Source organism: Amaranthus tricolor, chromosome 14, assembly GCF_026212465.1.
Source record: "Amaranthus tricolor cultivar Red isolate AtriRed21 chromosome 14, ASM2621246v1, whole genome shotgun sequence".
Classification (NCBI taxonomy): Eukaryota; Viridiplantae; Streptophyta; class Magnoliopsida; order Caryophyllales; family Amaranthaceae; genus Amaranthus; species Amaranthus tricolor.
Genome location: NC_080060.1, coordinates 14,339,721 through 14,411,809, shown reverse-complemented (window position 1 = coordinate 14,411,809; position 72,089 = coordinate 14,339,721). Strand labels below are relative to the sequence as shown.

Sequence of the window (72,089 nt, the reverse complement as noted above, 5' to 3'; positions counted from 1 at the left end):
AACTCTAAGATTTGCCTTATCTTAGAATAAGTGTTATATTAAAATTGTAAGGGTTAGTTGTGATTAGTTATTTATGGGTAGCGCGAACCGATATACTCAAAATTTGTTGATAAAAAGGAATGATTCACTAATGCTTTTACTTTTAAATTGGTGAAAAGACTTATGTTGTGTTGAGTTAATGATTTTTACTTGTATTGAATGAGTTGTGTACGTGCTAGATTAATCGAAAAAAAACTCATGTTGAATAGGTTATAATGGTTACTTTGATATTTAGTTGGTATGACAAAGTAGTTAAGGGGATTTATTAGTTTTATTCCTAACTTGTATAGGTTTCCAGTTCATAAGAGGAAAATAGAACCTTAGTTGGGTGAATTTTATAACTTTTGGTCGTGCAGTGACGCTTACAGGTACATACACGCATTAACTAACCCTTATATGCAATTTGCTTTAAGATATTATTGTTTATTGTGATAATAAGCATTGTATGAAAACTATGAGGTACTAGTGAATACACTTTATACGAAGTGCTATCGACTATGAAATCTTTGCACTTAGAATAGTTATAGAGAATGAGAGTGTTAGTAGGAGGCAGGGACCACCCCTTTATTTATTTAATTGGATTATGCCTTACTTGGAGTTAGAATGACTCCTTTATAGGTGAATTTCATATTTTGTTGAGTGGCTCAGTGGGTTTTGGCGTGCTGCTATCCCAGGGCGCTCATTAATAGTCGAAAGTGGGAGTTATTCCCATCTGATAAAGTATTAGATTATAATTAGCTGGCGTGACTCAACTGGATTATGTTCGGTTGATTTAGTAGTCCCCTAGGTGAGATCCGACGGGATCACCGTAAGGCGGGTATGAGCATGCTTGTGTCATTGGGCGCCGGGTGGCCAATACCGCCCGTTGACCAAGGTGTTAACATGCGGGCCTTGCAAACCCCAATATGGTGGCCTCTTCACTGGTTTAGTACCCCAGTGTGTCAGCTTTTCCCGAAGGTAGGACCCAAGAGGGTCAGCTGGAGGGGGCATGAGCTTATACTTTGCCATGGGTGCCGAGTGCCCGATAACGCCCTTGGCCGTGTCACTATGCCAGGAAATAGAGAAAAGATCCTCTGACAGAAAGTTATTCAGTGATAGAAAGTTTATTCATTGATCGAAAGTTATTTGATGATAGAAGGGTCATTCTTTGATAGAAAGCTTACACATTGATAGAACGTTTACTCATTGATAGAATAGTTTATGCTAGTGAAAAGTGTGCCTAAGTTAAGTTACCTTAAGGATATTACAGACTGTGATCACACTTACCTTAAGATAGAAAAGCTCTATAAGGTCATGTGTTAGGTATTCTGTTAATGCCTTGGTTGAGTTGATACTATATATGCGTGTTTTGCAAGAGTTTTTGTTTTGAAAAGAGGAGTGTGAAGACTTGCATTCTACCCAAGAACACATGGTTTGGGTTGGAAGGGACGTAATGAGATCAAGAAGTACAAGTGGACGATAAACGGTTACTATCTGTGCTTGTGTTTTATGAAATCATCTTATATTGTTTTATAATATAATGTTATCTAGTGGTTGGCCTTATTATATTTGATGCTAGTTATTGACGTGTACGTGTTTGTGTTTATGTTTGATTGTTGATGACTTTCTATGATTGTCCTGCTATGACACATTGGTCTTTGGACTAATGTTGAGCAGCAGGAGGATCATAGACAGGCGTAGCAGGTAATGGAGCTTCTTTTGCATTGAATTGCATTGGGGGAGAGTGGTGAGGGCGAAGAATAACCTATTTCATACCGTTATCTTTCGATCTTGTAGCTCTTGTTATCTTTTGTAAACTTTGGTTGTACATGTTTTGTTATGAGGCCTATTGTCCTCCCTTGTATGTTTGTATTTTCGCTGCGTAGTTTATAACTCTTTATGGTTTTAAGGAGTTAAGTCATTTTAAAACGCAAGCATCGACACTGGAACCACGATCCAGCTTTAGCATGTCGATTTGAGAAGCCAGCGACGAATCATTCCGTCGTGGTGTGAGATTTTAAAGGAAATGATGCCTTAGATTAGTTTAACGTTTTTATTGTGCTAATTGCTCTACCACATGTTCAATTTTTAGAAGACACGCTGCCTAAATTTTCTTTTTCTTTTAAAGTTAATTTTTAACGTTTATCTAAATTGTTTTCCTTTTTCTTTTATGTAACACCCGAATTTCCTCCCGTCCTTTACGGTTTTGGTTTAGGGGTCGAAAATTCAGGGGTTTACACCCCAACTCCAAACCTAACCACCATACTTGCAAGGATATCTTCTAAAGATAGGGGACTTCCTACTCTGCTCCTGTTGTGGTTCCTAAGTATTTTGGGGGAAGGATCTTCAAGTGGTTATGAGCATCAAAAAAAGAACAAGCTGGTAGAGGATCTTGAGCGGTGAGAAGGGAAGAAGCTGATGATTAGAATTAGAAGAAGATTGAAGAAGTTGTGGAGAAGAAGGATGAAGTGGAAGAAGAAGGAAAGAAAAGAATAAGTTGGATGAAGAAGAGAGGTGGAAAAGAATACAAAAATGCAGGAAACTTGAGCTTCAACATGCTCCACCACTACCCTTCCCTTACAAAGTGGTGGAGAAATAAGTATAAGAGAAGTTTCTGAAGTTCCTTGATCATATGAGCAAGCTAAAAATAAAAATATCGTTCTTTGTGGCCATGGATCAAATTCCTCAATTTGCTTTGTATTTGAAGACTCTCTTGGGGAACAAGAAGAAACTTGAGAATGAAGTGGATAGTATGCTTGTAACACCCCTAAATTTCCAACCCCTTAAACGAAACCAGAATCGTGAAGGGAGGGAGGAAATTCTGGTGTTACATAAAAAAAAAGAAAAGGGAAAAATAATTAAAATAAACGCTAGAGATTAATTAAAAGTTGAGTGAGTATAAATTTCGGCAACATCTCTGCTGAAAACTGAGGATATGACAAGAATATATAAATGGATAATTGAAACAATGAATATGATAATTAATTACTGCGTGTGCGTACCTGCGAGCGTCACTGCACGACCACAAGCTACAAAAATCACCCAACTAAGGGTCTAGTTTCCTCTTATAAACTGGGAACCTATACAAGTTAGGAATAGAACTTATAAGTTCTCTTAACTACTTTGTCATACCAGCTAGAAACCAAGGTAACCACTATCATCCATTCACGACAAGTTTTCAATTACTTCTAGCACGTACGCATCTCATTCAACACCAAACATAATCGTCAATTCAACAATAACACAAGTTTTTCCATCGGCAAAGAATAAAAGGATTATTTCGACTACTTCATTACACCAACTAACTTTGAATTATAACGGTTCACATCATCTTACTATAAAGCGACGATTCACACTTAATGTTGATGTAGTGCTAACATGATGACAAGGACGAGTCTTAAAGTTATCATATCGCAATATCATTTATTATATTCTCCACGGTTAGAAGGAACTAAAGTCAAGACGTCATACAAGTAACTTTAATAGTTCTCAACAAGTTGACACTATGTTCATAGCCTTACATTTAATTATAACTTCGGTAACCTAACGAGAGTATTTTGTAATCCATACTAATAATTTGTTTTACTTCAACAAGGCCAATTAAGATTACCATGCCTAGCAAAACTCCCATATTCAACACAAATAAAGTTACTCATGTACTAAGACACCATCAAAATAGCACGCAATCATTATTTTCATTCATACTTCAAACTCTAAATCATAAATATGTTAAATTCATCAAAAACACTCTTACCCATAAAATATTCAATGAAAATAATACAAAGTTCAACACTTTTCATCCATATTTCAAAAACACAATTCATAAGTACATTCAAGTCATCAATCAAATTCTTACCCATAACAAGATTCAATGAAAATCATACAAAATTAACACCAAACACATAAACTTAGTAAAATTCTAATTGGATACTAGGAAAATTACTTAGAGTGAACTTGAGAGGCTTACAATGGGGTAATTAGAAAAGGAGTGAAGAAGTAAGTGGAGGTTGTGTGGTGGTGGCACAGGGCCAAAATCGGCTGTCTCTGTTGCTATTTGCGGGCGGCTGCAGGGAGTCACCACGTTCTGTTAGTGGCTACTGTCGGCTGCGGGGGAGGAGGTGTAGCTAGCGGTACAGGCTGCTCGTGGGGGTGCTCGACCGTGGCTGCTAAAGTGAAGGAGGGGTGACTTCACAGGGAGAAGAGGAGAGGAGAAGGGAAATGAAGAGCAGCTGTGGTTGACCCGTGAGTGAGGGAAAGAAATTGAGAAAGGGAAGTGAGGGAGTGACGGCTAAGCTTGAGTATTTAGGGTTTTTACGGGTTTTATACTTGCTATTACTATTATTATTATTATTATTATTATTATTATTATTATTATTATTATTATTATTATTATTATTATTATTATGTTTATTTATTATTAGGTTTATTTATTATTAGGTTTATTTATTTATTTATTTATTTATTTATTTATTTATCTCGATTCATTTTCTTGCGAGACCGAACTATGAGACTCATCTTCGTGGGCTCAAACATTTTAATAAAATAGTCATTTTGATTCGAACCTCTTTATTTAAGAAATCGTAACTATACTTTTATTATATATATATATATATATATATATATATATATATATATATATATATATATATATATATATATATATATATATATATATATATATATATATATATATATATATATATATATATATATATATATATATATATATATATATATATATATATACACTAGTGGAAAAAAATGTATTTTCTGCTTATCATTTGCTGCGGTTTTTGTGTATTAGCAGCAAAAAATAGGAAAATGTATTAGAAAAAAAAAATATACTCTAATTGCTGCGGTTTCCCCCTTGACCTCAGCAAATAACCTAGCATCTTGCACTAATTGCTCTGCTTTTCCACAACCGCAACAAATACTTCTTCAAAGTTGATTAATTGCTCCGGTTTTTCTACATCCGCCGAAAATAACTCTTCAAAATTAGATTAATTGCTCCGGTTTTGTTATGAACCGCAGCAAATGACCGTTGGACAAAAATAAATTTTGTTAAAACCCGCCAGTTTCTTTTTTATTCGCATATCTTCTGAAATACGTTATACAGTTTGCTTTGTTCCTCATTGAAAAAATGCTTCATCTTCATCTTCATTTGCTTCGTTCCTCTTCTTCATCTTCACAAATGTATAAGATTAAGCATCAAGATCATTTGTGTTCGTTTCTTGTGTTCATCTTCATTTTCACAAACGGTCATTTGCTGTTATTCATCATTCTTGTTGCTGTTCATCTTCACAAACGGTCATTTGCTGCTGTCATCATTCTTAGCTTGTTGCTGTTCATCTTCACAAACGGTTTCTGAAGGTAAATCCTTGCTTCTGTTCTTGTTCATCATCAAACTTCGAATTTTCATAAACCCCTACTAAACTTCTACTGTACGTATTCTTGTTCATCATCATCATCATTCTTTATTCACTGATTTGTTTTTTGAAGTTTTTCTAATTTTGCTGTTGTTGTGACCTTTTAATTGTTATTCAACCAAAATTTTTTTGGCTGTCGCTGCTTGCTTCTGTCTTGCTTCATGGTGAATGACGTTTTTTGTAGTACATGATGATAGATACTACTTACTAGATAGACTATGGAATGTATTGTGATTTGGTTATAGTTGTGTTAGAGAACTACTCAGTTGTGATCATCGTAGAATTAAAAGGGTCGAGGGAATCAACGATTAGTGCAACTTGAACTTTGTTAATGATAAGTAGACTATGAAATGTATTGTGATTTGTTTAAGGTTATGTTAGTGAGCTTCTCACCATCTTGATTTTCACTTGGAAAAGTTAGAGTATGACCAAATATAATTTAATAGACTTCTGCACCTAAATCAATTGGTTGTATTATGAAAACCAGACTTATGTCGGGTTATCTTTTAGACCTATATGTGTAAGCCCAACAACAAGCTCATCAATTTGCCTCAATTCCTCATTGAATAAGGAGTTTTTAGTGATGTCTAAACTCAATTTTAATTACATAAGTTGAAATTAAATACAAAATAATATAAAGTACAAAATATAATCAAGAACCTTAGAACATGTTGTTTTCATATTTTATATTAATATTTTTACTTACTAATTTTTCAATACTAATAATTTCAAATTATTTATGCAAAGTGGAAATTAATGAAGTATATAACTGACAGAGTGGTGATAATGTGACATCGAATAAATAAGAAATTTTTTGTTGGTTTTGTGTAGATTAATTATTTAAATGTACCTCTAGTGGAATTTTTTTTGTATTACGAGAATGTTTATATTATTTCAATTTAAATTTTTTATTTTGTTAATTGACAAGAAAAATCTAATTATATCATTGCATAGAAAGGAAATATTGAATTAAGTTTTGAATTAAGAAACTACAATAGTATATCTATTTTTATGACAACACCAATTATTTATCTTTGTAATAAGTTTTCGATTTTCACTACAAATAGAAAGATCAATTTGCAAGTTTATATTTTTATTGTTTCACTTGTAATTTAGTAATTTAGTTATAAATGTGGTTTGTGAATGTGGTTTGTGTGTGGTTTGTTAATTATTTGCATATTTTGTTAAAAATGTGGTTTGTTGTTATACTTGTCTTTAATTATTATTTATATTTTGAATGTTATATTTCTAAGGTTATACAATGTTAATTATTCAAAGTATATATTTTTAGGAATGTGGTTTGTTGTTTATTATTTATATTGTGGTTTGTGGTTTGTTAATTAATTATTTGCTTATTTAGTAAATATGTTTGTTATAAATAAGTATATATGTTTAAAAGTTGTGTATTAATTTTGTTTTGAATCAATTAATCACACTAATTAGGATGACAAACGATCGTTCTTGGATGTATGGAAGCATTGAATCGTAGGAATTTATTGATGGCGTATTAGAATTTTGTAGTATTGTGGTTGAACATCAAGTTAGGACGGGGGGAGTTGGTTTTTATTGCCCATGTGTTAGTTGTGGCAATGTATCAAAGGTAGATAGTGTTGATATCCTTAGGGAGCACATACTTCGACGTGGGTTTAGGCCTCAATATCATGTTTGGGTTTGGCATGGTGAGGAGGGAGTTTACAAAGAGAAAAGTGTTGTTGAGGACTAATTAGACTCGGGTGAGTCTAAGGGGGAATTAGATAGCTTTGAGTGAAGCTATTGAGGAGTTTAGCTTTTAATGAAGCTAAGTTTGTTGCTTTGAGTAAAGCAATTTGAAAGAGAAGAGTTGGCCTAGTTGAATCGCTTTGAGTGAAGTAAGGTGTTTATTGTAATTGTAACTAATTGCCTTAAAAATACTTAGAAATCCCGAGGGGTCGTGGTTTTTCCTTCTGTTTAGGCCCAGAAGGTTTCCACGTAAAAATCGTTTGTCTCTTTTATTATTTTGATCTAAGTTTAAGCTTTATTTATTTAATTCAATTCCGCAAAAACAGCTCAAAAATGCTTAAACTAGTAACAACAACAATTCACCCCCTCTCTTATTGTTGTTCCCGTTCCTAATTGAGTCTACAGTTGCAAATCTTCCAAGCAGATTTGGGACCTGCTGGCTGTTACCCATGAGGGAACAAGTGAAGTTAAACGTTTCAAGATTGATTTGTTGATGTCTAAATATGAAAGATTCGTTATGGAACCAAGGGAAAGCATCCAAGAGACGTTCACAAGGTTCACCAACATAACAAACGAACTTGTCTCTCTTGGAAGAATAATTCCCACCGATGAACAATTAAGGAAGATCCTTAGGAGCCTTCCTCAAGATGAGCGCTGGAGGGCCAAGAGCCAAGGTTATTGCCATACAAGAGTCCAAACATTTTACAAAGTTTAATCTAGAGGAGCTGGCTGGTTCCCTAATGACGCATGAATTACATTTGGGAACAACCGACAGTTCCAGGAACAAGGGACTGCCCCTGGCAGCTGGGGAACATGACGATTCAGAATGCGATGAGGAAGAAGCTGCCTTACTGGTATGAATATTCAAGAAGTTCTTTAAGAACAGCAGGTATACAAATCAAAGAACAAAGAAAGAAGAAAAAAAACCAATCTTGAATGCCACAAATGTGGAAGTACAGAGCACTTCATCAAGGATTGCCAATGTGGAAGAATGAAAAGGGCATGGGAAAGACAAGGGATTCAAGAAGACCGTTGAACAAAGAAAACTTTAACAAGACTGACTTTCGCAAGGCCATGATCGCTGCTTGGGGAGAGACTGAAAGTGATGATGAAACTGTAGTTCCCGAAGAGGAAGAGACAGCAAACCTATGTCTCATGGCTAGGCATGAAAGCAAGGGGAAAGAATCCAAAGGAAAGCAGGTACATATCTCTACTCCATTTTCTGTCCATCTATCCAAGTTAAGAAAAAATAAATTAATAGAGTTGTTAAAAGAGACACAGAATAAATTAGAAAATTGCAATGATAAGTGTCTCCAATTAGAAAAGGAGCTCAAGTTTAGCAAAGACCATGTTTCATATATAAACACCTTTAGATCCGATGTCCAAAACAGATTTTTCGGTTTGTTGGACCAAAACATAATTCTAAAGGAAAATATGGAGAGAATTAAAAAGGAAAATGTTATTCTTAATATTTAGTTATCGCAATACAAACTATTAGGCTTAAATAAAGAATTGAATGATACATCTACTAAGGATTTGTGCAATGATTTTCAAAATTTAAAATTGAATCTAGAATCCAACCATATCAATGATGATAAGCTTGAATTAAATTCAAGAGAAAAAGGGAAAATCAAAATTATTCCCAAATGGATTCAAGATGCCAAAAGTAAAAATTCACAAGGCCTAAATTATTTTAAGAATAACAAGAAGAAAAAGGCTTACGTTGATCTCCCTAGTGACAAAATTTGTTCCTTCTGTGGAAGAACTGGCCATCTGAAGGACCAGTGCACCAAAAAGGAACAGCACACTGTCTTCAACAGAAATTATGTCGATAACATTCCGATTAAGAAAAATGATACATGCAAAATCGACAAGGAACCTAAGAAAGTCTTGGTTCCTGTAACTAACCATTAATTTTTTTTTCAGGTCCAAGTGAGGGGGAACAGCTCATGGTATCTCAATAGTGGGTGTTCCAAGCACATGAAGGGTGACAATATGAAGGGTGAGATGATCGCCAAAGGAAAGGTTGGAAGGTCAAGTTCCCATGCAATCGATAATGTGTTTTTAGTCGAGAATTTGAAACATAACATACTTACTTTTGAAAAGTGCATTATTTCTAGGAATGACACAGGAGACACCGTTCTTGAGGGAATCAGAAAAGGGAACACTTATGTTGTGGACCTGGACACTGTTCCCAAAACTAGGTCATGCTAGCTATACCTTTATCAATTCATTAAGATCAAAAGACCTAGTTAGAGGACTACCAGCTATAAAATTCCTTAAGGATGAAATTTGTGATCCTTGTGCCAAAGGAAAACAAGTAAGGTCATCTTTTAAATCAAAGAATGTTGTGACCACCTCTAAACCACTTGAATTACTACATATGGATCTATGTGGACCTATGAGAATAAAAAGCTGTAGTGGCAAAAGATATGTGTTTGTTATTGTTGATGATTATAGTAGATTTACTTGGACTTTATTTTTAGTTAGTAAAGATGAAGCTTTTAATGAGTTTGTTTCTTTCACTTACAAAATACAAAAATCTACCAATAATCAAATTATTCACATAAAGTCAAATCATGGTAAAGAATTCGAAAATTCAAGTTTCATGTATTATTGCAATGAACATGGATTAAGTCATAATGTTTTGGCACCAAGAACACCACAACAAAATGGTGTAGTTGAAAGAAAAAATAGAACCTTAGAGGAAATGGCTAGAACCATGTTAATTGCTAGTGGTTTACCTAGAAATTTTTGGGCCGAGGCTGTTAATACTGCATGTTATATTTTGAATCGTGTATTAATAAGACCAATCACTTCTAAAACACCCTATGAGTTACATAAGGGTGTAAAACCAAATATCTCCTATTTTCGTGTATTTGGATGCAAATGTTTTGTTCATGTTAATGGGAAACGATATATAGGAAAGTTTGATGATAGAAGTGATGAAGCAGTATTTCTTTGGTTATTTATCACATAGTAAGGCTTATAGAGTTTATAACAAAAGAACAATGAGCGTGGAAGAATCCGTTCACATAATTTTCGATGAAACTAACTTTTTTTCAAGTGAACAGGATACAAATAATTTTAAGATATGTCTTGCAAATCTAGAACATGATGATGAAAAATTGAAAGTGCACGATCAAGGAACAGCAGGTGAACAGCCGTTTCCAGAAGAAGCAGAAAGGCTTGATCATAATCTAGAACTGCCAGTTCAACAGGACCAGCAGACTGTTCCCAATCTAGCTGTTCCCACAGAAGAGCAAGCTAATCTAGTAGCTGAACAGAATGACGATCAAGCTGATGAAACAGAACATGCTACTGTTCTCACAAGAGAATTTGTGCCCAAACCTTAGAAATATCAATGTTATCATCCTCTTGATTTGATTATAAGTGATTTGAATAAAGGAACACAAATTATATCTCAAATGAGAAACTTTTGTGCACACTTTGCGTTCCTATCAACACTTGAACCCAAAAATCACGAAGAAGCTCTAAAGGATTCCGAATGGATTGTAGCCATGCAAGATGAATTGAATGAATTTGAAAGAAATAAAGTATGACATTTGGAACCCAAACCAAAACATAAAAAGGTAATTGGTTTAAAATAGGTATTTCGGAACAAATTAGATGAGCATGGAATAATTGTAAGAAACAAAGCAAAGGCTCGTGGTCAAAGGGTACAATCAACAAGAAGGTATTGATTATACAGAGACATTTGCACCGGTAGCAAGCGTTGGCTCATGTGCTAGATTTCAATCTAATCCTAAAGAATCACATCTCACTACAGTTAAACGAATCTTAAGATATCTGAAAGGAACATATGACTTGTCCCTATTTTACCCTAAAAGTGATGTCTATAATTTGAAAGGTTTTAGTGATGCAAATTATGCAGAAGATCTTTTGAATACATTAAGTACGTCAGGTATGGTACAATTTCTTGGCTCATGTTTAGTGTCATGGTGTTCAAAGAAACAAAACACTGTTGCATTATCCACTACCGAAGCTGAATACGTAGCAGCAGCAGCTTCCTGTTCCCAAATGCTTTGGATAAAACAGCAGCTAAGAGATTTTGGTATGAAATTTGAATGTGTTCCTATATTTTGCGATAATACCAGTGCCATATGTATATCTAAAGATCCAGTGCATCATTCACGAGTAAAACACATCCACATTAGGCATCATTTTCTGAAGGACAATGTTGAAAATAAAAATATTATTGTAAAGCATGTAAACACTAACGAGCAAATAGTTGATATCATGACTAAACCGCTTCCAAGGGAACAACATGAGAAAATGAGATTAGAACTAGGCATGATCAAGTTGCATTGAAGTAAGTGACAAATGTGATCCTTAAAGACAAAATGAAAATTGAAAAAGTCGATCAACCACAAAAATCTTGATTGAAAAATCAATTATCGAAAGGATCATGTACGCACTATTTAAAAGTATATACTATGAATGCTCTTATGATTGCATGTTTAATTTGATCAGACTGTAGTAGTATAAAATTTCAATTTATTTTATTCTCATAAAATTTCATATTTTTCAATTTATATATTTATCCAGCAATTTCTTTTAAAATAGCGGGAGTTAAATCATCATAGTTCTTCAATAAATCCATCTGTTTTCATTTCACACTTTGTGTCCATATGCATAAATTAAATGAGGAACATGAAACACCTAAACATGGTATCATAAAACACACGGCCCCTCACACTCATTATATACACTCTCACACGTCAAACCCTAACCCCTTCATCTTCAATTGCAATCAACACTCAATCCTAAAATCATCTTCATCTTCTCGCATTTTCTGCAAATTTCACCAACTCACTAAATCACCATGAGAACTAAGAGTTGTACACCCAAGATGAAATAACCCAAACCTTTAAGACTTGTTCACCCAACACTTTTATTAACTTCTCAAGAGTCATCCTCGAAAGAACAGCAGGACGCTCCTGATGGCTCTAAAAGGCAAGCAAGGAACAAGAGAAAAAGACCATCCACTTCAAAGAAATCATCTTCAGGAAAGAAGGCAAAAGTTGATGTTCACTTGAACGCTGAAGAAGTGTCAAAAGAAATGATGGTTGGGTTTGGACTAGACAAACAATGGTATGAATCAACCTTTTTCCCTGAGTTACACGCTATATTACAAACTCAGTCTTGGGAATCTTTGATCGCAGAATATTGCTGCAATCCAATATACCCAAAACTGATGCGTGAGTTTGTCTTGAATTTTTCTGTTAACCATGGTGTTTGTTCGAGTTCTGTTAAAGAAGTTAAAATAGAACTCAATAGTCAGAAATTGGGAGAGTGGCTAGGTGTGCCCGCAAATGGATTTGATGTTTATTATGTTGGATCAAAAATAACTTTCTTTGAAATAGATGAAAAGAGTGTTTGGAAGTTTTTAGGGATCACCGAAGAAGGAGGGAAGGTGAGCCACAATGCACCTTCCCCTCTACATAAATTGTTGTATAACATTGCTCGTAGATTTGTTTTGCCGTGAAATTCCAAATGCAGTGAAGTAAGTCTGCGAGATGCTACCCTAATTTACTACATGGCTAACAATATCAAAATCAATTTTCCCTCATTAATGATCTCTCATTTAAGTGAATGTACATCTAAAGGTTGTGTGATAGGGTATGGAGGTTTGTTGACTTGGATTTTCAGGAAGATGGGTGTTCCCCTAGAAGTTCAAAACTTTCCCATGGGTCCGAATAATATGATAGGTGCCAAGTGCTTAAGTAACTTACACCTTAAATTGAATGAGAATGGGACCCTTGAGAATGTTGGTGAAACAATCAATATTAATTCTGATAATAAGGAGGAAACCGATAAAGGAGAGGATGTAATGGAGGAACAGAAGGAGGAAGGATCTATAAATAAGGAACAGAAGACTGTTCATTCTGCCACTGAGAATGCAGAAGGACATTCTGAGAAGGAGAAGGAGGACTTTGGTGTCAGCAAGGAGGAGGTATCTGTGCCTATAATGAAGCAGTCTTGCTCAACCTCAAGGAAGAGCAAAAGGCTTGCTGCCAAAGGGAAAAGACCTATAGTTGTTCTTGATGATGACACTGGGGTTAAACCAAGTAATCCCCCCTCACCAAAGCCAACTGCTCCATCATCCCATCATTTCCCATCACCACCACCATCACCAATACCAACTTCATCACCACCTGTTCACAAATCACAACACCAAGGCTTTGACCAGACAATAGTTCCTACAGCTCCTTTACTCTCTATTCTCCTCAAACTTGATGAATTGCAGGCTCACTTCGTTACATTTCAAGATGAAGTTTGTGTTTCCTTAGCCTCTCTAATTGACCAGATGACTCAAATGGAGGATCGTTTGGGTGCTAAACTGGATACTGTGGAGGTGGAAACAAAATATATAGATGATGAAGCTCCTGCATCCTAATTCTTCCTGATACTTTTTAATATCTTTTCTGCGTTGTAACCATAACTTTCTTCAAACTTTTGTTTTGGTACCAGCTGGGGTACTGTTTATCTAATTCATACTATCAACTACATTTTCTTTGTGCTACTAATTTCTTGTGAAGATTAATCATTGCTGATCATGTTTTGCATTCATTGGTACTTGCTTTTAATTTTTGCATACTTAATCGATCTTTGGCTATAAGTTTAGTGCTGTGGTTTGATTGTTCTAATTCTTTTTGATTGATGTCAAAAGGGGGAATATTTGGCACAAACTTGAAGAATGCTTGAGTAAGCTTAGTCTGTATCTACATCTATTATGTTGGACATTAGGATTGAGGTTATGATTCATGATCTAAGATTATTTGCTGTAGTATTTCGTTGATTGCTGATTGCTAAGTATTGTTTTGTTAATCTTCTGTTAACTTTACATGTTCATCATCATCTAATCTATTCTGACGAACTGATAAAATTGAGATAAGTATCAAACTAATTGCTTTTAAGCTTTGACTCTTAAGCTCTGATTGTTTGCTCTTATCTTACTGGAATTACTTATGTTACATGATGTAATTGTATGCTGAGATAAAATTGCTAAATTGATTCAGAATCTTGGTTTGTTGTGTTTATTCTTAGAGTAATTTGATTTATGATATGCTTGGTAAATTATATTTACTAAGTTATGAAGAGTTGTTTTAATCTCTAACTTGCTCTTCAAAATTGGTTTTACTCTACTTTGGTTTAAGTTAGTTTAAAAGTTTGTCATCATCAAAAAGGGGGAATTTGTTGGACCTTTTGAGTTTTGATGATGACTACACTTTATTTAAGCAAATATGTCTTTAGAGATTGTGTGTAGGTTGATATCCGATCTTGATTATGATCGTAGATAGCACCTAGGACTTGGTTTATGGAAACATACATGTCGAAAGGATTCAAAGGATGCTAGGAGAATATATCGCTTGGGATGTAAAATGGAGACAGCAAATATACTGTTCCCAAGTTGGATGTTCTAGCAAAACTGGAATTCAGAGACAGCGCACTGTTCCTGAGATGAAGTCAGCCTACGTTAACTTGAAATTCTGATTATTTATTTTTAATTACTATTTTTAGTTAATGTATTAAATAAAGTTAATCTGTTGCAATTATAATTTATTAAAGTTAACTGGCAATGCTTTTTCTAAAAGTAACTAACGTTTTAATTAAATTTCTTTTAGGACTTATATTTAGTAAATAAATGAAATTTACTAAATATAGGAACAGCAACCGGTTTTCCTAAGAGTTTAGAATAACCGATTCCTAAAATAAGTAACCATCACTATTATTAGTAATAATCAAACGTCCCTATTTATAGTAAGCTCAACCGTATCAATTTTTAGCATACAGTTCCCGCAGTTATCATTGGAAAAAAAACCGCAGCAAAAATTTAGGATACGGGAACTGTTGCTTAAGGGAACAAAAGCTATTATTAGTAAATGGGAACAAGGGTTATTGGTGTTATAATTGCGTACTTGATTTAATCAAGTTTTATGCCTACTTTAAGGAGATAACCGTCTGTTAGTTTAAATCCACATTATTCCCATGATCATTTTGGATAAGGAATAATGGATTGGATTGTTCCATTTTATTAGAGATTTTATTTTTTATAAATAGCAATTGAATTCGGCTGTTCCTAAGTATCCAACGTATGAACTTTGTTATTTTCATGCGATTAGTTTAAATCAACATTTGATAACTTTGAGTGAAGCTAGTGTGGAGTTTAGCTTTTAGTGAAGCCAAGTTTGTTGCTCTGAGTGAAGCAATTTGAGAGAGAAGTTGGCCTAGTTGATTCGCTTCGAGTGAAGTAAGGTGTTTATTGTAATTGTAACTAGTTGCCTTAAACATAGTGGATAATTTAGAAATTCCGAGGGGTCGTGGTTTTTCCTTCTATTTAGGCCTAGAAGGTTTCCACGTAAAAATTGTTTGTCTCTTTTAATTATTTCGCTCTAAGTTTAAGCTTTATTTATTTTATTCAATTCCGCAAAAACAGGACAAAAACGCTTAAACTAGTAACAACAACAATTCACCCCCCCTCTTGTTGTTGTTCCCGTTCCTATTTGAGTTTACACTTAACTGTGGAGTTCTTAGTAAATGAGCTCTCATGTAAAGAAGATGCACTTTGTTGATATGAGTAGTCTATCAATCTCTTTTCAAGCTAAATCTGGGGCATTACAGGTGAAAACACAAATACAGAAATTCTCTCTAATCAAACTAAATTTAAGGAGTACAGAGGTAATTTTAAAAATCAGAACCAGAACATCCCCAATAAATAACATTGGTAAAGTTTAATTATATAGAAAATCAGTTGCACAAGAGTAGCAGAAACACCATTTTGAAGTAGGATCTCAACAAACGCAACAACATCAACACCCTGAAAATAACCAATTCCCATGCGTTTCTTCTCTGACCCTTCAAACAAATTACACAACTTTTCCCGCTTCTGATTGAGGCTTTACTCTACTCATTGAGACCATTTTATACAAAGGTTAAACATTTTATTCGACTTTGAAATTTGCTCCAATTTACTGTACAAATCAAACTCAAGCTACGAATTCACATAACCTCTACAACGATGAATTGACCACTAATATGTATAATTCAATTCACAATATCAAACCTTAAGATCAAATTTTTTAACTTAACCTTCTCATTCAAAAACACCTCAAATTCTTCCTTAATTTCAAGGGCAACATTACTTTACAAAAAAATGGTGAATTTAACCTCAATGAGAAGTATGAGCTTTAAAAGCAAAGCAAAATGAGATTCAAAAGAAAAAAGCTCACTTGATTTCTAGATGTAACAAGATTTTTCACCATGAACAAATTTGTATTGCTCCTTTCCTCCAAGCATTCAAGCCTTAGAAGATCTTGACTTAATGTAATTAATTAACAGGTTATCCTTAAAAAAATGACTTTCTAGATGATAAAAAGTTTTCACTTTTTGATCTCAGAGAGGCATTATTAATGAATCCAAGAGAATGTGTAGGTACAATATATGGAGTACTAATACAATGGTGTTTCCCAGGAATCAACCTTACACTCGAAGATTAGGAACGGGCGAGGCAGCTTCAAGCCAATCAACATTTTAGTGTATTGACCCAATTGAATTTAATCACTAAGAATAAATCATCATGTTCACCAGGAAGAGCAACAACATAAGTAGCAGGAGATGAATCAAAAACATTCAAATAAAACCCTTAATTTTGAAACAAATCACTACCTAAAAATGCTCGAACAATACTCACAACTTGCAATAAAGGCGAACTATCCTCACAAGCGACTTTCACATCTGGATTTAAGCTTTAACAAAATCATCAATATGCAATAACTTTGAGTTGCCTAAGCTTATTCGATTGCTTCTCTTTCGATTTCGAAATTTGACAGGCTTCATCAAGTTGTTTCTCCTGCATTAAAAACTTTTATTTCCAATTCTTATCAACTTTCTTCTCTTTTAAATCCAACCAGTGGCGGACCTATGATTTGAAATATGAGATTGTGGGCTTGATAAAAGCGCCTTGATTCTCATTAACAAGTAAAACATAGCTTGAAAGACAACTATTTAAATAAAGAAAAACGAAGACAAAACTCAATTGGTTACAAGAATTAACAATAGAACATTTCTTGATGATTTTTAATTTTATTCATGAATAACAATCAATGCAATCATACACAAATACAAATACAAATTCTAATTCTAAATTAAAATATCATAATTCAACGCAAATTAAAAATGAAATTATCATTATTTAAAGCAAATAAAATTGATATTATCCTAATTTAAAGCAAATTAAAATTCTAATTCATGAACAAATAATACCTAAATCATACACAAATAAAATGAAATTTTCAGGCTTTGATTTTCTCGACAACATCTTTGGACTTTTAGTTACAAATACATTCAAACAATCCTCTAATTATACATACAAATTTTGTGCAATTCAAACAGAATCTGTCTAAGTCAATTTTATATCATTCATGGCCAAGTCAATCCATTACATGGACCACTAGAGTGAACATAATACATGGCCATGTCAATTCTTTTCTTTGTATTTTAATACTCAAAGTATTTTTATAACCATCATAGATAAAAGTTCGATCGATTGTTGAAGAAGATAGTCAAACCCTAAAAGCATTAATCAAACCCTGTTAGACAAAAAACATTTACAGCCTAATTTTTCACCCAAATTGATTGAAATTGATTATTGAAGATAATACTGAAACCCTAAAAACATTAATTAAGATCCAAAACCCAAACTTAACTTATTAATCATCAAAATGATAGAACAAAAAGATAGAACCAAAACCCTAAAAAACCTATGGTTACAATCGAGCTAAAAACACATAATTGTAAAAGTCACTATGCTATACAGAAAAGTAACTATGTCATAAATCTGAAAAATGTTCTTAATTTATCACATAATATTCTTTTTTAAATATATTTTTTTTTCCAGATTGCATAAATTGAGGCCCTACAAATAGCACTCACGCTACGTTGTTGTTTTTGAAGGTTGTACCTTCAAAGCATTTCATCTAGGCATTTCTGACTTTTTATTTATTATATGTTTAAATCTAATGTCCATCCATTTTGTAATTTCATCTAGGCATTTCTGATTGAGTGGACATTCAAAGAATGTGTTGAATACTTTCCTTGAGGCAGCGCAAAGACGGTATGAGTTGTCTGGTGTCACTCCTATATTGTGAAGCTTGTCTTTGGTATTAACAATAAAACACATAATAGAAAATCAGACTGATAAATCTGTTTTTGGAAAGAAAGACAATATTCAATCACCTGCAACTCTATTATCGAATTACTAATATGGCACCTCTACGAAGTCTCCCCTGAACCACGCAATAATATAAATTACTTACACTATTGATGTAACACTTGAATTTCCTCCCGTCCTTTACCGTTTTGGTTTCGTACAAGGGGTCAGAAATTCAGCCCTGAATTTCCGACCCCTTGTACGAAACCAAAATCGTAAGGACGGGAGGAAATTCAGATGTTACAACTGAGTTGATAATTATTATGTTGCATGTGAATTTTTACACACTTATCCTATTGCAACTCTCATAATACTCAAACTTAAAATAAATACCAATAATCTTTACCATTTTATATATACTCCCCATATTCGACATTAGTTGAATATCTCCCAAATTCAGCTTTAACATTGCTAATCAATTTATCTCTCTATATAAGTTGCTGTTCGTAGTTAACTTATTATATATAACAACTTGCTCTTAATTAAAGTAATCGTCCCAATGATTTCATATAATAAAAATATTATACTCAAAATGTCAATTAAAAGTTAAGTAATTACTATGCTATGTGAAATAATTGCTTGATTAGAGTCTAAGTATCAAACTTAACCTCTAATGTTACCAAGATCGAAAGGCACGAAGTAACTTTGATGATCCAATATAATTCCAATTACTATGACAATGTTTAAAAGAAATTAAACAATGCAAAAGAATACAAAGATTTAAGGAGATTCACCCAATAATGGCTACGTCCTTCATGGTGTGTAATTATTTGCTTATATTATCACAATTGAGAAATACAACTCTTAAAATGAAGTATTACAAATAATGTAAGAGAATGCAAAGGCTATGTGTTTTGGGCTTACGGATTTGTATTTGATGTGTTTGGATGAACAAATTAGCTCCCTATTTATAGGGGAGATCACACTAATCAACATTCAATACATTAAAGCTATGAATTAATAACACAGCTCCAAGGACTTGAAGAGTCAAAACAGCATCCAAGGAGGTGTCAGAAGGTCCGCTCGACCAAATTAGAGGCTCGCTCGGTCGAGCAGGCTACAGGAGGCTACTGGTAGGATTTTTTTTGTTCGCTCCACCCACCCAGGAGCTCGCTCGGTCGAGCGGCCTTTAGAGAGCATTCTGAAAGTTTTTCTCGACTAAACATAGTAGAGCATCTTCAATCAGACCTTCACACTTCTTCATTAAGTCCCATAACTCTCATGGTTAACTCATACTTTATTACCTTCATTAATCCATACTTTAATCACCATCATAAATCATAAACATTAAGTCACAACTTAATACACCCATTCAAATCATCCATAGGATTCCATCCCATGAGTCACACATGAATGCACACATCAATTGTGCACTAAAGTCACACCATTAATCTCAACAATCTCCACCTTTACATATGTTCACCCAAGTTAAAGCATTTATCAATTCGTTTCATCTTACAAGAATTTAAACAAGAAAAGAGCTAGACCAACAAAGTCAACAAACAAATCAAACTTGGTTGTAGGCAATGGCTTTGTCATCATGTCGATCGGGTTATCTTTAGCATCAATCTTCTTCAAAATCACCCTTTTGTGCTCAACTTCATCCTGGATGAAATTATACTTGATATTAATGTGTTTGCAGCTTTTATGAAATGTATTTTGATTCCTAGCCAAGTGAATTTCACTTTGACTATCATATTGCACACTTACCAAACAGACCTTATTGCACATCTCACCAACTAGACCTTTGAGCCGCTTTGCTTCTTTGAATGACTCTGCAACGGCTATGTTCTACAACGGCTATGTACTCAGCTTCGGTTGTTGAAAGGGCAACTACATCTTGAAGTGCTGATTGCCAACTCATCGCCGTACCACCCAATGTGAACACAAATCCACTTTTGGATTTTCTAGCATCAAGATCACCTCCATAGTCCGAATCACAAAACCCGATTAGTTTGCTTGAGTCCTTCCCATGCATGAGACAAACATTAGAAGTACATTTTAAATACCTCAATAACTCCTTAAGTGCCACCCAATGTCCCTTCCCCGGATTAGACATATATCTACTTACCAAAATCACCACGTGAGCCATGTCGGGCCTAGAACATACCATGGCATACATTACACTACCAACGGCACTTATGTATGGAATTCTTACCATTTGCTCTTCTTTTACCTTTGTTTGTGGACAAAATTTCTTGGACAATTTGAAATGAGAGGATATAGGAGTAGACACACCTTTAGCATCTTCCATGGAGAAGTGTTGCTGAACTTTTGCCTAAAGTATAAAACATCCTTAGCCCGATCTCTCAAAATCTCTATCCTAAGAATCTTCTTGGCTTCACCAAGATCCTTCATATTAAATTCACTTGAAAGCAATTCTTTCAAGTTCACCACCTCAAACAAAGAATTACATGTTACTAGCATATCATCAACATACAAGAACAAATATAAAAGAGAACCATTTTTATGTTTCTTAAGATAAACACAACTATCATAAGAACTTCTAACAGAATCATGCGAAATCATGAAAGAATCAATCCTCTTGTACTATTGCCTTGGCGATTGCTTCAACCCATACAATGATCATTTCAATCTACACACATACCCTTCTTTACCGGCGACTTCAAAACCTTTCGATTGCTTCATAAAAATTTCTTCTTCAAGCTTACCATGAAGAAACGTCGTTTTCACACCCAATTGATGCAAATCTAAGTCCTCGATCGCCAGCAAAGCTAGTAGTGCCCTTATAGAAGAATGCTTCATAAGCGGTGAAAATAACTCATGAAAATCGACACCCTCAATTTGAGAGTATCCTTTTGTTACTACCCTTGCTTTGTAGAAGGGAGCAACACCACTAGAAGGACCCTCCTTCCTCTTGAATATCCACTTGCACCCAACAATCTTCTTTTTCTTTGGTTCTTCAACGATATCCCAAGTTTCATTCTTTGCAAGTGATTCCATCTCTTGCTTTATGGCTATCAACCATTTGCTTGAGTCTTTGGAGGCCATAGCCTCCTTGTACTTACTTAATTCATGCAACCCTTCGACTTCGCTACCAATGTTGAGAGCATATGCAACATAATCACACTCTTCAATGTACCTCCTTGGAGCCACGATCTTCTTATTTTGCCTTGTTGTGGACAAAGAAGGAGATTTTTGTTGAACATCATCATTTTAATCTTCATCAATATTAATTGTGCATCGATAGGATCAATTACAACATCATTTACAACATTTTCAATGGGTTTTTCTACACTAGAAACTAACATGCTATTTTCATCATATACAACGTCTCTAGAGGTGATTATTTTTTTAGACACATTACACCATATCCTATACCCCTTTATACCCACTCCATATCCCATAAATACGCATTTTCTAGCCCTAGGTTCTAACTTTCCACTCATTAACATGAATATAAGCCGGATAACCAAAGACTCTAAGACTAGAATAATTTATCGGAGTGTTGTACCGCACTTCTTGTGGTGTTTTGAATTTCAAGGCAGTATGAGGTGAGCAATTTCTCAAGTAGCATCTCGTAGCCACCGCTTCGGCCCAAATTTGCTTCCCTAATTTTGTTTGGTTTAGCATACACCGAGCCCTCTCCAACAATGTTTTGTTTATCCTCTCCGCAACACCATTTTGTTGAGGACGCCCACTACAAGTCCTATGTCTAACATTGCCTTCACTAGCACAACATTGAAGAAATTTATTATCAACAAATTCAAGACCATTTCGGTTCATAAGATCTTGATGCTCCTACCGGTCTTTTTCTCAATTATTTTCTTCTATTCTAAGAAAACATCGAATACTTAATGTTTTTTTCTTCTATTCTAAGAAAACATCGAATACTTAATTTTTTTGTTTTATGAAGTAACACCAAACTTTCCTTGAGAAATCATTAATGAAGGTTAACAAGTAATTACAACCAATAAGTGAGGGCTTTCTTAAAAGCCCTCATAAATTGGAATGAATATAGTCAAGAATTTCCTTAGTGTTGTGTATGGCGGTTTTAAAACTAACCCTTTTGTGTTTCCCATAAACACATTATTTGCGAAATCCATGGTTCCCGACTTTTTACCATCAAATAAACCTTGTTTAGAAAGTTCATACACACCTCATTCTCCCATGTGAATAGGTCTCAAGCGCTAAAGTGTTGTTTCTTGACCAGATGTTGTGTTTGTGGAAATATTTGCCGAGCCGGAGATAGTTGAACCTTCAAGAGCATACAAAATCCCATTCATCTTCCCCTTCATCACCACAAGTGACCCTCTAGCAATCTTCATAACTCCACCTTCACAAGTGATCCTACCCCCAATCTTATCAAGAGTAACCAAAGATATGAGATTCTTTTTTAAACCCAGAACATGCCTCACATATGTCAATGTTCTTACCATCTAATGTGCTCGTTTAAGAACATATTTATGTCCCCATTATAGTGTCGAGTCTCACTATTTTATATTGGTTTATACATATTCCGCTCGATCTTACCTTGTTCTTGTCTCCTAGGTGTTTTAAGTCATTTCAGGTGTTTTTGGAGATTTCGAGGTCAAGTGGCCTGAGTTCAAGGCTTAGACACAATTTTTGAAGATGAGACATGAGTATCGAAGCATTCCCAAGCACTACAACTTATTCTTGAGGGCCTCGGCAAGCTTGGAAAGCATTGCACACTTAAACGAAGCAATTAAGAGCACCCAAAGGTATCATTTTGCCGAATGGCCCGCAATTCGGGCGAATGGATTGTGTTTGTTTACTTGGGTCGAGTCTAAACATCTCTAGAAATGGCGAGCAAGCAATATTCGGTTGAATGGTTTGATGATTTAGTTGAATGGATAAAGAAATGCCAAGATTCGTGCACAAAGTTGCTGAAATCCCCGAATAAAGACCATTTAGGCGAATGGACAAAGCATTCCGGCGAATAGCCCTATCCATTCGGTCGAATAGGTCTTAATGTAATAGCTATATATACTCAACTTTTTTGAATGTAATAGCTATGCCTACTTTGAGAGACTCCCTCTCAACTTAGAACATCAATCTTTATTGCTTTTTCTTTCATTTATGCCCTAGTGTAGTTTAAAGCTTTCATTTACATTCAAGCCTCGTATCGTTGGATTTCTCTTGTTCTTTCTTTCAAGCTTTTGGTTTATATAAGTTTATTTCATCTTTATTTCTTTCTTTCAATACTTTCATTAAATGCTTTGATTTTCTTTCTTTACATTTTCTTGAGTAGGTACTTCATTTATTGCTTACTTGTTCTTCATTACTTGTTCTTTATTATTTTTGTCATTATTTATTGCTTTCTCCTTAGTTTCTTGTTGGTTTATTTATTTCTTGTTCTTTATGCTTTCAATTATGCTCTCATTTACTTGCTTTGCCTTACTTATCTTTAGTATGTGTGAATAGTTGTCTTAGAGGTTGCCTTACTTATCTTTAGTATGTGCTTTGCCTTTACCTTTTCTTTCGTATCCATGCTATTTAAACTCTACATGAGCCAAATATTCCTTATCTTGACTTAGAGGATAGCTAAGTGATGGTGGGGTTGATGTGTCTTACCTTATGTTGTGGGCTTTTTTGCTAGTATAGCGCTTGTTTGTTTATCATGACTCTATTCATTCATATTTTGCTCATATTTTCTCTGTCCCTTTTCCTCTTGTGCACATAGTGATTATCATATATGTACTTATACATATTCATCGAGTGACGAAACCCTCCTTTTGTTCTGCAAAGAAACCCACATGTTTATACTATCCATTTTAGTGAGGAAATCAATACTTGCATTTGAGAAATGAGCTTGAAAACACAAATTGTGATGAAATTAAAAATTTTTAATGGTGTTTTATGATAGAGTTCATTTGTGCTTTATTTGTGGTTTTGGGGTTAATATCATTATTGGATATGGTGTTTATTGGTTTGTTATGAGGTGTTTGTGGTATCTATTATCTTGGATCATTTGCTATCCTCTACTTTAGCGCCACATTCCCAAATGTATCCCACCTTAACCCAAGCCTACGTTACAACCCTTCACAAACTGGTTCGACTTGGTCTAATTACTATGTTCTGTGCTGGAGTGTAGATATGAAACAATCCTCAAGATTTGCCTCTATTAGGTGTTTGATTCCCGACTAATCCTTAGTCGGACGCTTATGAGTGAAACACGAACCATACCCAAACACATGAGCGTTATCGCATATTTCTCACTTCTTTTGAGAAATAACCCGGGGAGCGTAGACTTGTGATCTCTCTATGTAGAGGGTAGCTTACCTAGTGATCCCGAGTCCACGGAACTGGGTGTTCTTCTTGTTATTGCGCTTTAATAAGCCCATTGTACTTGCACACCCATGGTTAGGGAAGAGTATTCACTGGTGGAAAAAACCTCATTTGCTGCGGTTCTTTGGCTATACTGCGATTTTTGCCACAAGCAATAGTGATAGCAGCAAATTGTCTTATTTAAATGCAACGGTTTAAAACTGCAGCAAAAAAGGGCATTATTTGCTGCGGGCTACCCAAAATCGCAACAAATAATTAAGACTATTTGCTGGGGGCCACAAGAATACCGCAACAAATAATTAAGACTATTTGCTGCGGGCCACAAGAATACCGCAACAAATAATTAAGACTATTTGTTGCGGTTTTCTTGTGGCCCGCAGCAAATAGTCTTAATTATTTGCTGCGGTTTCGGGTAGCCCGCAGCCAATAGTTGGTATTTTTTTTTCGTTTAATACTAATAATAATCCAATAATAATGTACAATATTATAAACAATAATTAATGCAATAATCCAATAATAATCACAAATAAACACCAATAATCTTTGTAATAATAAACTCTCGATCGTATATATATATAATATAATATTATGTACATACATATATATAATATGCATTAAAGTCCTCAAAAATCTATACTAATTACAATTTATCAAGGACAAAAATTAGCAAGATACGCGGCAATCTTGTCTTTTAATTCGCGCATCTCTCCATTTCTCAGAGGGCGTGTTTCCCTCGGAACGTCGTATAAAACCTATAATATGATATAAAATTAAAAGATTAATAAACAATAGATTTTACCAATAAAATTTAAGAATGTAACAAATACTTACGGCGTTTATATTTTCAACTCCAACCTCCTTTATGGATTTTACAATATCATCCATGTATTTCAGCGTATAATAGCCGCAATCAACGGAATTAGATGGTTGTTGAAAGCACTAAGAAATAATATGTTAGTGCCAAAAAAACTTTAAAACGCATAAAATCGCAACTAAATTAACACGTAATTTCTAGCATAAGACTATGATTTACAATTCTAACCACTTCAACACAATAATATATACCAAATATTGTTGTGAGCCATGTTTCGTGCAAAACAAACCAAGTTTGAGCTACTTTATGCGCAAAAGTGCCAAAAACACTTAAAACCCTTAAAATTGCAACTTAACACGTAATTTCTAGCATATGACTATGATTTTCAATTATAACCACTTCAACACAATAATATATACCAAATAGTGTTGTGTGCCGAGTTTCATGCTAAACAAACCAAGTTTGAGCTACTTTATGCGCAAAAATGCAAAAAACGCTTAAAAACCCCTAAAGTCATACACGTAATTTCTAGCATATGACTAAAAATTTCAATTCTAACCACTTTAATACAATAATATATACCAAATAGTGTTGTGTGCCAAGTTTCGTGCAAAACAAACCAAGTTTGAGCTAGTTTATGCGCAAAAGTGCCAATAACGCTTAAAAACCCTTAAAATTGCAATTTAACACGTAATTTCTAGCATATGACTATGATTTTCCATTCTAACCACTTCAACTTAATAATATATACCGAATAATGTTGTGTGCCAAGTTTCGTTAAAAACAAACCAAGTTTAAGCTACTTTATGCGCAAAAGTGCCAAAAGCACTTCCAAACCCATAAAATTGCAACTTAACACGTAATTTCTAGCAGATGACTATGATTTTAAATTCTAAACACTTCAACACAATAATATATACAAAATAGTGTTGTGTGCCATGTTTTGTGCAAAACAAACCAAGTTGTACTTTATGCGCAAAAGTGCCAAAAACGCTTAAAAACCCTTAAAATCGCAATTAACACGTAATTTCTAGCACATGACTATGATTTTCAATTCTAACCACTTCAACACAATAATATATGACAAATAGTGTTGTGTGCCAAGTTTCGTGCAGAATAAACCAAGTTTGACCTACCTTATGCGCAAAAGTGCCAAAAATGCTTAAAACTCTTAAAATTGCAACTTAACACATATTTTCTAGCATATGACTATGATTTTCATTTCTAACCACTTCAACACAATAATATATACAAAGTAGTGCTGTGTGTTAAGTTTCGTGCAAAACAAACCAAGTTTGAGCTACTTTTATGCTCAAAAGTGCCAAAAACGCTTAAAAACCCTTATAATCGCAACTTAACACGTAAGTTCTAGCCTATGACTATGATTTTCAATTCTAATCACTTCAACACAATAATATATACCAAATAGTGTTGTGTGCCAAGTTTCTTGCAAAACAAACCAAGTTTGAGCTACTTTGTGCGCAAAAGTGCCAAAAACGCTTAAACACCCTTAAAATCGCAACTTAACACGTAATTTTTAGCATATGACTATGATTTTCAATTCTAACCACTTCAACACTGTAGGAATGCTAATAGATGATCGAATGCAACCAGAGGGGGGGGGGGTGAATTGTTGTGTAGTAGGTTTATGATTTTTGCCTCTAATTTTTGCGGAATTGTATCAAGTAAAGAACAAAACTTAAACTTAAAAACGAAAAGAAAAATAATAAAAGGAGACAAAGATTTTACGTGGAAACCTTCTTGGCCTAATAAGAAGGAAAAACCACGACCCCCCGGGATTTCAAAAATTCTCACTATGTTTAGGCAATCAATTACAATTACACCAAACAATATTTGCTTCACTTGAAGCTTCTCAATTCTCTAAATGCTTCACTCGAAGCTTCTCTACTTAGGCCTACTTCTCTTCTCTTCTCTTTCTCTCCTTCTCTTTCTCTTCTCACGCTTCTATTCTCTATTCCCTTAGACTTCCCATAAGTCTAATTACAACAAAACACTCAATTACCCTTTACAAGGCCAATTCTTAAGAAGATCAAAATTAAGTAGTTGCTCAAGAAAAATATAATGAATTAATTGGCATTAAAATAACTTAGAATATTTTTCTAAATTAATCTCCCTTTAACAGACACTCTTAATGCATACACAGCTTAACCGTAGCTTCCCTCTTTTATAAAGGGAACAGCCATCAGTGCACTCATCCCACGTTCTCCATGAGGTGCACTTATCCCACGACTTCCATAAACTTACTTGCTCCCAAAGAAAGTGGGAAGTTAGTTGAAAGTAGAGGTGGAAAATAACTGCTGTATTCTTGCACGGTTAAAATTACATGGGTTAAAGGAAGATCCTAAAATGTAGGAGACTAATTCAAAGTAGAGAATAAATCTCTTGGATGTCCGATTTTATAGGAGACAAATAAGGAATTAGTCTTCTCCATGTTTTTAGGCGTTAAAAATCATTTGCCAATTAATAAATAAATTTAATTAAGCAACTAACTAAATTTTAACCTTTTACATTAACTAAAACTAAAAACGTTTTTTTCGTTACTTCCAGTCAATGTCTTCTTCAGACCTGTATCGTGAGGAACAACGCACTGTCTCCATCTACAACTATCTTCAGGACTTCAACTCTAGGAACAGTAAACTGACTTCTAAAGCAATTGCCCAACTTCTTGGATATTTGAGACATGTACAACTTCCACGAATCAAGTCATAGGCTTCATCAACGATTCAAATTAAACCGGATATATACCTACAAAACAATCTCTAAAAATATGTTTGTTTATTTAAAAGTGAAGTCATCATCAAAACCTTAAGAGGCCAACAAATTCCCCCTTTTTGATGATGGCAAACTTTATAAACAAACTTAAGTAAAATAGAGTAAAACAAAATTCTTAGAGCATACTTAGAGATTAAAGTAACTCTAAATAACTTAGCAAATCAATTTGTTAAAATATAATTTACCAAGCATTCACAATAAAATGATTTACTCCATAATATCAAATATGTTTAAAAATTTTCAAAATTAATTAATCTAAAACTTAAATGAAATAAACTAAAATTAATTAAACTGACATAATTAAACTAACATAATAAAACTAACACAAATTATAAGTATTTTCAACCAAAAACAACTTGAAAACAAATTTACAAAAACAAGTAAATATCCATCAACTTGAAAACACAGATAATCATTTAAGCTAGCATAAACTCAGCAATATAAATCAATATAAATCAACCAAGATATGTAACTGTGTATTCACTGCTCCTCTTAAGTTTGTGCATAATCTTCCCCCTTTTGTCATCAATCAAAAAGAATTGGGAGTTATCAAACCTCAGCACAAACCATATAGATTTGTTAATAATGAAAGCAAGAAACAATAATGAAAATAAGCACCATAAAAGTAATCAAACCTGCAAATAGTTAATTATCACAAACCATGAAAATAAAAGCAAAGAAAGAAAAGTAGCAATTGTTCAACAAACAGATACAATTTTGCACCCCAAATGGTACAAAACAGAAGAGAAATTGTTTGATAAGTGTCACAGCCAACAAAACATTTAAAATTATGAGGAGAGGGATCAAGGGTCGGTATCTTCTTCATCAATGTACTCAGTCTGCACTTCCACTGTGTCCAGCTTGGCACCAAGACGTTGTTCCATTTGGTTTAGCTGATCCACAATTGAAGCAAGCGAGACACGAGTTTCGTCTTGAAATGCAAGGAAGTGAGACTGTAGATCAAGGAGCTTGGAGAGAATGGTATGTAAGGAAACTGCAGGAATAGAGTCAAAGTTAGCACAGCCAATATTAGGTGAAGTGTGTGATTGTGGTGGTGGTGTAAACTGTATTGGTGATGGAGGTGGTGATGGATTGTGATATGGTGGTGATGTGGTTGGCTTGGGAGAGGAAGGTTCATTAGGTGTCGGCTCAAGTATGGTGTCAGATGGTGTTTCATCAACCACAGTAGCCTTGCGTTTCGAAGCTAACCTCCTACTCTTCCTCTTAATGAATTTAGCCTTTTTCCTCAGAGCTATCACAATCTCTTCATCACTTGTATCATCACAAAGATTGTGATGAGCCTCTTCTCCTAAGGCTCCCTCCTGTTCTGCTTCCCCCTTACTAGCTTCTCCATCCTGTTCCCATTTTTCTTCTGTTTTAATATGGTCAGTGGGAACAGGCTCTTGCTCCTTTTCCTCTTTTTCTTCCTGATCTCCCTCCCTCAATTTTTCTTCTTCTTTTTCAATATCTTCCTCATCAGATTCTACTTCAACAACCTCCTCATGCATCAATACCCCCTCATCATTCAATTTCAAATGCAAATTTTGTTTACATTTAGCACCAATTTTCATATTGGGACCCATTGGGAACTCCAACCCTTCCAATGGAACCTCAAATTTTCTAAAAATCCATGTTAACAATCCTCCATAACCAATGAAACTTTTTTTTTCAATGCAGTCTGATACATGAGAGATCATCAATGAAGGAAAATTTATTTTAATGTGTTTTTCCATGCTGTAAATTAAAGTGGCGTCACGCAAACTCACTTGACTGCGTTTTGAGTTTCGTGGTAAAATGAATCTGCGAGCAACATTGTACAACAATTTATGCATAGGAGACAAAATATTGTGACTGATCTTCCCCTTTTGATCAACTCCTAAAAATTTTAAAATTATTCGTTCATTGATGCCAGAAAATGCAATCTTCGATCCAATATGATATGTATCAAAACCAACATTGGGAACATTAAACCATTCCCCTAATAAAGCACTGTTAAATTCAATTTTAATGGTTTTAACAACACTGGAACACATTCCGCCATCATTGGAGAAATTTAAAATAAATTCTCTCATTAGGTTTGGAAAAATTGAATTGCAACTGAAGTTTGACATCAATGATTCCCATTCTTGAAACTTTAAAATGTCATGCAATCTAGGAAAGTTAGTAGAATCATACCAATATTTATCCAACCCGAACCCTACTGTCATCTCCTTTGAAACCTCTTCAGCACTGTTTGGATCAACATGCTTTGAGCGCTTAACTACTCTGGAAGATGAACCACCTGTTGAAATATTTCTTTTGGTACTTGTGGGTTCAGTGGAGTGTTTTGGTGATTCTTGTGTGGTTTCAGTTGGTGTGGGTGGTGGATCCTGCAGTAATGGTGGTGGAAGAACTACTCTTAGTGGTTTTGGTTGGTCGGGTATACAGGATTTGGTAGTTTTCTTGCCTGATTTAGATGATTTGGGGGTTTTCATTTTTGAATTTTTGAAGGTTTTGAGAGAAGGAAGAAGGACGGTTTCTTGAGTAAGAAATTGAGAGAAGGTTTGGGAAGGTAGTGTGTAATGACGTAAAGAAGGGGTTTTTAAATGATTGAAGTGACGGTTACTCCTCCAAGTCCCATCTCTTTATTGCCTTTGCATTACTTGAGTGAAGAAAGACGTTTTCCCAAAATTTAATTTAAGTTGGCTGTTGAATTTCTAAACAACATGATAATATTATTTATGAAAAGGAGATCAAAATAAAATAATTTTAGAAAAACAAAATGAATTATGATATTATGAAATATTATGAAGAAAAGAAAAAATGAACATATTGCTGTGGTCTGATCAAACTAACAACATGCAAACGTGAAGACATTCATAGTACAAACTTTATTACGTGTTTACTTGATCCATGCAATAATTGATTTTCAATCAAGATATTGAGATTGATTCCTGACCTTTTCATTCTCATGATGCTTCAATGGGAAATATATGCAACTAACTTTAGTGGAACTTGATCATACCAAGTTCCAATCTCATCTTTTCATATTGTTCCCTAGGAAGTGGTTTGGTCAGAATATCTGCAACTTGTTCATTTGTGTTAACATGCTTTAATATAATATTTTTGTGTTCTACGTTATCCTTAAGAAAATGATGTCTAATATGTATATGTTTAGCACGAGAATGATGCACTGGATCTTTGGATATACATATGGCACTGGTATTATCACAATAAATAGGAATGCATTCAACTTTAATACCAAAATCTCTTAGTTGCTGTTTTATCCAAAGCATTTGGGAACAGCAAGCTGCTGCTGCTACGTATTCAGCTTCGGCAGTGGATAATGCAACAGTATTTTGCTTCTTGGAACTCCACGAAACTAAACATGAGCCAAGAAATTGTACCATACCTGATGTACTTTTTCTATTTACAAGATCACTTGCATAATCTGCATCACTAAAACCTTTTAAATCATAAACATCACTTTTAGGATAAAATAAGGACAAGTCGTCTATTCCCTTCAAATATCTTAAAATTCGTTTGACTGCCGTGAGATGTGATTCTTTAGGATTTGATTGAAATCTAGCACATAAACCAACACTAAATGAAATATCGGGTCTACTTGCAGTTAGATATAATAAGGAACCTATCATGCCTCGATACATTGTTTGATCTACGTTAGTTCCTTTTAGGTCTTCATCTAATCTAACATCTGTAGCCATTGGTGTATGGTTGGTTTTAGCGTTGTTTAGTCCATATTTCTTTAGAAGTTCTTTTATATATTTTTGTTGATGAATGAAGATACCATTTTCGGTTTGTTTAATTTGTAAACCAAGGAAGAAATTTAGTTCTCCCATCATGCTCATTTCAAATTCTGTGCCCATTAGGTTAGCAAATTCCTTACATAATAAATCATTAGTAGCACCAAAAATAATATCATCAACATAAATTTGAACAACCAAAATATGAGAACCTTTATTCTTAAAGAACAAGGTTTTGTCGATTTTTCCTCTAACAAAGTTATTTTGAATCAAAAACTTTGATAGTCTTTCATACCATTGCCTAGGAGCTTGCTTCAAGCCATATAAAGCTTTGTCAAGCTTGTAGACATGATCAAGACAAGAGGTGTTCTCAAAACCTGGAGGTTGTTCAACAAAAACTTCTTCATCAAGAAAATCATTTAAGAAAGCACATTTCACATCCATTTTATATAGTTTAAAATTCATAAATGCAGCAAAAGAAATTAAAATTCTAATGGCCTCTAACCTTGCTACCGGAGCAAATGTCTCGGTATAATCAATACCTTCTTGTTGATTGTACCCTTTGACCACGAGTCTTGCTTTGTTTCTTACAATTATTCCATGCTCATCTAGCTTATTCCGAAATACCCATTTCAGACCAATTACCTTCTTGCCTTTTGGTTTGGGTTCTAAGTGCCACACTTTATTTCTTTCAAATTCATTTAATTCATCTTGCATGGCTGCTATCCATTCGGAATCCTTTAGAGCTTCTTCGTGATTTTTGGGCTCAAGTGATGATAGGAACGCAAAGTGTGCACAAAAGTTTCTCAGTTGGGATCTGGTTTGTGTTCCCTTATTCATATCACTTATAATCAGATCAAGAGGATGATAACTTTGGTATTTCCAAGGTTTAGGCACAAATTCTCTGGAGGGAACAGTAGCATGTTCTGATTCAGTATCTTGATTTGCATTTAGTTCAGCTACTGGATCATCTTGGTCATCTACGGGAACAGTTGGATTGGGAACAGTCTGCTGGTCCTGTTGTGCTGGCAGTTCCTGGATTTGGTCAGTTTCCCCTGCCTCTTCTTGTATTGACTGTTCACCTGCTGTTCCTGGATCTTGCATTTTAACTCCTTCATCATCATCTTCTAAATTTGCAAGACCTATTTTAATATTATTTGTTTCCTGTTCACTTGTTGAAAAGTTAGTTTCATCAAAAATTATGTGAATAGATTCCTCTACGCACATTGTTCTTTTATTGTAAACTCTGTAAGCTTTGCTATGTGATGAATAACCGAGGAATACTGCTTCATCACTTCTTTCATCAAACTTACCTATATTTCGTTTACCATTCACATGAACAAAACATTTGCATCCAAATACACGAAAATAGGAAATATTTGGTTTAACACCTTTGAGTAATTCATAGGGTGTTTTAGAAGTGATTGGCCTTATTAGTACACGATTCAAAATATAGCATGCAGTATTGACGGCCTCGGCCCAAAAATTCCTAGGTAGACCACTAGCAATCAACATGTTCCTAGCCATTTCTTCTAAGGTTCTATTCTTCCTTTCCACCACTCCATTTTGTTGTGGTGTTCTAGGAGCGGAAAAATTATGATTTATACCATGTTCATTACAATAATTCATGAAGTTTGAGTTTTCAAATTCTTTGCCATGATCCGATCTAATGTGAACAATTAAATTATTGGTAGATTTTTGTATTTTATTTGCAAAAGATACAAACTCATCGAAAGCTTCATCTTTGCTTGCTAAAAATAAGGTCCAAGTAAATCTACTAAAATCATCAACTATGACAAACACATATCTTTTGCCACTACGGCTTTGTGTTCTCATAGGTCCACATAGATCCATATGAATTAATTCTAATGGTCTAGAGGTAGTCACCAGAAACTTTGATTTAAAGGATGACCGCACTTGTTTTCCTTTAGCACAAGGATCACAAATTTCATTTTTGAGGAATTTTATTGCCGGTAATCCTCTTACTAGGTCTTTTGATCTTAAGGTGTTAATCAATGAATAGCTAGCATGACCTAGACGCTTGTGTCAAAGAAGTGGGTCTTCTTCTATAACGCTTAAACACGTTAGACTGTTTCTGGGAACAGTGTCCAGGTCCACCACATAGGTGTTCCCTTTTCTGATTCCCTCTAGTACAGGGTCTCCTGTATTGTTCCTAGAAATTATGCATCGTTCAGAAGTAAACTTAACAGAGTTACCTTTGTCGCAAAATTGAGAAATACTTAACAAATTGTGTTTTAAATTCTCGACTAAAAATACATTATCAATGGCATGGGAACTTGATCTTCCAACCTTTCCTTTGGCGATTATTTCACCCTTCATATTATCACCGAAGGTTACAGTTCCCTCATCATACGCTTCAAGTGAGAGAAATCTTGATTTATCACCCGTCATGTGCTTGGAACACCCACTGTCGAGATACCATGAGTTGTTCCCCCTCACTTGAGCTTGTAAAGCAAACTAATGGTTAGTTTTAGGAACCCAGTCAGCCTTGGGTTCCCTGTCGATTATATTTGAATCATTTTTCTCAATCCATATGCATTCGACATAAGTTTCATTTGCTTTAGTGTGCTGTTCCCTTTTTACACATTGATATTTTAGGTGTCCATTTTTACCACAAAAGGAACAGATTTTACTACTAGGGAGATCTACATATACCTTTTTTCTTTTTTCATTCTTAACATAACCTAGACCTTCTTTACTTTTGGTTTTAGCATTTAGAATCCATTTGGGAATTTCATTGATTTCCCCTTTTCCTTTTAAGTTAATTTGATCTTTTAGGAACTTATTTTCCTTTTCATATGATTCTAATTTTAATTTTATTTCTTGAAATTCCGTGCTAAACACATGAGTGATTTTATCATTTTCAACCAATTTTAATCCTAGCAATTTGTTTTGATTTAATTCAATGTTAAGAATAATGAAATCCTGTTTTAATTTCTCCAATTGTTCTATTAAAATAATATTCTTATCTAACAAATCAAAAAATCTACTTTGCACATCGATCCTAAAGGAATTTAGGTATGAGATATGATTTTTACTTAAGTTAAGGTCTTTCTCAATTTGGAGACACTTAGCTGTTTTTTCATTCAACTTTTCTTGTGTCTCTAACAACAATTTGATTAATTTATTCTTACTTAAATTAGACAGTTGTTTAGGGGATGGACTAGAAGACATTACCTCTTTTTCTTTAGACTCTTCATGAGATGCCATGAGACACAAATTTGCGGTTTCTTCCTCCACTGGAGCTTCTGTCTCAGCCTCGCTTTCCGTATCACCCCAAGCTGCGATCATTGCCTTTCTAAAATCAGTTTTGAAGTTTCCTTTCTTATATTGTTTACCAACTTCTCTTGCTTTTCCCTTGCCCCTCTCATTTTTCCATTGAGGGCAATCCTTGATGAAGTGATCAGTGCTCCCACACTTGTGGCATTCAAAATTTGTCTTCAAGTTAGCAGTTCCTTTCTCTTTGTTGTTTCTTTGATTTCTATATCTGTTGTTCCTGAAGAATTTTTTGAATTTACGTGCCAACATAGCAGCTTCCTCTTCACCAGCGTCTGACTCTTCACTATTATCTGCTGCCAGAGCCAGTCCTTTGTTTCGGGAACTGTCAGCTGTTCCCAAATGCAATTCATGAGTCATGAGGGAACCAGCCAACTCTTCCAAATTAAACTTGGTGAAATCTTTGGACTCCTGGATGGCTGTGACCTTAGCTCTCCAGCGTTCGTCTTGAGGAAGACTCCTAAGTATTTTCCTAACTTGTTCATCAACGGGAATGATTCTACCAAGAGAGACTAAATCATTCGTAATATTTGTGAACCTAGTGAACATCTCTTGAATGTTTACCCTCGGTTCCATGACGAATCTTTCATATTTGGACATTAGCAAGTCAATCTTGGATCGCTTTACTTCAGTAGTACCTTCATGGGTAACTTCTAGCAGGTCGCAAATCTGCTTAGCGGTTTTGCAACCCATAATACGATTGTGCTCATTTGGACCAAGCCCACAGTGAAGTAACTTGATAGCAAGAGTGTTCATCTCCATCTTTTGAAAATCTTCTTTTTCATATTCAATGATTGGTTTTGGAATTGCTTCGTTATTGGAGTTGATGGTCGTCACCTCAAAGTCTCCAATTTCAATAACTCTCCAAACTTGGTAATTTTCGGCCTTTATGAAGATTTCCATTCTATTTTTCTAGTAGGTATAGAATTTCCCATCAAACATGGGTGGCCTTTGCGTAGAGTACCCTTCTTCCATGCGTTCGTTCATCTTCAACATCTTGACAGGGAACAGGATACTGCTCTCAGGGTTTCCTGATCAAATGAGGAACAAAGCTCTGATACCAATTGTAGGAATGCTAATAGATGATCGAATGCAACAAGAGGGGGGGGGGGGGGGTGAATTGTTGTGTAGTAGGTTTAAGATTTTTGCCTCTAATTTTTGCGGAATTGTATCAAGTAAAGAACAAAACTTAAACTTAGAAACGAAAAGAAAAATAATAAAAGGAGACAAAGATTTTACGTGGAAACCTTCTTGGCCTAATAAGAAGGAAAAAGCACGACCCCCCGGGATTTCAAAAATTCTCACTATGTTTAGGCAATCAATTACAATTACACCAAACAATATTTGCTTCACTTGAAGCTTCTCAATTCTCTAAATGCTTCACTCGAAGCTTCTCTACTTAGGCCTACTTCTCTTCTCTTCTCTTTCTCTCCTTCTCTTTCTCTTCTCACGCTTCTATTCTCTATTCCCTTAGACTTCCCATAAGTCTAATTACAACAAAACACTCAATTACCCTTTACAAGGCCAATTCTTAAGAAGATCAAAATTAAGTAGTTGCTCAAGAAAAATATAATGAATTAATTGCATTAAAATAACTTAGAATATTTTTCTAAATTAATCTCCCTTTAACGGACACTCTTAATGCATACACAGCTTAACCGTAGCTTCCCTCTTTTATAAAGGGAACAGCCATCAGTGCACTCATCCCACGTTCTCCATGAGGTGCACTTATCCCACGACTTCCATAAACTTACTTGCTCCCAAAGAAAGTGGGAAGTTAGTTGAAAGTAGAGGTGGAAAATAACTGTTGTATTCTTGCACGGTTAAAATTACATGGGTTAAAGGAAGATCCTAAAATGTAGGAGTCTAATTCAAAGTAGAGAATAAATCTCTTGGATGTCCGATTTTATAGGAGACAAATAAGGAATTAGTCTTCTCCATGTTTTTAGGCGTTAAAAATCATTTGCCAATTAATAAATAAATTTAATTAAGCAACTAACTAAATTTTAACCTTTTACATTAACTAAAACTAAAAACGTTTTTTTCGTTACTTCCAGTCAATGTCTTCTTCAGACCTGTATCGTGAGGAACAACGCACTGTCTCCATCTACAACTATCTTCAGGACTTCAACTCTAGGAACAGTAAACTGACTTCTAAAGCAATTGCCCAACTTCTTGGATATTTGAGACATGTACAACTTCCACGAATCAAGTCATAGGCTTCATCAACGATTCAAATTAAACCGGATATATACCTACAAAACAATCTCTAAAAATATGTTTGTTTATTTAAAAGTGAAGTCATCATCAAAACCTTAAGAGGCCAACAAACACAATAATATATACCAAATAGTGTTGTGTGCCATGTTTCGTGCAAAATAAACCAAGTTTGAGCTACTTTATGCGCAAAAGTGCAAAAAATGCTTAAAAACCCTTAAAATCGCAACTTAATACGTAATTTCTAGCATATGACTATGATTTTCAATTCTAACAACTTAAAACCCAAACATGATATTGAGACCTAAACCCACGTCGCAGTATGTGCTCCCTAAGGATATCAACACTATCTACCTTTGATACTTTGCCACAAGTGACACATGGGCAATAAAAAACCAACTCCCACCGTTCTAACTTGATGTTCAACCACAATACTACAAAATTCTAATACGCCATCAATAAATTCTGACAATTCAATGCTTCCATACATTCAAGAACGATCTTTTGTCATCCTAATTAGTGTGATTAATTAATTTAAAACAAAATTAATACACAACTTTAAACATATATACTTAACCCTATTTAAACCCTATATAACCAAAAACAAATTTTAATGACAAAACATATATAACCAAAAAAAAAGCCATTTTCTTTAATCAAATACACATAAATAAAAATAATAAAAAACTAATAATATACAACTAGATACATAAGTAAATTATTCACATTCAATCTACCCTAAAACTCCTAATTGATTAAAATTGTTCACATTGAAATATTCATGTACATACATAAGTAAATTATTCAGATTCAAATATTCAAGTACATACCTTGGTAATTAGATATGATAATATTTTTTTCTACAATTGGATTATCTAACCTACAATGAAAAACAAAATCAAAATAAGTATTAAAAAAAAACTAATCAATAAAACACAACGAAGTTAAACTTGAAGAACTTAAATAAAGATTGAAAATTTTATACCTTGAAGAAGAAGAAGACTTTGCCCTAATTTCGTGGGTTTCGTGGGTTTTTGAAGGAAAATCAAAAAAATGGTGGGTTGAAATATAGTAGATTAAAACAAGTAAAATCAACAATGGGTTGAAATTTTGTGGGTCTTTGAAGATGAAGAAGGAAATTCGAGTGGGTAAATTTGTGGGTCTTCAAAGAACATCATAAGAAGAAGAAGAGCAGTGACTAGTAACAGTAGGATTTCAAAGAACAGTAGAAGAAGAAGAAGAGCAGTGACGTTTTTTAGAACAATAAAGATGAATTTGACTTGTGTTTTTGAAGAAGAATAGTAGTATACAAGTTTATGAAGAAGAACACGGTAATATACAATAAGTTGTTGTATCTAAAAATTTTAAGAGCTTGCACTTTAAGAGGGTTTATGAAGAAGAACACAGTAATCCCCAAGAAACAGTTGGAAGGTTTTTAAAGAGGGTTTTGAACGAGAATGCAAGTTGTAATTTTGAAGAATGAAACTGAATGATGAACTGCATGTTTTAACGTTAAATGTCGGGTTTTTGAAGAGATTAATGCTGCGGGCAAAAAACAAACCGCAGCAATTGATGAATTTTTTTTGTTATCTGCTGCGGGCAACAGAGAACCGCAGGAATTGATGAATTTTTTTTTATTTGCTGCGGGCGGATGGAAAACCGCAGCAATTGATGTTATTTGCTGTGGGCTGCTGGAAAACCGCAGCATTTGTTGAATTTATTTTTTTTTTATTGTTTTTCCTATTTATTGCTGCGTATATTAAAAACAGCAGCAAATACATTTTTTTCCACTAGTGATTGCGCGTACACAGCTTGCGTTGTTTTGTTTTTGGCTCACCTTGTATTGCATTGCATGCTAAGTGTGACCATGAGGTCTTATCGTACATGCTAAGTGTGGGTCCGCTTCTAAAAACCCTTACGAGACCCTACTCGTCCTCTGTGGGAGAACTAGGGGTTTAAAGGTCTTATCGTACATGCTAAGTGTGACCATGATTCCTACGAAAGTGAGTCTTAAGTTTCATTGCTTTTTGTAATTTAGCTTTGTTCTTGCCTTGTGCTTTCATGTTGCCTTACTAGTTTATTTGCAAGAGACTAGCAAAGGTTTGGCTTAGGGGATTTGATGTGCTCGTTTTAGAGCACATTTATGTCCCCATTATAGTGTCGAGTCTCGCTATTTTATATTTTTTTTATACATGTTTCGCTCGATCTTACCTTATTCTTGTCTTCGAGGTGTTTTAAGGTCATTTCAGGTGTTTTTGTAGATTTCGAGGTCAAGAGGCGTGAGTTCGAGGCTTAGACACTATTGTTGAGGATGAGACACAAGTATTGAAGTATTCCCAAGCACTACAAGTCATTCCTGAGGGCCTCGCCAAGCTAGGAAAACATTGGACACTTAAACGAAGCGACAAAAAGCACCCAAAGGTACCATTTGGCCGAATAGCCCTCAATTTGGTGAATGGGTTGTGTTTTTCACTTGGGTCGAGTCTAAACATCTCTGGATATGGCGAACAAGCAATATTCGGCCGAACCATCTACAATTCGGCCGAATGGTTTGATGATTCGGACGAATGGATGAAAAAATGCCAAGATTTGTGCACAAAGTTGCTAAAAACCCCGAACAAAGACCATTCGGAAAATGCACAAAGCATTCGGGCAAATGGCCCTATCCATTTGGTCAAATGGGTCTTAAAAATTGTGCATTTTATTTGATTTGCAAGTCGTATCTCGTGGGTTATTTTAGGGCTTTTGTTCCCTTTGTTCTTAGGCTATATATACTCAAGTTTTCTGAATGTAATAGCTATGTCTACTTTGAGAGACTCCCTCTCAACTTAGAACATCAATCGTTATTGCTTTCTCTTTCATTTATGCCCTAGTGTAGTTTAAGGCTTTCATTTATTGCTTTCATTTATATTCAAGCTTTGTGTCTTTGGATTTCTCTTGTTCTTTATTTCAAGCTTTTGGCTTATGTAAGTTTATTTCATCTAGAATGTCTTGATCGATTACCGTTCGATCTCCCTTGACCTAGCTTTCTATGAGTCCTTAGAAGCCGAACTAGGGTGGATCCTTGCCATCCCCGTTTGTCTCTTATTGCTTATCGCTATCTTTATATTCATTTGTTTGTTTCTTTTTGTAGTCTAGTCTATACACTTTTTCGCCCTTTAACCTCCTTACGTCAAGTCCTTCGTCTTGGTTACCTTTTCCTCATGCTTCGATCCCCGACTTACCGCTACGCTATTTGTAGTCGTATTAAGGTGTTATAAATATTGTTTGTATAACTTGGTTCTTAGTTAACGACGGTAAAAACCGATAATCACCATCCCATCAAATATTCTCATTTTCACACTCCCAATTCTTACCTCCTTACCAATAGTATTGTTTCCCATGGTCACATTTTCCCCATTAACCCTTTCATATGTTTGGAAGAAAGTTTTATGGGGAGTCTTGTGGAATGTGCCCCCCGAGTCAAGAATTCATTCATTACTATCCTTGTACCCATGTGTGGCAACTAAAACACCACCATCATAACTATCATTTACGTAACTAGCATCGACATTACTATTTGCGTCCCTAGCCCAATCATCATAAGCATTTTTCTTTTTCCATTTCCAACAATCTTCCTTTACGTGACCCTTAAGCTGACACTAACTGCAAGTCTTATTTTTGTTAGGCCCCCGTGACTTCGACCTCTCTTTACCCTTGTTTCCACCCTTACTAGTGGAACCTTTCTCATAAGTCCTCCCTCTTACAAACAATTCATCATCCGAGCCACCCTGTGATTTTTGTGAAAATTGTGTATCAATGAGATCCCTTTGTGTTAAGAAATTTTTCACATCATCATTACTCAAGTTTTCTCTACCATAGAGTACAGTTTCTCTAATATTCTTATAAGATGGAGGTAGAGAATGTAAAAGGTAAATAGTCAAGTCTTCATCATCAAGCTTGACCTCAATGTTTTGTAAACCCATAACAATGGAATAAAACTCATCTAAGTGTGGTTTTAAGGGTTTACCTTCCTCCAAGCGTAGAATGTAGAGTCTACTCTTCAAAAGTAGCCCATTGGTAACACTCCTGACAATGTAGAGTGATTCAAATTTCTGCCATATCCCCTTAGTTGTGGTTTCTTTAACAATATCTCTTAGCACTTCATTTGTAACACCCCGTAAATTATCGGGTTTAAAAATAAATAAAATATAATAAAATAAAGTATAACAAAATAGAATAAATAAGTAATATTGAATTATATTATTTTACATGGTTAATTATAAGAAACGAAGTAAGTTTATTTAACAATAACGCGTTTTATCGCATACGTCGTTATTGCGTAATATTTCTTTTCTGCTTTTAACAAAAAAAAAGACAATTATATAATTAATTAATTAATTAATTAAAAAAAATAAAAGATTAGGGAAGGGGAAGGGTGACCGGTTGTGTGAAGGAATGGGAGGAGTCTTGTAACTCCTCTCATAAGTGTGTATTAAGGCACATTAAGCTCATCCCTTAATTGCCTATTAATCCTTTTGAAAACCATTTGAGTTCTTCACCCTTCTAAGCTTCCAATTGAACAAAAAAAAATCAGAAAAATTCTCTCCTTTAGGCTTGTGATTCGGCATTTCAAGAAAAAAAAAATTGTTCTCTTGTTCTTCCATTCAATCTTTTGATCAAAGAGATAAGTTTAATTGAATTGCTAGTTATAGATTTTATATACAAGGTTTTCTAAGATGAATTACATTTTATGTATGATGATATCCTATGACTTTGAGGAGGATTGAGTATATTTTTATGTAATTTTCTTTAACAATCCTTTAATAAACCTTAATTTTGTTAAAAGGATTAAGTTATGTTCTTGATTTATATTCTTTAACAAAGTTTAAATTTTTTATAAGAATTGAGTTTTGTTGATATTCAAATAAATTTCTTTTATGGTTTAAATTTCTCTAACTAAATTTCAATTTTGTTAGTAGAAATTAAGTTAGTTTGGATTAAGTTATGTAGTCATCCAAGGGTTTAATAATCCTTTAGCAAAATTTGATTTACTTGAAGGATTGTGTTATATTTATATATGTGTGTGTCTTGATTTAAAAGGGTGATTTAGTTTTGTAATTCTCTAAAAAATTTAATTTTTTAAGAGAATTAAGTATTTAATTTAGTTATCATAATTTATGAAATTTCAAGTCTCTTGAAGGATTTTGTGAATGTGACCTTGCAAGAGTTATTTTGGTCATGAGATTTAAAAAGGGTTGATAATGTATATATAAACTAATAATAATAATGAATAAAATAATAATGATAATAATAATAATATATAAATGTAGGCGGCAGCAGCTGTTCCGCCTCGTTAGAGGTACCGACTCGGAAACGTTAGTCGTTTTCCGTTGTTTTAAGCACCGTTGCGTCAAAAACTCGTTAAACGCTTAAAATAATTAAAAATAGTAAATGGATGTTAGAAATTATGAAATTTGGTACCCAAGGTAAATGACGCGTTCCGAACGCAATGGCGAAGTCGGATTTTTCATTTGAATTTTCTAATCTGTCCGAAATGGCCCTTAAAGTTTCTGGTCAGAATTTGTAATTTGGAACTATTGGGATTTGGATGTAAACAATTAAAAGTTATCAAGTCTTAGTGATATTTTAGAGTATGGAGTGGATTAAATGTGTAAACACGTTCTAATACGCGGTCGTTTTGTGTGTGTTATTTAGGACCTCGATTTATAAGAGGGCGAAATTTCGGTTGTGCTTGAGCAATATTATTTGCAGCACGTAAAGGTACACGCTTAGACCATACTGTTTATGTGGTTGTGCAAGTAGTGTTGTTTCATTTCTAATTAAGGCATTGTAAGTCACATAAGGATTAGACTTCTCAAATAATATGAAATAATTAATTGAAAATTGTGAATTTATGTGTTTGTCACCCAAAGGGGTTGACGTTTGGTTATGTTACCCAAAAGAGTTAATGTATTGGTTTGGATCATTACGGTCACCATGGGGGTATGCATACTTTAGCCTTTGGCGACCCAAACAGGACGGGCAACGTCTTAGGTCGATGGTTGCCTTGGGATTAGCTCTCCCAAGTGTATTCCACCAAATGGATTGGTTTTATACATGAACGACCCGAACAGGACGGGCAACGTTACAAGTTTGAAATTACGTAATAATGAATGGTTTATACTTGAACGACCCGAACAGGACGGGCAACGTTACAAGTTGAGATTAATTAATAAAAATGTGTAGAGCCTATGCATGCTAGGATGAACTTTCTGCTTGTATTCAACCTGATTGATATTTGTATGAAGTCTCTGACGTGTATTGGTTGTTTCATTGGAACCTACTGGTGTTGTCTTACGACGACTGGTAGGTTGATTGTAGGTGGGGTCGGGTGTGCGATCTCGACGTAGAAACCGTAATAATCAAGACTATGTTTTACCTTTGGTATTAGATTATGAGTAGAAAGAAACACTGAATTAATGTAACAAAAGAGATAGTTTTCTTTTCGCTTCCGCTATTTCGATTAGTTTGTTTAGAGGCCTCTAGGCTCTCGAGTTGTACGTTAGAGCTTCCGCTGACTTATTACCTTTCACATTGGTTTTGTTTTCTGTTTATCTATATTTCTTTATCGAAGGAACGTTGACGGTCCTAGAGAAAAGTCTTCTCTGGAGTCCAAAAAGTGAATCGGAATTTGTATTTTCATATGGATTTCCGGGTCACTTAAACCGGACCGTTACATCATTGGAAAGACAAAGTTGGATTGTCGATAGTGCCTTTGAATCAATCTCTTCCCATCTTGCCCCGAATATTCCTTCCGGCATTTTATCCACACCTTCAATGGCCTTTTGCACACCATTTTGAATCAAACTTACCTTCATTTTGACTTAACATAAGCCAAAGTTCACACTCCTATCAAACTTTACTATGTCAAGCATCATTGTGGACATGTTTCACCAACAACGACTTCTTAATCACCGTAACAACGACTTGGCTCTGATACCAATTGAAATAATTGCTTGATTAGAGTCTAAGTATGAAACTTATCCTCTAATTTACCAAGATCGAAAGGCACGAAGTTACTTTGATGAGCCGATATAATTTCAATGACTATGACATTGTTTAAAGGAAATAAAACAATGTAAAAGAATACAAAGATTTAAAAAGGTTCACCCAATGATGGCTACGTCCTCCGTGGTGTGTAGTTACTTGCTTATATTATCACAATTGGAAATACAACTCTTACAATAAAGTATTACAAATGATGTAAGAGAATGCAAAGGCGATGTGTTTAGGCTTAGGGGTTTGTCTTTGATGTGTTTGAATGAACAAATGAGCTCTCAATTTATATGGGAGATCACACTAATCAACATTCAATACATTAAAGCTATGAATTAATAACATTGAAACAGCTCTAAGGACATGAAGAGTCAAAGCAACATCTAAGTAGGCATCAGAAGGTTCGCTCAACCAAATTAGAGGCTCGCTCGGTCGAGCAACTTGGTCGAGCTGGCTACAAGAAGCTACTAGAAGTATTCTGTTTGTTCGCTTGACCCACCCAGGAGCTCGCTCGGTCGAGCGGCCTTCAAAGAGTATTCTGACAGTTTTGCTCGACTAAACATACTTGACCATCTTCAATCAAACCTTCACACTTCTTCATTAAGCCCATAACTCCCATGATTAACTCATATTTCATTACCTTTATTAATTCATACTTTAATCACCGATTCACCGTCATAGATCACAAACATCAAGTCATAACTTAATACACCCATTCATGTCATCCATAAAATTCCATCACATGAGTCACACATAAATGCACATATTAATTGTGCACTCAAGTCACACCATTAATCTCAACACTATGTGTAATATTTTCATACAATGGGTATAAGATGTTTACCTTATTTTACACTATTCATTAAAAGTGGGCAACAACAACTAACAAATCTTGGCATCATTCATTGGAAATCAAGGGCTATGTCATCTCCATCGTGCATTGTAATGAAAAGCAATTAACATGTTGGCTGCGGCAAGAATTGATTAGCGGTTATGAAAAACAAACAACCTTCTTGTACCTTTTATTATCGCAAAACGTAACAATTGAGGATAACTACTAATCTCTACTTTCACAAGTAAAAGGAAAATATGGGTTTTTCTTTTGAAGGAATAGGAATGGCACAAATAAAAGAGTTAGGTTAATTTATAATATTTATCATACTTACTTTCTTAATTAATTTTTTTATAATATTAAGGGAAATTCCACGTGGTAACCATGAGGTTTTGGGTTTTCCATTTGATAACCATAATTTTTAAAAAATCCACGCGGTAATTCTAAGGTTTACCGACTTGTTCCACCGTGACCTTTTTGCACATTAAACGTTAGCAAACGTTAATTTTGAAGCTTTAAGGCTATTGTACGCCTATTTATATGACTCACTATTTCAAATGCCATCAGTTTCAATCTTTTCCCTCAAAATATTAACCCTAACTCTACCATTTTGCATCCAAATCATATTTTTCCCCCAAATCCAAAGATGATAGAGTTAAGGTTTATGTTTTGGGGGAAAGGGTTGAAATTGAAATTGGTAAACCTTAGGGTTACCACATGGATTTTTAAAAGTTTTGGTTACCACGTGGAAAACCCAAAACCTCAAGGTTACCACCTGAAATTTTCCTAATATTAATATATTAAAACTCATAAATACACTACTCCCTCTGTTTCTTTTTGTTCTTCCCATTTACTTTTTGCACAGTTTTCAATACAAATTTTAAATCTTAATATCTATACATAATCAAAAGTATACATTAAGATGAATCCAACGAGATCTCACATGGACGTATTTTATCTTTTAAATATGTGTCAAAAACATTAATTAAATTGATATCTCCTTAAGATGGAATATTCCAAATGGAAAGAATATTAGAGAACGGAGGAAGTATTTACTTTCTCTCCCTACAATAATCTACTTTTCTAGCTCATTTCTTTATTTCCATCCAAAATTCAAGTCAAGAACTTTAATCGAATAGTAATTATACTTTGTTTAGAAAAAACTACAACTTCGGTGGTTTGTTACAACTTACTGTGATTGTTACAACTTTGGTTAATGGCACGTGTACCGGTGGTTTATCATCTACCGATACAAAATATAAGACTATGGGGAAGAAACTGATGGTAAGTGTTTGGGAAAGCACTAGCAGTTTCATCATACGCTATCTGTGAGTAAGGATTTGGATCGTTCGACAATATTTCCCATACCCCTCTAACATCCGAAGTTAATCCTAGCTCTTAGTAATAATGATAGTTCCACTCATAGTAATTTTCAATAAAAACCTTTCTGAATATATGTCCTCTTATTCATCTGGTTCCTCCCTTTAAAACAATTTTTTCACTTATTATGAGGACATATTATCTCAAAAGTCAAACTATTTTTCCGAGAAAAATCCAAAATCTCTTCCAAACGTCTCATAAATCTAAAACTAAAATTTCGATTTTTTCTTCTCATAAATTATTTGTTGTGGGCGACGAGTTGACGACAAAACCTTATCGTCGCCCTTTTGTAGAAAACATAAATAAATAAATAAACAAAAGTAAATGCAAACGACTGACATACGACCATCGTTGAGTTGTCACCAACTCTTGTTGAAAAGAAAAAAAAATATAGTCAGGCAACGGGTGGATGACCATGTTGTCGTCGCCTTTTGGACGTTGCCAAAATTAAATGTTTTTTTGTAATGTAATAAAAATAATTTATTAAATTTTATGTACAATCTTAAATTTGTCCATAAAAGTAAGTGATATCATTAAAAAATAAGAATAAAACATCAATTATCAGATCACTTTATAATTCTAAACCTTGAAGAGTATTATCTAATACATTCTCATTTACAAAGCAAACAAACAATTCTTAAAACTTTTCATGCAAGACAAGTAACTTTTCAGTTTTGTAATATAATCCCTAGACTTCAAAATCAATTAAGATAACAAATAAAAATTTTATCTTAATGAGAGATATTTATATTAAATACCTGTCTCAAATGAACAATTCATACAAAAGCATTCCGCAATATTGAATAGTAGTATGTGAAGACTTTATGCACAAATTGACAAATGTAGATTGAAAAGTTGGTTTATGCGTCTAAAGTATATCATTTCATCCGCTCTTACCTCATTAGTTAAAGTTATGACCTTGGTTCATCCTTCATTGTTTCAGACTTTCAGTGTTAGTTAAAGTTATAAAACTGAAATTTAATGCGCAGAATTGATGTTGAAATATGTTGGGGTCCTTTTTCTTGCTCACATATGTATTATAAGACAACCAAACTTATTATATCAAACAAAATTTTCAATAATTAGCTCAAATTCATACGGAACTAATTTGAATTGAATTGGATCTGAAAGCAACTCTATTAATAAAACTATATTGATAAATAAGTGATGATTATCGTATAGCATAAAAAGGAAAATTTAATTCATCTCAGTTTGGGTGATTATGGGTCGACATCAACTAGATCCAATCCTAGACTTATTAATTTTAAGTAGATGTAGACTAATACAAATTGAAAATTTTGAGCTTAAGTTTATACCCATTAAGTCTAATGCATTTAGGATTCTATTAAGTCTAAATTGAACTATAAATCGCATCTAGGTTTCAAATTAATATAAATTTGGATAGGGGTGTTTATAATTGGATACCGAATCAATTTGGATCCGAAAATTCGATTTTCTAGCTTTTTCAATAGTGAAAATCATGATTCAGTTTCGATCCGATTTTTAAATTTTTATTTATTTTTTTGACTTTTTTTTAAAATAAAATTCCCTTTTTATACATATAAATCTTTAACCTCACTTCGCATTTTTGTTTTAGGAAAAATTTCCTAAAATAAGCCAATCTTTTCATGATTTTCCTACAATAATTCAACCTATTAATTAATCATGAATAAGCCCAACTTTAGAGGGTATTTTCCTAGAGTAAACCTAGTAACCTAATAATTTTGTATCGTAAGTTTAATTTTTTTTAAAAAAAAATTAAAATAAAATGTTGAAAAAAAATTTTGATTTTTATGTTATTCAGAATTTTTGATGTTAATTTTAATTTTTTTTCTAATTTTACATTAATTTTAGTGTACTTTTTTGGTGAATTACCTACTATAGTAGGTCATCGGGTTACCTAAGTTTACCGTAGGAAAATAATCTCTAAAGTTGAGATTATTTATAGTTAATTAATAGGTGAGATTATTACAGGAAAATCATGAGAAGAGTAGCTTATTCTAGGTAATTTTTCCTTTCTTTTATAAATGCTTATTTTTTAAAAGTTTGAAAACAAATCATTTTGGGATGTGGTTGGATATTCAAAAGTACAAATTAATAAACAATAAATTAATTATGAACCTTAGTTATATTTGAGAATTGTACATATTAGTAAATTCAACAATCTAAACAAAATTTTTTAATAAAAAAATACTCATTTTATTCCTTAAAAATACTCCTTTCATTCCTTAATGAAGTTACCACAAGAAATGTCCAAGGGAATTAGAAAATAGAATATTACATGTAATAACTATATTATTTTATTTTTAATAGAAATTTAATGAAAAAAATATGGGGACTACAACTAAAAAAAAGTTTTTACAACGTTAGTGAGAAACATAAGGATATCATAAAAAAAAAATAAAAATGTTAAAATAAAGTTAGTGAAAGATATGTGGAAACTATAAACATTATTACAATATTAAGATGAAAATGAAAAAGGTTAATTTTTTATAAGTGTATTATTTTATACTTATTGCCCTTCTTTGTAGTTTATCAAGATTTTTGGTTAGCGTTTTGAGGTTGAATATGGTCGTGATTTGCTCATTTGAGTTCAATTGTCATTATATGCCTTTTGCACTTTAATGATGATGTTTGAGTGTATTCAAGCATGTTTCTAACCATTTTGGTTCTCTACCAAGTCTATCAAGCTTCATTTATACATCATTGCATGCTCGCACTCCATTCCGTAGACCATGATGGCTTTCATCAAAGTTACGGGAAGTTTGAAGGTCATTTAATGAGATATCCAGTAATAAGGAGGTTTCATGCACAAGTCTTGGGAGAAATTGTCATAGCTTTGGTCGAAGCTGTGTGTAATGCATGTTCTAAAACTTGCTGATGGATGACTTGGGTGAGACAACAGCAACAGTAGTTTCGGTCGAGACTGACCAGATTCGAGTGACACTGGGCCAGCTTCCTGCGAGACTGGCTGTAACTGCTGCTCCTCCGTTTTCTTCGTTCGACTTGTAATTCCTATCATATATATACTATTTTTTTTAGTTTTTTTTAAGAGGTTATATTAGAATTGATTTTCGGTTTAATTGTCTTTGCTTTCCATTGCTTCATAGTTTGATTAATATAGGTTACAAGAAAATATTCTAGATTACAATCAAGATATTATGATAACAATTAAGGCCTAAATATATGGTAAATCTCTTAGGAAAAGGAAACAAATTGATATTTGCCTAAAATCTCCAAAATTTCCTTAACACCCTCCCTCAAGGTGGAGCATCCGGAGAAAAGATGTCCAACTTGGATAATAAAACATCAAACTGTGACTTGCCAAGCGCTTTTGTGAAGACATCAGCGAGCTGTGTATGTGTGGGAACATAGGAAGGATCGATCAAACCTGTAGATACTGCATCACGAACAAAGTGACAATCGACTTCAATATGTTTCGTCCTTTCGTGAAAAACTGGATTTCGAGCAATATGTAAAGCAGACTGACTGTCACAGAACAATTTGATGGCTTTGGGGTGTTGGACGCCCAAACTAAGCAATAGACCTTTCAACCATTTTAATTCACAAGTTATAGCAGCCATGGATCGATATTCGGCTTCCGCAGAACTACGAGAGACAGTATTTTGCTTCTTAGTCTTCCATGAAATAGGTGAATGACCAAGAAAAACCAACCAGCCTGTTAAAGATCGGCGAGTAAGAGGAAAGGCTGCCCAATCAGAGTCACACCAGCCCTGCAAGTGAAGATCACTGTCTGATCTCAATAAAATTCCTTGGCCTGGAGTACCCTTCAAGTAGCGTACCACACGTAAGGTCGCCTCCCAATGTTCAGCGCGAGGTTGATGCATAAATTGAGACAAGATATGTACTGAGTAAGCGAGATCTAGTCTAGTAACTGCTAAATAGATCAATCTACCAACAAGCCGTCTATAGGATTCAGGATCAGACATAAAATCACCTGTAGCTAAACCAAGTTTATGGTTTTGTTCAATCGGGGTCCCGATAGGCTTAGAGCCTAACAATCCAGTTTCAGACAAAATATCGAGAGTATACTTTCTTTGACAAAGAAAGATACCCGTAGCGCTGCGAGCTACTTCAATACCCAAAAAATATTTCAGACTCCCAAGATCCTTCAAATGAAAACAGTCTGACAGATAAGCTTTAAAGGTTTGCAGGGCTATAGAATCATTCGCAGATAAAATCAGAACATCAACATAAACAAGAACATTTATTTGAATGGAACCACGGGAGTAAGTAAATAAGGAATAATCCGAGTAAGACTGAAGGAACCCGTAATCTTTCAATGCAGATACTAACTTTGCAAACCAACACCGAGGAGCTTGTTTTAACCCATATAAAGACTTCCGTAGACGACATACCTGGGTAGGGGATGATGAGGTAAAACCGGGTGGAAGCTTCATGTATACTTCTTCATCAAGATCGCCATGAAGGAAGGCATTATGAACATCCATCTGATGCAACTCCTAGTTTTTAGAAGCAGCAATAGCAAGAAAGGCCCGAACAGTTACCATTTTAGCAACTGGAGCAAAAGTTTCATTGTAGTCCATTCCTTCGGTTTGATGATTACCGAAAACAACAAGGCGAGATTTAAGACGTTCAATACTCCCATCGGATTTATATTTGATACGATACACCCATTGACTACCAAGAGCCTTCTTACCCGGAGGGAGATCCTCCATAGTCCATGTGCCATTCTTCTCTAAAGCCTGTATTTCATCCTGCATTGAGCGTCTCCATCCTTCATCTTTCATGGCCTCCTTAAACGATCGTGGTTCTTTGCCTGAAATTATAGCTGCAAGAAAATTCCGATAACGCAAAGAATAACTGTTACAATTTACGTAATGTGCTATAGGATAGGGAGTACCTGAAGGATGCCCATTGGACGGGACAGATGAAGGAGATGGACTTTTCTGTACAATAGTATGGGTCACATAATCCTTATGTCGAACATTTGGAAACTTGTGTCTGAGACCGCGGCCCAAGGTCATTTCGTGGGACTGAGCTATTTGTGAAGAGGTGGACTGATCTGTGGGCTGATTTGGGACAGCAGGCCCAATTTCATTTCGGTTGGGCTGATCTGATGCAGTGGGCTGATCTATGGGCAGAGGCTGCTGAGGAATTGGGCTGAGTTGTGTTTCGGGCTGAATTGTGGGCTGCATGGTAGTTGGGCTTAGGTTTGATTGTGGAATTGAATGTTGTTGAGGTTGGATTTGTGAGTTGGGCGTGAGAGGAGGGTCATTTGTGGAATTGGGCTGTGAAAGAGTTGGGCTAGAAGAGGGTATACATTCAGAAGTGCAATCAGCAAAATCAAAATCCACATAATTATGGAGTGGAACAATGTGTTCGGGAATGATATGTGTAGTGTCCGGATCAAGAAAAGGGAAGACATCCTCAAAAAATTTCACATCTCGAGAGACAAAAAATTGCTTAGAATCCAGATCAAATAATTTTCACCCTTTTTGACCAAATGGATAACCCATGAAAACACACTTTCGACTACGACTAGCAAACTTATCCCCCTTTGTCTTTTGGTTGTGGGCAAAACAGTGACACCCAAAAGTACGAATTGTATAATAAGAAGGTAATTTATCAAAAAGGATTGCAAAGGGTGATTTATTTTGGAGTAAAGGTGTAGGTGTTCGATTAATGAGATGTGCAGCAGTTAAAACACTCTCCCCCCAAAAATAAATAGGTAAGTTTGCTTGAAACCGTAAAGCCCGTGCAACATTTAAAATATGTTTATGTTTTCGTTCAACCCGACCATTCTGTTGTGGTGTCCCAACACAAGAAGTTTGGAATAAAATCCCATTATCATTAAAGTAATCCAGCAAACAATTAAATTCCGTTCCATTGTCAGTTTGAACCACTTTAATGTTTTGAGAAAATTGTCTATTTATCATGGCCACAAAGGACATAAACATACTAAATACTTCTGTTTTATCAATCATCAAATAAAACCAAATGGCTCTGGAGAAGTCATCAACAATAGTCAAAAAATATCTTGCATCATAGGAAGATGGGTGTCGATATGGACCCCATAAATCACAATGAACTTTTTCAAATATTCTGGAGGCTTTATTGTCACTCAAAATGAATTTGTCCCTAGAGTGTTTTGCACGGAAACAAACATCACAAACTTTATTTAAACTACCCTTACTACTAGAAACAGTGGGAAGAAGCTTCACTACATTTTCAGAGGGGTGACCCATCCTTTTGTGCCATAAATCCAAAGTAGATGATACCGCATTCACCAAGATTTGTTGAGCCTGATTAGTTCCCTCAAAGTAGAAAAGTCCATTCCTCCTAATGCTCGTCCCAATCCGCTCCCTCAATTGGTCCTGTATAACACAATTAGTAGGAGTAAATTGTACAGTACATTTTAAATCATCAATAATTTGCGAGACCGAAATTAAATTGCAGCATAATTCCGGAACAAAAAGCACATGTTTAAGAATTAAATTTTCAGATAAACAGACGAATCCTTCCTTTGTTGCGACCACAGATTTTCCATTAGGAAGACCCACCGAGCAAGTGACATTATGAACATCAAACAACCACGAATCGGTACAAGTAACATGTCGGGAAGCTCTCGTATCAATAATCCATAAATTGCAACCAAACTCACCCGTTAATCTGTCATCAGATATATTATTATTACCAATGAATGAAGCAAGTATCTTCCATTGTTCTGGTGAGAAAACATGCCCAACCTGTTCATTAGTTGAAGGAAGAGAAGAGGGAAGAGAAGAGGTGATATGGCTGCTGCTGCTGAGAGCGTGAGCCATGGCGGAGCCACCACGACCCTTGCCTGCATTTTGAGGCAGTTTACCACGACCAGCATTACCTGAATTTCTGGGCTGCAGCTTTGAAGATCCCGGTGGCCACCATTCTGGGTAACCATTCAATTCAAAACATCCGGATCGTTCATGACCCGTTTTCCTACAATGTGAGCAAAATAGCATTGATTTGTCCTGTTTGTCTCGTGGATCTGAGGTTACACCGGCTGTACCTGCGGCCCATATCGGCTGCTTAGATTTGGCCCTTCCTGGTGGCGCACGAACGGCAAAACCAACAGCATCAAGAGGCTTGTCCTCCGGTAGAGACCGCGTGAGTCGAACCCGTTCATCTTGAACAAGTAATTGATACGCACGATCTAGAGAGGGAAGGGGATCTTGAGACAATATGTTTGCTCGAATTTGTGAGAAATTGTCGGGATATAAGCCCATTAAAAATTGATGGAGTCTTGTATTGTCTCTTCTTTTCGCATGCTCCTCGCCTGCCGTACAAGAAACGCAGCAAGAACAGGTAATTAGGGGTTCATAATTATTCAATTCTTCCCACAAAGATGTTAATTTCCCAAAGTATTGTGCAATTGACATGGTTTTCGTTTGCTCACAACGAGCAATTGATGATTTAAGCTGCTGAATTCGAGGTCCATTAACAGTGGAAAAACGGGATTTAAGAGTATCCCAGAGCCTTTTGGCATCTTTGTATCTAGAAAGTGTGGTTTTGATTTCGGGATCGATGGTGTTCATGAGCCACGAAATAAGCATTGCTTGAAGAGTATCCCAATCATCTTGTGTACAAGGAGATGTGGGTGAAGTAATTTGGCCATTCAAGAAGACAAATTTCCGTCTTGCTTGTAAAGCCATTTGAACATCGTTAGCCCATTCATCATAATTGTCTCCACGGAGTCGAGTCGGAGTGATGAAATCACCGGGCCGATCATGAGGGCCAAGATAATACGGAGAAAAAGAATCAATTTTTGGTGGAGGCGGTGGTGATGGTGGCTGATTTCCAGCCATGGTAGGTCGTGTTCTGGGTTTCTCTTCTTCTTCTTCTGTTTCTCTTTTTTTTTTTTTTTTTTAATATGAATCGTAAAATCCTGAGCGACTGATACCATATTAGAATTGATTTTCGGTTTAATTGTCTTTGCTTTCCATTGCTTCATAGTTTGATTAATATAGGTTACAAGAAAATATTCTAGATTACAATCAAGATATTATGATAACAATTAAGGCCTAAATATATGGTAAATCTCTTAGGAAAAGGAAACAAATTGATATTTGCCTAAAATCTCCAAAATTTCCTTAACAGGTTATCGTTTATCATAGTTTAGAACCCTAATCCTTTTTATCCTTTTGTTAATTATGCTTTAATCTTTAAATTAAATTCGTGTTTTTATCTTTATGTAATTTCCATCTTTCATCATTGTTAAACTTTGTTTTCTCTATTGAAATTTCTTATTTGCAATTTATGGTTTTTATTCTTCTTTCTCCATTAAAACTTCAATTATCAAAGTATCATTGCTCTTCAATCTCTTAATTATATTTTTTATTATTGTTTATGTTTGTTATTAAAGTTAATTGTTTTCATGAATCTAATTAGTGAGTAGTTTTCTTTTGAAAACCATCCCAGAATCGGAATCGTCCACGATAGGTTCCAAACTGGCCTGAACCACAAAACCGTGAAACCGTCGGAAAAAGCCGCCAGAACCAGATCAAAGAACCCCGGACCGATTCACTCGGACCACTGTTCCAAGGAATCGCCCCGAAACCATGAACAAGACTGAACCGGTTCACCCAACCCAACGGTTCTTTGGAACGGGTCCAACAAATTAGCCGTTAACTAGCCATTCAGAATTGTTTTATAAATACGGACACTTTCAATCATTTTCATTCACAATTCTTCTCATCTCCGAATCTCTCTCTACTTAATTACTTAATTACGCAATTATTCTCTTCATTACATAATTAGTCTTTAATAATTTCTTAATTACATAATTAGTTTTTAATTATTTCTTAATCATATTACTATTTGAATATTATCATGTCTTCATTTTTTGAAAAAATCATCTAAAAAAGTGTAATGTCCAAAATATTTTTAAAAAAATAATAAAATTAAATAAAATTAAAAATTGAAAAATAAATAACTAATAATGTACAGTCTAGAAAATTAAATTAAAAAAAATAAATTTGTTAAAAAAAACTAAGTAACACAATTTTTTATTAAAAAAAGAAAATTAAGTTTAAAATAAATAAATAAATAAAATAAGATAAATTAGTAAAAACTAAAATTTACAAAAAAAAAAATTAAATTAAACTTAGAAACCCAATATATGTTTACTCTCAAGAAAATTTCAAAACTTTCATCCCCCACTTCCTAATAAAACTTTCTGATTTCTCCACTTCTTTACCCTCTTCCCATGTAATTCTATTAACTATCACATTTTACAACTATAAATTAAACCATTTTACTCTTTAACTCATTCATTACTTTCAATTTTCTTTCTTCTTCTTGGTATTCTTTTTCTTTCATCAATCATTTGGCTTTCTTTACATGTATTATTATATATTTCTTTTTCTCCTTTATAGTATTTTTCAATCTTTAGCCCTTTTCTATGTACAAATTACAAACAACTATTATACTTTAGACGTCAGATTCGTAAGGGAAGGTTGATAAGAGCGTAAATATATTATAAACTCATTTCACAAGGTAATTCTCAATGCCCTTTCAATTAGATTATCCTGTTAGCCGTTAGTGTTTATGTACTAAGTGATAATTAATGTGTTTAAAAGTGATGTGGGATTTCGTATGATATTATACTTTGTATGTTAAATTCTCAAATGATATTTAATACTATTTTGTCAAATTTTAATCTATAATTTTTTTATTTTGGTGAAATTTATAATATTATTTCAATAATGATTATTTTTAAATGCGGTTAAATTTGAAAGAGAATTATTTATAATTTTGATTCCTGTTGCCACCAAGTGATGTTAAAATCGTGATTTGGCAAATGAAATTTCAATTCGATATTCTTGAGATATATTTTTAATTGAGAAAATGAATGATCATAAATAAATTATATAATATATGTTTGTGTGATCACCACTAATTATTAAAATATATTAAATCACGTAGATTGAAACAAGAGGGAAATAAAACTCTTATATTTGTTAAGATCCAAGTATAAGGGTGATGAACACGTTGCCCTGTTTGGTTAGTATAGCTGCCGACATATATTTTTATTTCTCATACTTGATACGATGTTTAGTCTTCCTTCTATTTGTTGTGATCAAAGTAGAAGGTGTATGCACTCTAAGGTTACCTAAGACTACTCTACTGGCCTTGAATTATTTTGGGTGGCGACCTCTTGATGAGTAGGTATTGGGGTAAAGGCTTGGTCAACTGGCATTCTTGTTCCCTCAAATTAATAATTAGATATATGTGTTTGTCATCATTAACTATCAAATTAATTAATTGGTTGATGTGATATTATATTGTTTCCACAAATTGATTTTTTTTAAGTCAGTTATATATTATGTTTTAAAATTATTTTCAACTCGATTATATTTTATTTTCCTAAATTATTTTCAAACTTAACTGTTTTATGGGATAAAGTTGGAAAAATTACTCAATTTTCTTATTCTGGGAGTTTTTCCCTTGTCTTTCTTGCATTTTTATTTTTACAGGTTATTGATCATGTGGGGTTCGTGGCGTGCGGTTCACCTAGATAATTAGTTTTTGTTAGTAGTCATGTATTAAAATTTCACTTTCAGTTGTAAGAATTGTTTAATGTTTAATTATATAAAATTATTTTATAGTTGTTTAGCCTTATATTTATTTCTTATCAGAAATAGATGTGGCAGTAACGCTATCATGATTAGGTTTTAGTTTATGTTTTCCCATAAAAATCCTATTTAAAATTTGACCTGATTATGGGAGTGTTTCACAAAGTTACTAAAGTGGCAAAATCATCGGGAGGTTCTAGCTCCAAAAGAAAGGTCACTTCAACTCCGTCATTGTCAACAACATCTTCAGTTAGTAATTGTGATCCAACTTATCAAGAAAGAATACCACCAAGAATTAGACGATTATGCAGAAGAAATGGAAAATGAAACAAAAATTGAAGAAGAAGAAGAGGAACCAACGAACCCTATTGGTATAATTAGATCTCGAAAATCATCAACGAGATCACAAGAATTACAACAACAACAACAACAACAACAATAACAATAACAAGCTCGTGGTAAACAAGTCAATTTTCAAAGTGTCGGTTAGTTTTATAATTTTATTCTTCAAATTAATTAAATTTTAAATTATTATTTATTTATATATTGTGGTATTTGAGTATCTCTTTATGTTTAAATTTAGATGAAGAGAAACCAGTAAGATAACCTTTTTAGAAAATGCCACCTCATAAGGATAGAGTTGTTTTACATGTATAGTCATATTTATCAAAGCAACCAACCAACAATCCGGATGTTTTCTTATGCACTAGTCAAATTGTGAAAGTCAAGGGGTAAAACCATTAGTTTCATGCAATTTCAGCAAAGGTAAATACTTTATAAGTTTTGATAAATGATATTTATATTTTCTAAATTAAGAATGTATTAAAAATTCATTTGTTGAGCTTTGTGAATACGTGTTAGGTGGTGGTACGAGATCTTTGAACAAACATTTAGCAAAGAAGCATGGTCACAAAAGAAACTAATGCAACAAGCGGCAGCGGAACCAAAACTGGAAGCCGATAGTGGACAATGGAAATCCCCGGCGGAGGTATGCCAGCTAAATATAATCGTAATGAAATCATTGATGAATAAATTCCTATGAGTAGCCATTTAACCATGGTGAAAGTAAGGCTTGTGAATATTACACTAGAAAAACTTTGCAACACAATATAGTTTGATCTCTAGGAGCACTCTTAAACGGTGCACAATAAAATTATATCAACTAAAGCATTATGGATCAGTAGAAATAATCTTTTAATGGTAAGGTTAGCATAACAACCGATATTTAGTCTGCTCCTCCACATTCAAAACCTTATTTGTGTGTAATTGCACATTAGATAGGTCATTACTAGTTAGTTTAAAAAAGAATAATTGGTTTTAAGTTAATGCCCAAAAAACATACTGGTAATAGCATAAAATATAGATTAATATAGATATGTAAAGAATGAAACTTGTTAGATAAAATATTTTGTTGTTCTCGGATAACGCAACTGCCAATATTACATACATTGAACTTTTGTATAACGAACCAAGTTTCAATTTTATACTTGGTGGTAGATTAATGCACATACGTTGTTGTGCTCATATTATTAACTTATCATGCCAAGTAGGTATAAAATAATTAAGACCATTATGGACATAAAAAAGTATATTGGTCATTAGAAACCCCGATACGTTGGGGCTCGACCCATGATCTACTAAAGTGACTATTTTATATTGTCCTGTTATAACACAACTGTATAGTGAGTGCATGGATAGCCGTATAAGTGATGGAACATAGGAATTAGCTATAGGCGTACAGAAAATATTAGAAGCGTATGACCACGCAACTAAGATTTTTTCATATGTTTACGAACTAAGTCAATTCTTTCATTACTATTTTTTACCATCTACTTAACCATTCGCATGATGATACTAATAATTTTTTAAAGTGGATTCTTGCATATGTAGTGGATAAATGGAAGACATATTTTATTGTTTTTCCTCATATTTATGGAATCGCGATAATTTTAGACTCGTGTTTTAAGACGAAAAATCTTACTAAATTAATAGAATTTTATTACCGATCATTTAATCGTCCACATAGTGATGTACATAACTATGTTGGAAACTGCAAAAAGCTTTTAGCAGAACTTATGATTACTATTCTAGTATATATAACTTAAGTCACGATACATTTAGGTGTTCTAGTGTCTCGGTACGTCCCACTTATTATAATCCAATAGTAGCTAACATAATAAGCCAAGATGATAGTTTTGTAGGGCCATCTTCTTCCTCACCCTCCACTTTATATTTAGAACTAGATAATTATCTTAAACATCACTTTGAGATTGAACAAGATAGTTTTAATATTTTAGAATGATGGAAAGAAAAATTAATAAAATTCCCCGTATTATCAGAATTGCAAAGAATAATCTTGCAATTCTTACTTTCACTATTGTGTCAGAGTTTGCTTTTAGTTCTGGTAAAAGAGTTCTGGATGAAAAAAGATCTTGTCTTACTCCACATACTATTCAAATATGTGTTTTCAAGAAAGATTAGGATCAAGCAGAGGTCCGAACACAAAATCTCAAGAATGATGATGATCAATGGATAATGATGGATACATCTGCATCATCATCTGGAGGGGAGGTAGCAGAAGCATCGGGCCAACAAGATGATGATGATGAAGAAGAATCGAATCATGAATATCAGACATCGATCAATTAACCTTCAACAACTACAAATAAAAGGCATGACAAAGAACTATGTGGGCTTTGTTCCTTCGGGATATGTTGGCAGCTTAGTATTCCTTTGGGATATGAGGTTCAAGTCTATTTTCTCCCTCTTTTTTTATTAACCATGTTTATTTTTTTTTATTAATTTAGTTTTTTTTCCTTCTTTTTAGTAAATATTTTAATAACAATGACAATCAATGAATTTCGCTAGTAATCAAGTAATCAACAAAGGTACGTCTACATTATTATAGTATATTTATATTATATTTAAAGAAAAAATAAGAATGAAACTGATGGTCCAACCAGCCCAACCCGAGAGTTGGAACCACCGGAACCGCCTCATGAACCATCAAGGAACCGTATTGGAACCGCTAGGAACCCAAAACGTTCAAATTAGTATCCAAATGGAACCAGAACCAGGTGGAGCCGGAACCGGCCAACCCGAATTGTGTCCATCAGTAGTTTGATCCAAGCAATATCCTTAGAAACATCGTGTAAACAAATAATCTCATTGAAATAAGCTTCTCCCAAGTCCTCAATTCATGCTTTTTTATATGTATAAACCGAGCAATCATGGTCGACCTTTCCACAATAACCCATATAGATATATTTCAAACTCTTATGATCATTAAAGAACTTACACGACCATGCATATAATGACTTCATATTTTAGCAAAAACACAACCACAGCAAATTCGAGATTGTGAGTAGGATAATTCCTTGCATGATAACTTCAAACAATAACTTTCCCCTGTTGTATTAAGACACCCCCTAACCCATCCTTTGATGCATTATATACTTTAAACTTATATATACCTTCAAGAGGTAACGTGAAAACTATATAATTTTTCAAGCTTTATTTTTAATGCTTTTAAAGATTTTTCACATTCCTCGAAATACTTGAACTTGATGTCCTTCCTATTTTGTTTGGTCAAAGGCAAGGTTTCACAAATCTCTTGCAATAACCAGTAAGACCCAAAAATTTCCAGACCTCCGACACACATATTTTTTTTTTTTTACCTTATTCAAATCATGATAATCAATACATAAACATATACTCCCCTTTACTTTTCATACGAGAGAAGTAGCTTATGGAGAGACATTGCGTCTAATGAAATCCTTATCTATTAACTCTTATAATTGAGTTTTCAACACTTGATATGGAGTGGCGCTCTTCTGCTGCATTTTTCTCATTTTTAAAGTTGACATAATTTCAATTCTTTCTGCACAACCACACCAAAATTTGATATTCTCCTCTTATGGGTCCCAACAACACAATCCTTTAGTGTCAGTAATAAAATGTGGCATAACATTCTGAGATTCAGTCGATATCGAGAATGACATCAAACTCGATCATTGAAAACTTGTCAAGGTCAACTTGTATTTCACAGACAAAAGTTAGTATAGATATATCCTTAAATGTTCTATTATAAGGATATTTTTTCTGGGAGAGTAGTAGGAGTCCTTACTACTAAGGTAGCAAATAAATCAACTTTCAATTACATTTAGTTTATGCTTTTGGAGCATCCAATCAAAAAGCTTTACTTAATTCAATGCAATCTCGATTTCTTTCTACCTAAGTTACCTTACACTAGTTAGTATAGATATATTTCTAAATGTTCTATTATAAGGATTTTCAAATGACATTATTTTTAGGGATTTACGGAAAGAAATTTTAATTTATTAAAAAGTCTTAATTTGACTCTGTCAAAAGACGTAGAACTCTAGTTAAAGTAAAGTCGAAGGATGTAAAATTCAACTCGAGTTGGAAGTTAGGTGAAGTAAGTTCAATTCTTTTCGCGAAAGTCGAAGTATGCGCACTCCGATCTAATCCTCATAATCACATACTCGCACTCATAAATTAGGAATCTGATGCATTATTCTGCAGGATAACTTCCTTCAAAAATAGAAAGAATACCAAATAAAAACCCAAATGAGACCTGTAGTAAACAACCCACTTATTTCATGATCTAAAACGTTATCTTAGCAGATCCAAACACAACCAAATGAATGCATTATTTCGTAGAACAAACTATGTTTTTTATATTAAAGCAAACTATAGTCCTACAAGGATTTTCAGTAGTTGGCTAGCGAGTGATGTGCACATTAGAGACCATCATGATTACATTCATCTGCTGAAAAACTGTTGGACTAGAAATACTTTGAAAGAAATTCATGCCCAGATTATCATTGGTGGTTACGAGCAAAACATATTTGTTGCTACTAGACTAATCGATAAATACATTAATGTATCTACAAGTTCAAGTATGGAAGATGCACAGAAGGTGTTCGATATATTGCTTGAAAGAGATAATTTCTTATGGAATTTGCTTTTACAGGGGTATTCAATGTATGGGCCTTTAAACAGTGCATTGAGATCCTTTATTCAAATGCGGGTTTCTGGTTTTCCATTGGATGAATATACATTTCCGTTCATGTTAAAAGCGTGTGGTGGAGCAAAAGAAATTAATATGGGTATGGCGATTCATGGGCAAACAATAAAATCTGGCTACGCTTCTGATCTATTTGTGGGTAATGCACTTGTAGCTTTCTATGGGAAATGTCAACAAGTTAGTTCATCTAGGAAGGTTTTTGATGAAATGCCACAAAAAGATATTGTTAGTTGGAACTCAATGATCTCGGTTTATGTGGCTAATGATCTTCCTTGTGAGGCTCTTAAACTGTTTCATCTAATTCTGAATGTCGAAACAGTTTCACCTGATAGAACTACATTGGTGAGTATTCTTCCGGCTTGTGCTCAACTGTCAGCTGTTAAAGAAGGGCTGTGCATTCATTCCTGCATCGTAAAATCCTGTATGAAACTCGACGCTGTCTTAGGTAGCGGTCTTATATCACTGTATGCGAATATTGGGCGATTAAAGACTGCAACATTGATATTCGATCGAGTCCCTGATAAGAACATTGTGATTTGGAATACGATGATTAAAGCGTATGGAACACATGGCCATGCGGATGAGGCTCTCAAGTTGTTTTACCAACTTGTTGATGCTGGATTAAGCCCAGATGACATGATATTTTTGTGTTTACTGTCAGCGTGTAGTCACGCAGGGATGATTTCAGAAGGTTTGTCTCTGTTCAAGAAGATGGAAAAATACGGAGTTAAAAGAAATCACTTACATTATGCTTGTGTAGTTGATTTATACAGTCGTGCAGGACTAATAGACAAAGCACTCGAAATTGTTAGGACTATGCCTGTACAGGCGGAGAAGGATGCTTACGGTGCCTTGTTCGGTGCTTGTAGGATACATAATAATATTGAAATTGCAGAAATAGCTGCGAAAAAGCTGTTCGAGTTGGACCCTGAAAATGCTGGGCGATATCTTATATTGATCAAGATGTATGAAGATGCAGGTCGGGTTGAGGATGCTGCTAGATTAAGAAAAATGATGAGAGACAAGAAGATTCAAAGGCTAGTGGGATGTAGTGCAATCGAAATCGATTTTACGCTCCACAAATTTGGTGCAGAAGATGTATCTCATCCTCTCATGGAGCAAATCTTTGATACATTACATGAGTTGGAGATGTTGGTGGATGAACAAATTTATGCTGATCAATTCATATTGAATGAGTAATAGGGAATCCAATTACTCAATGAGATTGTCTAGAAACCAGATTTTTTTCCCTTCCAATCTCATATTTGTATCAAAAATTTTGATAGCTTTCAAATTGAAGCTAAAAAGTTCCAACACTAGTTTTTTGTTTTTTAGCACAATTCATTATTAATTTTCCCGTAGGGAATTTTCCTTAATCTGAGCTCGAGAAATTAAAAGATATTCATCCTAAAATCTTTTTAATCGACATCACATATAAGAGCGATATGTACAAGTGACCATCGTGTGAGACAGTTGGTAGTATCTACAAATCACAACTTTTTTATGGCGTTTTGTTTGAACAAATTTCAGCATGAGGAATATGTTCAGTTTTAAATGTAATATTATATTTAATTGAACTAACAAAATTTATTAGGAGAGTTAGAGACTAATGTAGAATCCTTGAATAAAATCATCAACATTCTTATGAATATCACTTACAAGACTATGCAAATGTGATCATTGTGTGGGATGATTGGTGGGACCTAAAGAACAAAGCAAAAAAGAGCATTGCTCGGCTAGAAAAATTTATAGGTAAGCAAAATAATGGAAGTACAATTAATGAAAAATAATTGAAGTAATCATGATACTTATCAATGTAATATGTTACAAGCACAGACGTATGCTTCTTGACTGTGAGAAATTACTGTAGTTTGAAGTTTCTGCACAAGTGTATGAGCATTAGATAATTTGTAAATACTTGAGACAAAGATTACAGATATTCATTCAATTTAAACAAAGAGTACACAGCAGCCTATATATAGGCAAGGACCCTAAAGATAATCCTAGAAACCTAAGAGTTAGTTAGTTATATAACTAACTAAAACAATAAGTTTGTTACAAAGAAACTATCTAGAAACAAACTTGAAACAACATGACTTTTTTACGTAAAAATTTAATATTGTTTTTCTAAAAAATTATTTTATTGAATACATCATTTTTTTTTTGGCAAAAGATTTTTCATTATTAGAAAAGGCTATACAACCTAAGAAAAGGAAACCTTCTCAAACTAAATTGCATCAGTATGGACAAACCATCTTCTATGAAGGGTTTCCTCGCCCCCTTTTCATGTGCATTGAAGTACAGAAGGACCATGCTACCAAAAAAGCCACATACTGTGAAAGAAGCCATACAAACAAAAAGCCTATACATCCACTAGTAGACAAAAATCTAGCCCAATGAACGAAAATAAGAAGCACTATAGGTATACTACTTCAAGAAAAACAAACAACATTACTAGCATTGGATGCCTGAAGCATTGAACCCCATTGTGTTCTTCAATTTGCAAACAAAAGCTAAACCAATTGAACAAACCAATAGCTTACACCAACTCCAATAACCAGACAACAGCACCAATGGTTAAAAACAGTGCGGCAGCATCGCATACCTGAATGTTGTAGCAGCAGACCTGTTAGCTTTCAAATTGAAGAGAGTTGGTAGCGGGACCTTCAGTTAGGATCAGCAGCCTATTAGTTCAATGAGGCAGCTATAAGAATAGCATCAGGATCAGAAGTCAACTACCATTTCTGGTTGCTGCTGATATGAGGAAATGTGCTGAACCTTAAGGCGAAGCTAAATTTCTTCCTTAATTTCCAGAGCAAACGGTGTGAGGGGCTTGTAAATTTTCTCATATCGCTATGTTCTTGCATTTCCATATTGCATAAGTGGTTAAGGAAATTATTAATGGTAACTTTATGTTTTTACACTCTATCAATGATATCCCAAGTTTTTTCGATTATTAATGATATCCTTGTTTTATTGAGCATCTTACAACCGTAATCTTTTCTAGATTTTTCCGTCTAAAATTGTCCAAAATCATTAACTTTTTTCCTTTTTCTTTTATTTTTCAATTTAAAACAGAAAAAAAATAATTTAGGAAATCATCAATGCAACCCCTGAATTTTAGTGCTTTATCAATGGTACCCCTAAGTTTTTTTATTATCAATGGTACCCTCGTACCATTGAGCGTTTTACAACCGTAACCACTAATGGAAAAAAACATATATGCTGCTAATCATTTGCTGCGGTTTTTAATATACGCAGCAATAAATAGGAAAAATAATTAAAAAAAATAAATTCAACAAATGCTGCGGTTATCCAGGAACCCGCAGCAAATAACATGAATTGCTGCGGCTTTCAATAGGCCCGCACCAAATAGCAAAAAAATATTCATCAATTGTTGCGGTTATTGTAAGGCCTGCAGCAAATAATGCTTCAGGAATTTGCTTAATCTCAATTGCTACGGTTATTCTAAGGGCCCGCAGCAAATAAACTCATTCTTTTCACAAAATTAAAACCCGCCATTTCATTTCACAAATATACTTACTGCTACTGTTGTATTCTCTCAAGCAAACCCACCTTTTTTTCCATTCAACGTTTCATTCTTCATCTTCATCTTCTAAAAACCATAAATTCTTCATCTTCAAAACCTGTTTCAAACCCACCATTGAAAAAAACTCGAAAAACTGAGGGATTGACTGTTTCTTCAAACTTGTTCTTCATCTTCTTGGTTCATAAACCCACGAAATTTGGTCTTGTTCATCTTCAATACCCACGACATTAAGGTATTCTTCTCTTTTTAATTTGTTAAGCAATTAAGTTTTGTAAGATATTCATGAAAACACTCGAAAATTAGGGCAACTATTTGTATACTAATTTTGTTTCTCTGTTTTTCGTTGTAGATAACATTACCCACGAAATCAAGGTAATTATATTTATTTTACTGATTTGCAAGTTCATATCTTTGTTGTTTAACATGTAATTTAGTAATTTAGTGCTAAAGATATCAAATTATTTGTGAATTTTACATTATTCAAGTTTCTGTTATTAGTTTGTTAAATATTTGTGTAATTTATTAAAAATGTGGTTTGTTGTTATAATTATGTCTTTAACTATTAGAATTAGAATATGATTTTATTTACAATGTAGTGCTTAATATTGAAGTATGAAGTATAGAATTAGAATATGAAGTATGTATATTTAGGGTTAAATAAATTTAGTATAAATAAGTATATATTTTTAGGGTTAAATATGTTTATTATAAATAAGTATATATGTTTAAAATTTTGTGTATTAATTTTGTTTTGAATTAATTAATCACACTAATTAGGATGACCAAAGATCGTTCTTGGATGTATGGAAGCATTGAATAGTCAAAATTTATTGATGGCGCATTAGAATTTTGTAGTATTGCGGTTAAACATCGAGTTAGGATGGGGGGAGTTGGTTTTTATTGCCCATGTGTCACTTATGGCAATGTATCAAAGGTAGACAGTGTTGATATCCTTAGGGAGCACATACTTCGACGTGGGTTTAGGCCTCAATATCATGTTTGGGTTTGACATGGTAAGGAGGGAGTTTACAAAGAGAAAAGTGTTATTGAGGACGTCAATAATGTGGCCGATGTCAATGAGGATGTAGTAGATCATGTTGATGGGTATGAGACAGATGAAGAGAATGTCGATGAGGATGTGGATCGTGTTGATGAGATAATGGAGGGAGTCGAGGATGAGTTAGGAAAACGTCCTCGTGTTTTTGACTTGTTGACAGAGGCTTCTCAAAAGCCTTTGTACCCTGGATGTACAAAGTTCACCAAAGTAACAGCAATGTTGACAATTTTCAACATTAAGTTAAAGTTCAATTGGAGTGACGCTAGTTTCAAAATTGTTATTAGAAGCGTTTGGTGAGATGCTTTCTGAGAGAAATGAACTTCCAAAGTCGACATATTATGCCAAAAAGCTCAGGTGTCCTTTCGGCTTAGAGTACCAGAAGATTCATGCGTGTCCAAATGATTGTGTGTTGTATCGGAATGAAAACGAGAACATAGAAGAGTGTCCTAGGTGTGGGTTATCGTGCTACAAGCGTAAAGGGGCTCGGGATGCTAAAGGGCCCCCGGCTAAGGTATTGTGGTATCTTCGAATAATAATTAAATTCAAGCGCTTGTTTTCTATAAAGAAAGATGCGTTAAATTTGAAGTGGCATGCAGATAGGGTGAAAAAAGGTCACTTGCTCACACATCCATCTGATTCTCCGGAGTAGAAAAGTATTGATAGGTTGCATAAGACTTTTGGGGATGAAGTTCGTAATTTAAGGCTTGGACTGTGTACGGATGGAATGAACCCATTCGGCAATCTTAGTTGTCAACGTCGTACTAGGCCGGTACTGTTAGTGATCTATAATTTGCCACCTTGGTTGTGTATGAAGCGTAAGTACATTATGCTTTCGCTTCTTATCTCGGGTTCTAAACAACCTGGCAATGACATAGATGTATATCTTGCACCTCTCGTGGATGATTTGAGAAAGATGTGGGATGAAGGCATTTCAGTGTTTGATGCATATGCTAATAAGGAGTTCACCTTGCGTGCAATGCTTTTATGCACCGTTAATGATTTTCCGGCATATGGAAACTTATCGGGGTATAAGAACAAAGGGAAGAAAGCATGCCCAATATGTATCGATGACATGGAATCCACGTGGATTCCTAAGTGCAAACACCTATACATGCACCATCAGAAGTTCCTCCCACGAGATCACCAATATCGTAAGAAGAAGAAGATGTTCAACGTGGAGGTTGAGGACCATGTAGCTCGTCGACCGTTGACCGGTTATGAGGTTTATGAACAGGTTGAGGGAGTTGAGACTGTATTTGGTAAAACAAGGCAAGTGCAAGGAGGTGAAGACCGATTATGGAAAAAAGAATCAATCTTTTGGAAGCTTCCATATTGGAGAGATCTATAGGTTAGGCATTGTCTTGACGTTATGCATATAGAGAAAAATGTATGCGATGCCATACTCGGGACTCTCATGAACATTCCGGGTAAGACAAAGGATGCTAGGGCCGTGCGAGATTGGTATGAATGTAAGGGTCTTCGTCCGGAGTTTTGGGCACATGTTAAGGTGAGTAAGAAATGAAATAGAGCTGATGAAGTTGGTGGCAGTAACAAGAGAAAGGGCGGTAAGAAGAAGATGAGTAATGACAAAGTTTATTTGCTTCCAGCTTGCTACACATTGTCCAAAGCAGAGAATTAGGCATTTTGTGAGTCTTTGTATGGCATTAATGTTCCGTTTAGGTACTCATCCAACATGAATAGATTTGTGAGCCTAAATGGTGAGCTGAAGTTGGGAAGCATGAAATCTCACGATTGCCATATAATGATGCAAGGGTTCTTATCAATTGCAATCCATGGAATATTGCCAAAACATGTGAGATATGCTATTACCGAGCTTTGCTCGTTCTTCAACACAATTTGTAGTAAAGTTCTTGATCCCTTTAAACTTGATGCTCTTCAACTCGACGTGATTGTAACTTTATGCAAGTTTGAGATATATTTTCCACCTTCTTTATTTGACATAATGGTTCATCTTATTGTCCATCTCGTTCGTGAGATCAAGCTTTTGGGTCCAGTTTTTTTATGTTATCCTTTTGAAAGACACATGGGTGTTTTACAAAACAAGGTGAGGAATCCAGCACAACCCGAAGGGAGTATGATTCAAGGCACTGTGAGCGATGAGATTAGTAACTTTATAGCCGAGTATTTGGCCATAGCAAAGCCTATTGGACTTCCCACCTCTAGACATGAAGGAAGGCTTGAGGGAAAAGGAACAATTGGCTCCAAATCGGTCACACCTCCTCGAGACAGCCTTCTACAAGCACACTTGTATGTGTTGCATCATATTCCGGAAGTACATCCTTTTTTGAGTGAGCATTACTATATATTGCGCGCAAAACATCCTTTTAAAGGGGATAGGGTATTGATGCAGTTGCATAAAAAGACGTTTATTAATTGGTTTCATAATCGAGTAATATGCGAAGAACTCAAGGGTGTATCCGAAATTGTTAAGTGGTTAGCTTTTGGTCCGCATGATGATGTCAACAAATATGAGGGTTACGATGTCAATGGCTTCACATTTTGGACTGAGGGTCAAGAAAAGAACTCATCTTATCTACAGAATAGTGGGGTTTCTATTTTGGCGTCATCTACATTTTACACGAGTGCGAAGGATCAAGCGCCGATTGATGCTAAATTGGTATACTACGGGCGGGTACATGAAATATGGGAGCTTGAATACTCTACTTTCAATATTGGTCTTTTCAAATGTAAGTGGGTAGATAATAATTGACGATGAATAAAAAATGACGACACTTGTGGATTCATTCTTGTAGACTTAGCTCGTTTGCGTGATAGTGAGGAACCATTCATACTAGCCACACAAGCCAAGCAAGTATTCTACATTATAGACCCGTCTGATAAAAAATGGTCTATTGTTGTACCGGGGAAAAGAAGAATCCTTTGTATAGGTGATGTTGAGGATGAGGAAGAACATGAAGCTTTTGAAGACTCCCCTCCTTTTATCAATCCAAAATCAGTGGATCAAGATGATGTAGATGATGTAGATGTTGGTTATATGCGTGTAGATCACACGGAAGGAATACATTTGAATTAAGTGATTCACAAGGTATGAATTATAAGCTTTTAAAAGTTTTTTTGGCACTTTCGCGCATAAAGTAGCTCAAACTTGGTTTGTTTTGCATGAAACTTTGCACACAACACTATTTATTATATATTATTGTGTTGAACGTATTAGAATTGTAAATCATAGTCATATTCTTAATATTACTTAGCTTATGTTCTAATATATTTCTATTTATACTCTTTCAGGTACTGATATACAATGCATCTATTCAGAGACGAAATTGTCCCCGAGATTGAGACCTCGAATAATGAGCATCGTAGTTACGACAGTGAAAATGACTAAATTGTGAGATACGAGTGTATAGCTGAAGACACTCCACCAATTGACAATGATTTTGAGACTGAAGACGACCCACTAATAATGGATGCTCCTAGAACTAGTAAGAAAAGAAAAGGGCGAGGTACATTACCCTCATAGCACCCCAGCCCATTACTACCCCTGAAGGGGAAAACCCCACACCGGAGACCATAAACTCCGTTGCTAAAAATCGGGAGCCAACTCCGGAGCCAGTGCTACAGGTACATAGTTTTTAAATATATAAGCACTTATTAATTTAAATCGTAACGCGTTTTAATATTTTATTATGATGCTTATTATACTAAACGACATAATTTTCAGGAGGCGACTCCTTGTTCTCTTTTGCTGCCTCAGTTAGGTGTAGTTAGTGATGGGGACTTAACTGAGGTTGCATATGGTTTGGCCCAGCCAACCAAAGAGGGCCAAACAGTGCATTCGATGCATGTTACAAGTGGCCACATCAGTGTGACCGTGGAAACTATTCTAAAGGGGTTTGAAAATTTCTCACTCCCCGTTCCAATGCCAGAATGGAGCCTTGAGAAACTATCAAACGCCCTAAGTAGTTTTGTCACATGGCCATATGCTTGGGTCCGATTCACTAACATGGTAAGAATCATTTGTACCTTATTTATTTTTATTTTTTTAATTGTATGCTTACACTAATTTAATTGTATAAATTCAAATAGCAAAAGAGTCCAAAGGGATCTTAGAGAGAGATCGGTTCCTCAGCAAAGGTGTCGACTGGGTCAAAGTCGATGCCAAGCACTCCAATTTTAACTGATGCGGAAATAAAAGATCTCTCTCAAGATTGCAAATGGCTGCACACTTTTGCATCTCGCAGAAGTGAAGAGGAGTCAATCATTCTAAACCTGCAGAAGGACCAATTCTGCTTTTTAGAGAACACATATGTAATTATTAGTCCTAGTGACATTGGGCAATTTTTGAGAGGATAGATGTTAAACGTAGCTCTTATCCATGTCTACATGAGGTAATGTTCATTATCTTACAAGTTAGGCATTGTTGTTTAATTGTTTTAATAACCGAATTACTGACAAAATTTTCTTATTCGTGAGTTTAGTGCGGTTTACGAGGAGCTAAATTTTTGCGAACCTCCAATAAATTTTGGGTAGTTATGTCCTGAGTCAATTTCGGGTACTAAATGTGTAAATAATCCAAATGACGTCAGAGAATACACGTTCATTTTGGCTCCATATGTGGAAGAGTAAGTTTTATTTTTGAAATTGAACTTATCTTTTGATTTTTAAGTTCACATAATCTCTAATATGTTGATTTTAACTTTGCGTTTCTAGTTTGCGTTAGATAATTTTGGTCATTTGTCCTTTAACAAACACTGTGCACGGTCTTCGACTCATTACAAAAACCTCAAAGCCCGCCTCGCAACACAAAATTCAAAGCGTTGTTGAATGCGTACGTAATATTAACTATTTTACCAATTTGATTTAATTAAGTGTTATATATATATATATATATATATATATATATATATATATATATATATATATATATATATATATATATATATATATATATATATATATATATATATATATATATATATATATATATATATATATATATATATATATATATACATATATATATATATATATATATACATATACATATATATATATATATACATATATATATATAT

The 72,089-nt window shown here is 34.4% G+C and overlaps 1 protein-coding gene across 1 annotated transcript; it reads left to right on the top strand.

Annotated features, from left to right (window-relative positions):
* The first annotated feature begins 60,049 nt into the window (after window positions 1–60,049).
* On the top strand, window positions 60,050–63,625 carry LOC130799329 (pentatricopeptide repeat-containing protein At4g33990-like). Its single transcript, XM_057662431.1, has 3 exons — window positions 60,050–60,120; window positions 60,910–60,974; window positions 62,085–63,625. The coding sequence occupies exons 1-3, from the start codon at window positions 60,050–60,052 to the stop codon at window positions 63,623–63,625; spliced, it is 1,677 nt and encodes a 558-aa protein (XP_057518414.1).
* Window positions 63,626–72,089: the final 8,464 nt, after the last annotated feature.

Coding starts and splice junctions, on each gene's coding strand:
- LOC130799329 (XM_057662431.1), top strand. CDS start 60,050: ATGACAAAGAACTATGTGGGCTTTGTTCCTTCGGGATATGTTGGCAGC. Junction 60,121..60,909: donor GTATTCCTTTGGGATATGAG/GTTCAAGTCTAT, acceptor ATGCTTTTAAAG/ATTTTTCACATTCCTCGAAA. Junction 60,975..62,084: donor TTTGTTTGGTCAAAGGCAAG/GTTTCACAAATC, acceptor TTTATATTAAAG/CAAACTATAGTCCTACAAGG.